The following is a 72,089-nucleotide window of genomic DNA, read 5'->3' on the forward strand; positions in this document are numbered from 1 at the left end:
TTTTTTTTTTTTTTATAATAAACTTATAACCTTAACAAGTTTAATTACTTAACAAAGTAACTTTTACCAAATAATTAAAGTTATAAATATGCAAATAATATTTATTTATTTATTTTTAAAATATATTCAAATAATATATATATTTTTAAATAGCAATAAACCCGAAACGGTACACTGGTATTGACCAGTACCGAAATATATCGTTCCGCTAGCCAAACTGGTACAGCCTCCGGTATGAGATTGACTCCCTTGGTGGTAATGCACTTAATATATTTCACAACAGTATTATAGTATATACTTCATATTATATATTTCATATATTATATATAATAAAATTTGTGTGTTACAGCTATATATAGTTATGTTCAGTTAAGTTTAGTGAATTAGTAGCCCGCTTAGTCTATACTGCCAAAACAATGATCAAGTAGTCCTGTGGCACCTATATTTGGTGGGAAGGAATATGAATATTTTATCTCTGGTCTATTTATTATTTGTTGGGGTTTATGCCCTAAAATCCAATTTGTTGGCATGTTATAAATAATTAAGTTGTTTAATTATATGATACTATTTATGAACTAATGGGATATTATCATAGTCCTTGAGATGCATTGTATGTGGTTTATGTGATTTAGTCACAGAAGATATAAATCACAAGTTCCTACTAAACTCAAAATATAGTTCGTAGTTAGTGATAAAATTGGATGTTTCATCTGCGAAAACTATAACACATCAACTAAGATGGTTTGTCTTGATCTTGGAAGTGGAGACTTCTAGTTGATGTGTTGATGTGTCTTAAGAGTTAAGACATATTGAACTGGACCACTATGATATTAATTATTCAATCAACAACTGTCACCTGAATAATTAATCTCAGACTTCTAATTTCATAGACTCTCAATCCTAAGAGGATAGTGAACCTAATCATGAAATGTAGGTTACTTTGATATATCAGAAGTGAGATCTAAAATTTACGGTCAAAACCTCAATATGTTAGGTAACCACACGTAGTGTTGAGGGAACACATATTCTCAAGATGGAATCCATAATCTCTTTTTATAGAGACACAAAATATCCCCTTGAGATAAGTTTAATGAGAACTGGTTATTCAAGGCACTCATTTTAGTAAAGAGTTACTAAAGCTTATATTTATTGAATTGGATTTCAATAAATGTGAATAACTAAAAGATTAAACCGGATACTCAAGGATAAAATAGTTGTTTACAAAGTGATAGTTTATTATGACTTTGTTCACTATGGATATTTCATGGAGGGGTCAAATGATATCATTAGAGTCTTGGGATATAATTTATTAATAAGACCTAGAGTGCAATTATATTTATATAGTGGTATTAAATATAATTAATGGTAACTTTGGACTTGTCAAGAGTTGATAGAAAAGCCCAAGGCCCATTGGAGTTAGAGTCTTATTTGTTCCCTTTGGTCCCATCTCAAACTACACACTAAAGCCCAATTGGGTAGACCCAAAAGGCTAATCCAATTAGATAATCAGTTTTTATTTAATAAGAGTTATTAAATAAAGTAACTATCAAGGTAGTTAGAATGTACGTATGATGAAAAGAAAAGAAAACAGTTTTTCTCTACAAGGAGAAAAAGAAGGATTTTTCTTTGAGAATCAACGTACATAAAGACTGATTGAGAGACCACACTTCTTAGACACCATGTGGAATTGAGATGAAGATTAAAGGTATTCTCAAGTCATTATTTTGAATTTCACAGCATCAAGGTACGCTTTCTATTCTTTGTTCTAGAATTCAAGGTTACATGTTATCTCTCATGAATGAAGTAGATCCGTGATTGTTGCTTCTGCTGTGTGTTTTGTATGAAATGCAAAACCAAAATTTTCAACATTATTTTGTCCATGAATCTTGTTATTAGGTGCACTTCCTTGTGGATTCTAATGTTGATCATCATTTAATTCTCCTTTGTCAATCCAAACCCAATATATTCTGCTACCCCTTATCCGCTTTTCATAAAATATGTTAGAATTTCATCAGTCTAAATTTTTTTTCTTGAATTATTTTCTGCAGATTGAGAAAGCAGAGTTCTCATATACATATTGGGTTCTAGTTGTAGCAAAATCCTTAATTCATAGAATTTTAGACCGCAATCCTGAAACTATAAGTACTAGCTCTATGACAAGACGTTGATTTTTGTATGTAACATTTGTGCATTCTCTTGGTTGCATCTGATAAATAGGATTTGTGACAAATACACATGCTCATGCAATTTTTGGTATGTGGTTTAGAATTAAGTTAGGAAATGATATAAAAATAGCATGCAATGTGTTAATGCACGTGCTGCTACCCCACTCTGTTATTGGCTTAAAATACTTGTTATTCAATTAAAATACTTTGAAATGTCAGCTTTGGATTATTATTACTTTAACCTTGTATAACGGTGGTTACCATTGCCTTTTTATCTTGCTTACAATCAAGAACTTCTCATTTATTTTTACATTGTATTATTTCTATTACTAAATTTTTCAGGATATTAGATATTCATAATACCAAGGGTTTTGCATCCTCACCAGATCACAACAAGGTAGGCAAGGGAAGATTAGAAGTTTATCCTCAAAAGCAAGTAGTTAAGAAAGTTGACTAACACGATCAAGGTTAGTTTTTGCTAGAATGCTAGACTCATAATTTATGTATATACCTAAGTTACTTATTGAAATTTATTTATTTATTTTTTGTCTAAACTTTACAATGAAAGTCATCTATCTTTATAACTGGTATTTTGTTTACTCTTGCTGCCCTCTAACTTGAACATGCCATTTTTGTTGTATGTGGCTTCCATGTTAGCAGCTAAATTATGATTCTTTTTGTTTTATGTTTCTTACTTGGGAAGAATTTATAATGAATAGACATTGTATTTTATTTTCTATGTCAATCTATAGTTGTAGAAATGGCCAAAAAGGGCAAAGACACTCATAATAAAATAACAAAATATGAGATGGAAAGAGCATAAAGAATCAAGCAAAACCAAGAGAGAATGAATACTATGGGATTGAAGCATCTGTCAACTTTTCTGCCTAAATCTGCAAATGTGGGAAGAAAAAGAGTAAGTGTTCAGGTAGATGACGACAAGTATGTACCAGTTATTGGTGAAGATGATGGTGATGATGAGTCATCTAGTTCTTTAAATAATGAGGCACTATATATATGATTGGTGCATGCGATACTTCGCTCTTTGTAATATTGTGATGAAATAACTTGTCTTTGTAAAATTGTGCTTGGAATGATCAATGAAAATCATCGATTGAAGATATTTTAAATGATTAAATAACTATGAAATAACTTGTTTATATCTTAACTTGTAATGAATTTAGATATTTATATATACTTTTGTATGATACAGATGGCTTATTATAGGCGTGAGGAATCTACTCTAGCAGTCCAACATACCGGCCCATCATCGAGCACACATCTTGGTGGAGATTCTCTTGCCCAAATTTCTACTAATGTAGAGGCACAACTTGTGGGCACACCATCTACCATAGGTGGTGAGATATTTAAGTTCAATTACTTGATTTTGTAATCACACTATATTTAGTTCACTTGTTGATTTAATTTATATTATGTCTTGATAGCATCGACTAGTAAACGTGCCCGTGGCATGACACGTGGAATAGGAGTACGAGGACTTGTTGAGAAACATGGGAAGCTACCGGTCCGCATTGCCCTAGAGTTTTGTGATCCAGTTGGTGAACTTGCAGGGAAGCTTACTGCCCATATTGGTGTACAAGTGCATATGAACTTGTCCACTACAAAATTTTATAGTTGGAAGAATGTTGATAGCAGTGAAAAAAAGGCGATCATTCAAAATGTGGCGGCACTTTAAATGTTTATAATTGTCCATGAGCTTGATTTTGTTATTTTCATTACATTGCTTTATACTTTATGCTATATTTTGTAGTATATTGTTGATGTTGTCACTGTGCATATTGAATTCAAGGAATAATTTTTTCGTTATACATACCTCACTTTGCAAAATCAATTTGATCTACAAGGAGAATCTGTACTTGTGAACAAATCTTTAAATACGAAGTGTGGTAGACTATTGAGCAGCCACAACAGTAGGTTGTTTGCCCAATATAAAAAACTTGTAAAGGATAAAGAAAGCACGTATGCAAGAAACCACCCACCAAAAAATGCCACACAAGAAAAATGGATTGAACTAATTGATAGAAAGTGGAGTGACGAAGATTGGTTGGTAATTAATACTTTGAAAATTTTAATTACAAGTGAAGTATGTTCTCACCTTTCATCCAAATAATATTTACCTATATATGCATTGGATTAATGTTTTACATAGATCTTATTATGGTTTCATGTTTACTAGATTATTCTATCTATCAAATTCATTGTATTATACTTATTTGGAAGGTGAAATAAATTTATATTGTAAATTATATATATAACTTAAATCAAAACTCTAATATTTTATTGGTCTCTATTCTTTATAGAAAGTCTCAAAAAGAAATGCTGCAAACAGAAATGGAGAAGGAACGGTTAGCAAACACATTCATAGATGTGGAAACAAGTCGCTTGCAATTAGGGTGGATAAGGAGGTGTGTTGTTTCAATTTTTCAAAAGCTTATTATATTACTTTGTTGTAATTGATTATCTTGTCTTCTAACATTGGAAAGCAAACTAATCAGAGACGGAAAAATGGAGGTCATATTCCTAACTTGGGGCAACTCTACTATGATACCTGCTTCAATTCAAAGACAAAATAGTGGGTACACCCTGATTGCGAACATACATACGTATGTATATCAGTATATGCCTTAAGTTTGCAAAACTAGAATATATGTATTTCTATTCTATATATGTTTGCAAAACTAGAACATATGTATTTATGATGGTTTCTATTATTTGAAATGACAGCAAGAAATGTTGAGAGTACAAGATGAGCATTGTAACACTCCTGATGCATAGCCTTTGACCAAAGATGAGATATCTAAGATGGTTCTTAAGCGAAGATCTGGCTATGTAAAGGGACTTGGCATGAAACCTTCCTCATCTCTTAGAACTCCTGCATCATCTTCCTCAACTCAATATATTCAACAACTTAAGGGTCAAATAAATGAGCTCCAGGATGCAAAAATTAGGATGGAGGAGAAGATGGATTACATCACACAATATTTGAGGAGCAAGGGTGAGAGTGACATTTATGGCAATGGGGAGAGCTCATCTACTAACTAGAACACACCTTGGTTAGCGTTTTATTTCCTTGCCTAAGAGATTTAGTATTGGGGCTTATATATGGTATATGTTGTTATATTTTAGCATAAAAACACAAAAACAAGCATTACCCGGTCTCTCAATTGTAAAAATTTTTACAATTGTGCTACAATAACCTCTTATATGTGTACTGTAGCACAATTGTGCTACAATTGTGTTTTTTATTCAATGGTGGTGGTGGGTTTTTTGTTTAATGGTGGTGGCTAGATTTTTTGTTCATTGTGTGGATGGGTGGTTTTTTTGTTTATGATGTTGGCTGGGTTTTTTGTTTAATGTTGGTGGTGGGTTTTTTATTTATTGTGATGGCTGGGTTTTAGGTTTATGGTAGTGGTTGGGTTTTTGTGTTAATAGTGGTGGCAATTTTTTTTGTTTAATGGTGGTGGTGGGTTTTTTATTTATGGTGGTGGCTGAGTTTTTAGTTTAATGTTAGTGGCGGGTTTTTTGTTTATTGTGATGGCTGGGTTTTTTTATTATGGTAGTGGCTGGGTTTTTGTGTTAATGGTGGTGGCTGAGTTTTTTGTTTAATGGTGGTGGTTGGGTTTTGTGTAAATGGTGGTGGCTGGATTTTTTGTTCATTGTGGTGGTTGGGTTTTTGTGTTTATGATGGTGGCTGGGTTTTTGTTTTGAATTTCACTCTATTTGTTTTGTTTTAAGTTGAGATTTTTCTGCATTCTTTATGATTTCTCCATGATTTGTATTGTGGGTTTGGTTTTTATTTGATGAGAATATTATGGGTCTTCTTTCTTTGATAGTTTGGTTTCATATGATGTTGCATTATAATTATTTTGTCAAGTTTGTTATTGAGTTTTCTATGGACATTTTTTGCATTGTCTTACTAATAATTATGCCTCTTTTTTGTTGTTGTACATCTTATCAGGGATATAGGTTTGTAGTCTAAATTGTTATTGATGTATTTTCCTTTATACTTGTGCAGATATGGGATTGGTGGCAAAAAGACAGTCTTTGTGGTACTACTTGTACTCAAATAATTTTCTATAAAGTTTGGAAGACATCATTTGTATATAAATGGTTGTAATTATTTTATGAACATCTTTATTACATTTTTAGATTGTATGGATGTGGTTAAAAATGAATGGATGATTTGTTTATGAATGTGGTTGGAAATGAACAAGTTAATGTAATCGCAAGTAAATGTAAAGAATATTAATAAAAATATAAAATTTGTGACAATAATTTTCGTCACTATATCTGACTATAAGCAGAAATTGGTGATGAAATAATTCATCACCTAATCTATTGAAATTATAATAAAATTAAATTTTTTAAAAAAAAAACAATTGGTGACGAAAAACTTCTTCACCTAATCTATTGATATTGGAAAAAAATACATTTTGTGACAAAATATTTCATCACTGAAAGTAAGGTTATGTGATTATTTTGTCAAGTTTGTTATTGAGTTTTCTATGGACATTTTTTGCATTGTCTTACTAATAATTATGCCTCTTTTTTGTTGTTGTACATCTTATCAGGGATATAGGTTTGTAGTCTAAATTTTTATTGATGTATTTTTCTTTATACTTGTGTAGATATGGGATTGATAGCAAAAAGACAGTCTTTGTGGTACTACTTGAACTCAAATAATTTTCTGTAAAGTTTGGAAGACATCATTTGTATATAAATGGTTGTAATTATTTTATGAACATCTTTATTGCATTTTTAGATTGTATGGATGTGGTTAAAAATGAATGGATGATTTGTTTATGGATGTGGTTGGAAATGAACAAGTTAATGTAATCGCAAGTAAATGTAAAGAATATTAATAAAAATATAAAATTGGTGACAATAATTTTCGTCACTATATCTGACTATAAGTAGAAATTGGTGACGAAATAATTCATCACCTAATCTATTGAAATTATAATAAAATAAAATTAAAAAAAAAAATTGGTGGCAAAAAACTTCTTCACCTAATCTATTGATATTGGAAAAAAACACATTTGGTGACGAAATATTTCATCACTGAAAGTAAGGTTTAGTGACGAAAACATTAGGTGACGAAAAACTTTCGTCACCTATCATTTTTTATTGGTGACAAAAAAATTTCATCACCTATCTTTTTTTTTTTTTTTTTGGTGACAAAACATTTTCGTCACCAATACATAAGGTGACGGAGCTTAGGTGACGAACGTTTTGTTTCGTCACCATTTCATCACCATATGAATTTGTCATGAAATAAGGACATATTGTGACGAAATGTTTTTGTTACCATAGCCTACTTTTGTTGTAGTGTTCATGAATGCAGGTAATCATCACATCTTCAATGAAATGCCTATTTCATTTTCATGAACCATGTCTCTTTTAAAGAGCTGCCAAAATCATTTTGCGCAATGGATATTATTATGAGTGTGAGTGAATCTTATTATTTTCAAAATTTTAAAAGTCAAAATTGATTGCTTTTAGATGTCTTTGACTCTTTATATTATCATACATATAATGTCCTTTTTAAATAGGAACGGCAATGGGTCGGATTCGGGCCAGGTTTCTTTATACCTGAACCCGACCCGCGGGCTTGTATCCATTACCCAAACCTGACCCGGTTAATAAACGGATTTTTTTCAGAATCCAAACCTGGCCCATCAGGCTCCATGGGCCCCGCCCACCTTAGGGCCCAATCCTAAGTCCTAATGGCCTAAACCGTGGCCCAAATTAAAAAAAAAAAAAAAATTCCGTAATTAATTTAATAAATCTTAGATTTCTACACTAATTTAATTTACAATAATTATTTTAGATTTCAAATTTCACATAAATCTACAATAATTTACTTTTAGATTTCTCATTTTCCCTTTCAAAACACACCCAAATATAGAAATCACAAATTCAAATACAGAAATCACAAGAAATAATACATAAAAATCACAAACCCATACATAAATCCTATATACATAACCCAAATACATAAAAAAAAAAATAAAAAAAATAAATAAAAAAATCTTCCTTACAACAAGATTTGCCACAAGTTCAAATATATACAAAATAAATCCCCCAAATCCAAATCCAGGAACATTACATCAAGTTCAAAAATCTACAAAATAAATCTCACAAATGAATATACACAATAATACCCCTTTTAGGCACCAAGTAACGAACATTAAAAAAAAGAAAAAAGAAAAAGGAGAGATCTTGGCTAAGCTACACTTGGAGAACACAAATCGGAGCTTAGAGAAGACAAAAAAAGAGAGAAACAAACCTATGACTATCTTGAGACCGGCGGTGACAAAGCTTGAGGCCGGCGGTGAGATTGTGTGATGGCGGTGGTGAGTGACAGAGGTCAGAGCTTAAGGTTAAGTCCATGAGTGAGAGTGAGTGAGAGAGGGAGAAGAGGTTGAGTCCGTGAGTGAGAGAGGGAGAGGAGAGTGAGGCTGTGAGGGAAATGGATGGGGGCTAAGTGTGGAATATGAGAGGAGGTAGGGTTTTTTTAGTTTATATATATATATATATATATATATATGTGTGTGTGTGTGTGGGGGGGGGGGGGTTTGGTAATTTTATATTTAAATGGGTCGGGTCCGGGTCGGGTATGACAAAACCCGAACCCGACCAAGACCCACTTCGGGTTTTTTTTAAAGACTCATACCCGACCCTATTATTTATCAGGTGAGGCCGGACCGGGTATCCACGGGTCGGACTTTTATTGCCATCCCTATTTTTAAAGGGACATTAGTTTGGCTATGATTGGTTCACTTATGTGACACCTAACGGTCTTATTGTGCTCCATTCAAAATATGTATATAGGGAGTACATAAATGAGGAAAACTTGTTATGAGTGGACTAATCACGATTCACAATAATGCATTAGGATTAGGTTAGCCTTCCAAATAATAATAATAATAATATTAAGCATTAGGTTAGTTGCATAAAAGGATTAGTGCTGTGAACTCCTTTTAAGAATTCTTCAAACAAATGACATGTTTTCACTTTGCACAGGAGAGAGAGAAAATTTTTTATTATAAATATTTATTATTTTACTTTCTTTATATACATGTAGCAATTAGGGTCAAGAGTGTTATTATAACTTTTTAGTGGAGTTTAGATGTGCATTTGTGTTAAAATTTAAACCTGTATTCTCTTTTCCTTAGTATTTGTTTCTCAAAAAAAAAAACATTTCTTAAGCTTTTTTTTTAATTCAAAATAGAAATTTTATTCTAACCTAATTGTGGGGGCCAGTTACTCAGGAAGTATTGTTGAAAGAGGTATTAACTGGGCCTATGGCCCTATCCGAGGATGTTGGACCATCCGAGGAGGCCCAAGTAAGGCTATGAATAGAATAAAGCTAAGAAAGGAGTAGAGGCAATGTGAGATGGGTCCAACAAGTGTCCGAGGATGACAGTATCCTCGACAACATGTATCTGAGATGAATCTGAGTATCTTATCATCACGAACTTACTTCGGGACTACGTCACAGCTGAGAATGGGACATTGGATCAGGGATAAGGATAAAAAGGCAGACAAATATCTTCAAAGGCTGCGACTTCCGTATTAATTGTCTCTCAACCAACTCTCTGGCCGCATTAATGTGGAAGTGATACCTGAACATTGATCGAGTAGTCTTACAAGCCACTGGCTAATGGTTCCAGGAAGTGTTGGATGGGACAGGGAGGAATCCCCCTAATCTAGCATACACGTGTGTGGTAGGGATGACACGAAAATTGCAGTATATAACCTAGAAGAATGCGTCAAGAAGAAGATACGAGAGACTTCTAAAAGAAAACCATAGAACAAAAAATAACCTAGTTGGTTCCGAGAACAAATTCGATAATCTTGTCTGTGTCATATTATCTTACATCATTAAGATTAATCGTTTTTCTTCTGGGATAAATCTAGTTCTTCAACCTACGCTCTACAAATTTATTGTTTGGGTCATTAAGGTTTGAGCCCAATCCAGTTTTGGGATCAATACAATTTCAGTCCCTACAATTGGCGCCGTCTGTGGGAAGAGCTTGATCGAGGCCAAAGGAAATTCGGTTACAACGTTCATGATGGAAGAAGCAGGTCCGCACCAAACAACAGCGGGACCGCACCAGATAGATACTGGCCCGCGCCAAGCGGAGTCAAGGGGCTCCCAGCATGGCGATCCACACCAGGGTCTCGAACGGAGAGAGGGCCGTGAGGGGAGTGTGCGCACAACTCATACCAGCAAAAGTCACTCTCGCGGGAAGAGTCACGTTTCCCATGCAAAGAAGGACAGGGACATGCAGCGTGAGATTGACGAATTGAAAAGAGAGTTGCGCCACTCCCGGCGAAGGTGTTCCCCGCCTAGTTCCGAGCCATCATCCGAAGAGACAGATGGAGCTAGTTATAGGCGGAGATCTAGGACTCCGCCTAGTGAAACTTTTTCCTATGAAGAGGAACACAGCCATCGACGTAGGTACAAAAGTCCACCTCGCCGAGGCTTGGGAAATAATGCCATGAACAAAGCCTTAAGCCAAGTTTCCAAATCACCCTTCATCAGCCCACATTCACCCTATACAATGGTCGGATAGACCCGATAGAACACGTTAGCCATTTTAGCCAAAAGATGGCTATCTACTCCAGAGATGAAGCTTTGATGTGTAAGGTTTTTCCATCAAGTTTGGGCTCGATGGCGATGGGATGGTTCAACGACTTAAAGGCTAATTCTATTGATTCTTTCAAGAAACTTACCCGTGCTTTCGGTGCTCACTTTATTACCTATAGTAGGGTTCCTCGGCCTTTGGGGTCCTTGTTATCTATGTCCATGCGAGAGGGTGAGACTCTTAAGACATATTCAGACAGATACTGGGAAATGTTTAATGAGATTGAGGGAGAGCACGACGACGTGACTATAAGTACATTCAAGGCCAGCCTTCCAGCCAAGCATGATTTGAGGAAATCTTTAACTGGTAAACCAGTCACTTGCGTGCAACAATTAATAGATCGGATTGATAAGTATAGAAGAGTCGAAGAAGACCAACTGTAGGGAAAAGGGAAGGCCAAGGTAATCCCTCAAAAGAGGAGGGATTTCAGGTCGAACCGGTACAATAATAACCGACCTCAGAAAGACTATAAGGGACAGTCAGGCTCTGCCAACGCCCAGGCGGTTAATGCTGTGTTTCGGGAACCGGTACAACAAGTGCTAGAGAAGATTAAGAATGAACCATTTTTTAAATGGCCCAACAAGATGGCAGGAGAGCCTATTGGACGTAACCAGAATCTTTACTGCCACTATCATTAGGATCATAGGCATACGACCAACGATTGCAGGAATTTATGAGACCATTTGGAGCAACTAGTCCAAGAAGGAAAGTTGAAGCAACTCTTACACCACTCCAGCGGTTGGATGGGCCAAGCAGGCTCGAGATGCAGGGAGATGCTTCTTCAAGACTCCCCATTGGCACAATAAACGTTATCTTTACTGCCCCGGGGAGAACTGGCTCCTGCCCTTCCAGGGTACTGTCAGTATCCCGATCTTCAGCCGAGGATCGTAGCTCAACATCTAAAAGAGCTAGGATTAACGTCCCATTGGTTTTGGGCTTTTCAGACGAGGACAAAGTAGGAACCATGCAGCCACATGAGGATGCCCTGGTGGTCATGCTGAGAATCGGCGAGTACAATGTGAGAAGGGTAATGGTTGACCAAGATAGTGCTGCGAACATAATGTATCCTGACTTATACAAGGGGCTAGGTTTAGGGCCTGAGCATTTGACAACCTACAGTTCGCCCCTGGTGAGTTTTGAAGGAAGAATGGTCATCCCAAAAGGTTAGATAAGGCTATCTGTGCAGGCCGGTACGGACGTGGTGGAGGTGGATTTCATCGTCGTGGATGTTTTCTCTCCATACACGGCATTTATGGGCCGGCCCTGGCTCCATACCCTGGGGGCGGTCTCCTCCACCCTACACCAGAAGGTAAAATACCCATCTGGAGGCCAAGTTTTAGAGATAGTGGGAAGTCAAGCCGCTGCTCAGCAATGCCTGGTGGCAGCTATCCAACATCATCCGGAAGTGGAGACCTCGGCAATCGCCAATAACGGTTTATAGCAATTAACAGCCCCAGCATTACCCTCAAACGCACTAGCCGACGAGGCAGAATGTGAAGATCTGGAGAGGGTAATTGTCGCTGATGATCCTGAGAAATTCTTTCAGGTTAGGGCTAAACAGCCTACGCGAAAGAATGAGCAGCTAGTAAAATTCCTCAGAGAGAATATCGATGTGTTCGCCTGGAGTCCATACGAGGCCCCAGGTATAGATCTGAACTTCATCTGTCATCGTCTCAATGTGAATCCTTCCATTGTTCTGAAGAGACAGCCACATCGGCGACCGTCGAATGAGCACACCAAAGCTGTTAGGAGTGAAATGACCAAGCTCAAGCAGGCCGGGGCTATTAAAGAAGTATTTTACCCTCAATGGCTAGCCAATACGGTAGTGGTGAAGAAGAAGACAGGGAAATGGCGAGTGTGTGTGGACTTCACAGACCTCAATAAGGCTTGTCCTAAGGATCCTTTTCCTATGCCTAAGATAGATCAGTTGGTAGATGCAACAGTTGGCCATCCTCGAATGAGTTTTTTGGATGCATTCCAAGGATATCACCAGATACTGTTAGTATTGGACGATCAGGAAAAGACAGCTTTTGTCACTCCAATTGGAAACTACCATTATAAAGTAATGCCCTTTGGATTGAAAAATGCAGGGTCTACTTACCAACGGATGATGACTAAAATGTTCGAACCGCAGCTGGGCAGAAACATTGAAATCTACATCGATGATATGGTAGTGAAGAGTAAAGTGGTCTCCAGGCATGTGGAAGATCTTACGAGTATTTTCGGAATCCTGAGAGAGCATAAGCTACGTCTGAATGCCTCAAAGTTTTCCTTTGGTGTGAGTTCTGGAAAGTTCTTGGGGTACATGGTGACTCATAGGGGAATCGAGGTGAACCCAGACTAGATTAAGGCAATTAACGATTTACAAGCACCCCGGAACCCGAAAGAGGTGCAGAAACTGACAGGAATGATTGCTGCTTTGAACCGATTTATCTCCCGGTCAGTTGATAGATGTAGACCTTTCTTTCGTTTATTACATAAATGGAAGGGATTTGAGTGGACCGAGGAATGCGCCGTAGCATTTCAACAGTTGAAAAAGTACCTGTCTCGGCCGCCTATCATGTCCAGCCCTGAGGTGGACGAGGTCCTGTTTGCTTACCTGGCAGTCGCCTCTCATGCAGTTAGTTTCATCTTAATACGAGAGGACAGTGGCGTTCAAAGGCCAGTTTATTACGTAAGTAAGTCACTTCATGAAGCCGAGGTGCGATACTTATCCCTAGAAAAGGCCATCTTGGCAGTAGTTCATGCAACTCGCAAACTCCTACATTACTTTCAGGTGCATACCGTAGTAGTCCTAACTCAGCTGCCACTCAAGTCTATACTTACAAGTGCAGATTATACGGGGAGGATTGCTAAGTGGGGCACGATCCTAGGAGCTTTTGACATTAAGTATATGCCCCGCACCTCTGTGAAAGGCTAGGTCCTCGCCAATTTGGTAGCCGAGTTCGCCGAGCTCCCAAAAGAAGCTGAGATGAAGCAACATGACATGGATGAAAAGTCGGTTGGTCTGATTTCCACACAGGATGTCTCATCTTGGAAGGTATATGTGGATGGTGCAGCGAATCAACGGGGAGCGGGAGTGGGGCTAGTGCTGGTATCCCCCGAAAAGATCATTATTAAAAAGTCCTTGAGGCTGGGATTCTTAGCTACTAACAACGAAGCGGAATACAAAGCTATGTTGATGGGAATGAGTGTGGTCCAAAAAATGGGTGGAAAGGTAGTGGAAGTATTCTCGGATTCAAGATTGATAGTCGGCCTAGTGAAAGGTGATAGTTTTTAGACCCCTTAAAACAACTGATTTAACCTAGGTAATTAGCCAAGTTGTTACTTAGTCCAATTAAACAAGTCTAGGTTATCACAATAACAAAGATCAAATCATGCAAAGCAGCGGAGAATAAATAATACAAGATATGATCACCTAGGAAACCAAACCGGTAAAAATCTGGGGAGGATTTGACCTAGCTATCCTCAAGGTAAACTTAAATCCACTATTATGAAAGAATCGAAGTTCATACAATAAGACTTACAAGCCCCCACGCTCGACTTCTTATTGCTACCAACTAGTAGAACTTACTGACACGACCACGTGCAAGCTCCGAATCCACGGACTCCTTCTTTCTTGGATTCACCACCAGATACAAGCACACCCACTTGTGTTTTCTTTAAACTTCAATGGCAGCAACTGAATTGATCATCAAGGTGTAGATAAATCTTCTCCTTTAAAACCCTAAGTTTGTGTAAAGGAAAGCTCTTCTAGATCTCACAAGAGATTTACACAAACCGCAATATGAGCAACACTAAAACGTGACTAGGATTTGCCTTTTATACTTAGGATAAATAAGAAACCCTAAAAACGTTTTAAAACACCTAGGGCTAACAAAGTACTCTACAAAGTACTCCCCCTTTTTGTGACGAAATGCCAAAGGGCAAACAAAATCCATCATCAAAAGGGAGGTGGTCTAAACCGCGCCAACTCCGCACGCAAGGCACAGATCTCATCGAGCATGTCCACCAAAATCTGTCCATGAGCCGCCTGAACAGTCAAGACATGATCCAACGTACGTCGAATGTCTGAATCATCTGAAGCAGTCGGTGGAGGAACATCAACACTAGCAGTAGCAGCACCAAACGTCTCAGCATCATCAGCACCTGTAGAAAAGGGAGGAGGGGGAACAGCACTAGATGACGCACCTCTAGGATGTGAAGGAGCAACTCTCAAGTGAGTAGTGAGCAGCCCTTTGTCTAAAAAAGGTGGCACCTATGGGAGCAACAACATGCACAGACTCACCAGACGAAAAACCATCTAGACCTAAAAAGAGCAAAATCCTATGAATGAAAATAGGATGAATAAGCGCATGCCCTACGACAGAACTCCTATGAACCTCGTTCAAAGAAAGAAGGAACAAATGAGGAAAACTGATAGACGCTCCAGAAACGAACGCATACAAAAACTCACATCACTCTAAAGGGATGGTGTGGAAGTGAGAAATAGGCCACAACGAATGACACGCTATCCTAAAGAAAAGATAGGCAGTCTTGGTAAGCTCAGCAGACGTGATCCGAGGATCAGAACCCCACTGGATAGATGACCCAGTGATGTATGACATGACAACATCTAAAGAGGGTGACTCATCATAGGGATAGTCAGGCTCCCGAACAACCAGAATCCCAAGAGCCTCAGCCACTACCCGAGGGATAATGGTGAACTCAACACCTCGTATCCAACTCCTAACAAGGGTGTTGGAATCATAGACGTGGCAAGAGAGATTCAAGAAGAACTCTCTAATCAGGGCGGTCGGGGGTGGATGATCTATCTCTAAGAGAGGCAACCAACCTTTAGACTCAAAGTTAGCCCTAATGGCCGGATCAATCTCATCTAACACAACAGCTCGCTCAGCCCATATCTTACGCTTACTGTTCAGAATATCAAAGGCCTCTCTACACTTATCATTCCTAAACAACTCACTCCTAGAGGGAGACTCAGAGGAAGTGGAAAAGGTCCTATGGGCTCTAGTTTTCCTAGGCATAGTGCTAGGATAAGGACCAAAACACAGAGCAAAGGAACAAAAAAACACAAAAAACAAAACCAAGGGCAGACTGCAAGTTAGCACAAAAAAATATAGAATAAAAATCTATATGATGCATGAACAATTTAAATGGTATGATGCATGTTCTAATGCAGTGCAATTAAGTCAAAAAAGTTCAAATTCACAAAATTGGCTTGAACATAGAGGTATGAATACAAAAACCCCAAAATTTTGAAAACCACTTGTTCATTTTGAAAGATATTGACGAATTGATCATTAGACATGATCGAGTTTAAAAATTAATGACCAAATACATCAATTTAACAAGCCAATTTCATCAATTTAACCCAATTTGACAAAATCCCCAATTCGAAACAATTTCAAACCCTAGAATTTTCAATATTTCAAAAACCATAAAATTGATCAAATTAACCATCAAGGATCATTAATATAACATCCTAGAACAAAAACCCAATGATCAATTTCACCAAAAAAGGTTTGAATCATCAACAACCCCAAAATATGAAAAGTGCCGAAAATACCCAATGAATATGCATGAAAAATGCATGAAATCATGAAATAAAATGCAAAAGGAAGGGCAAAAAGGACTTACTGGCCTTGGAAGACAAAAACCTTGCAAAAATTTTGGAAGAAAACGACAAAAAATCTTTGGTGGAGCCTTAGCCAAGTCGGAGAGAGAGGAAAGGTTGAAAAACTTTTGAAAAAGACAATCTAACTTTTAAAAAAAAAACATGTTTCACGAGTTTCGATTGATTGAAAAACAGCCTCGATCGATCGAAACAGACAGAGACTTTAACAAAACATTTTGAAAAGATTTCGATCGATCGAAACAGATAGGGGCTTTCTCTAACATATTTAAAAAAATTCGATTGATCGAAAAACAGAATGGATCGATCGAAATGGGCAGAGGCTCACTAAATTTGAGGAAAAACACAGTTTTTTGAAAAACATTTAGAATCAACTCAAAGCATTGAAATTTAAGAACAAAATGCATGAGTATGTGATGATATGATTTTCAAAAACAAGAATTTTAAGCCCAAATTCCCCAAAAATAAAATTTCTTGCATTTTCCATAAATTTTCAAGCAACAAATTAATTTTTCCAAATTCAAAGTATTTGCACAACTTGGTTGGTCAGACCATAAACACACACAATAACATGTACAAAGTTTAGTAAAGAGTAACTCGTGTAGTGTGTGCAACTAGCAAAAGCTTGAGATACATGTGAGGTGATATGTGAATAGCAATCAATCACAAAGTCTACAAAATTCATTACAAAGAATTTAAAAGAGACTATCACATAAAAAGTTACATTAAATAACTCCCACATCTCCTAGATCATAAGCTTGCAATCATGTAAGTTTCTTGTATTTATACCTCATAATATACATATCAATTTTAAGTCATGTGAGTTTGGCATCAAGCCTAATAGTACACACCAATTTTAAGTATTAAGCAATTTAAACCGAGGCTTCACCTTATGTTCTTTTTGTGCATATACTACACTTTCTCGAGCACAAAATCTTATGATATGCACTAAGGTGTTCATGATTGGCTAGTGAACAGTGGTGAGATGGTTATTTATGCCTTTCTCTAAAAGTTCAAGTCCAACATTCAAAAACATGTGACTTCAAGATTAAGACAAAGTAATCAAAAACCATAAACATCTTTCCCACACAACATGCACTACAAAGCTTCAACTAGTAAAGTGCAATAAGTAAGCTCATCAAAGCTAAATAATGTACAAATGACATGTTATGTGAAAACAAATTGACCAACCTTGTTCTCAAAAACCAAGAAGAATAGTACAAAACAAAATTTGCTTCCTTTTTCTTCCTTTTTTTATTTTTTTAAAATAAAAAACACCTAGAATGAAATGTATGAAAGTTATGCAATGCAAATCCTAGAAAACAAAACCAAAAAACAATGGTCACAAAGGGTAGAGCAATGAAGCACAAGGACCATGTCAGAAAGACTCAGTTAGTTCGAGTCTTTTGCATCCAAAACCTTTTAGATGCACCATGAGCATTGGAGTTCTTATTCACATGGGAATGATTACCAACTCCAGAATTGGAATAAAAGTTTAAAACCTTTACCAATTCACCAATGAGTACCATAGGATCTTGTGCTTGAGGCACAGGTACTTTTGGTTTGTTTGCTCTCTTTGCAGCTTGCAGTTTGCAGCTTGTAACAGTTTGGATGAATGTGTCCAGACTTTCCACAAAAGTGACAAACCCATGCAGGCTTATCATGTGTCTTGCCCTTAGGTAGGGTAGGCTTCTTAGACTTAGACTCTTTCAGATCAACCCTAATCTTCCTAGATGATGAAACTTCTATGGGTTTGACAACCCCACTCACAGGGGGTTTGACAGTTTCACTCACTATCTCACTCACAGAAGGTTCAGAAGAAGAAGGTGAAGGAACAAATTTTATGGAATGGGGAGCAGACACAGAGATGCTTTCAACATAACCTAATCCAGTTTTGTCAGAAGAAGACTTTTGAACACTCAGCATTTGATCAAGTTTAGAACTAGCAGATCTAGCAACAGATAAATCAAGTTCCAAAGATTTAACTTTATCAAGTAAAAGCATATTCTCAGTTTTCACATTGTTCAAAAGTTCATTAGCATCAAACAGTTTAACAAGCAAATTCTTCTTTTCAAGCTCAAGAGATTCAATTTTCTTCAGGCCAAGTTCAACATTCATAGCATCCTTTGCAGCAACTTTGCAAAGTTTATTATAGGCCTCTTGAAGATCTGCATCTTCAGAGAGTTCCCCATCAGAAGGGTTCTCTTCAATAGATATGCTCTCATCGACTACAGCAGTAGCAGTGAAAGCAATGAAGTTTCCATGCTCATCACAATCAGACCCATTATCAGAAACTTCACCATCACTAAGGGTTACAGTCATAGCCTTATCCTTAGACTTCAAATAGGTAGGACATTCAGATTTCATGTGTCCATACCCTTGACATCCAAAACACTGAGAGCCCAAAGAATTATTGGAAGATTGACCTACTTTTTCTCTAGGTTTATCATTATTGTTAACCTTAGTGGGATCATGCTTCCTAAAGTTTCTAGGTTCAGTAGTGTTTGTGCCTTTTGCCTTTCTGTTACTATTCCTGAGAAAGTTTCTAAAATTCTTGGCAAGGTAAGCAATCTCTGTAGCAGAGAACTCATCATCAAATCCACCACCTTCAACATCATCAACTGACTTAAGAGCCATTGATTTTGATTTGGTAGTTTTGGGTAGATCCAACTCATAAGATTGAAGAGATCCTACAAGTTCATCAACAGGGATGGAGTCCACATCCTTGCTTTCAGTAATGGCAGTCACCTTGGGTCTAAAGTCTTCAGTTAAAGATCTAAGAATCTTCCTAACAATTTTAGGTTGATCATAAATTTCACCCAAGTTAAAAGCAGAATTAACAATGTCATTCAATTTAGCATAGAATTCATCAAAAGATTCATCATCAGACATCCTAATGCTTTCAAATTTAGAAGTCAATTGCTGCAATTTATTGATTTTGACAGTCTTTGTGCCTTCATGCACAGTCTGGAGGATATTCCAAGCAGTATGAGCAACCTCAACATTAGAGATTCTCTTAAATTCCTCCATAGAAACAGCGTTAAAGATCGCATTCATAGCCTTGCTATTAAACGCAGCTACTTCTTTTTGAGAAGTTTCCCATTCACTAACAGGAGTAGTGGGCTTCTCCCATCCATATTCAACGGAGTTCCACACTTTCTCATCAATAGATTTCAGGAATGCTTTCATCCTTACTTTCCAATAAGCATAATTATTCCCATCAAAGTAAGGAGGAATAACTAGAGAGTGTCCGTGTTCCATGACAACAGGGGTCAAGGATCAGCTCAGTGATCAAAGGATCAACAACAAAAGAGCATCCCGCTCTGATACCACTTGATAGTTTTTAGACCCCTTAAAACAACTGATTTAACCTAGGTAATTAGCCAAGTTGTTACTTAGTCCAATTAAACAAGTCTAGGTTATCACAATAACAAAGATCAATTCATGCAAAGCAGCGGAAAATAAATAACACAAGATATGATCACCCAGGAAACCAAACCGGTAAAAACCTGGGAAGGATTTAACCTAGCTATCCTCAAGGTAAACTTGAATCCACTATCTTGAAAGAATCGAAGTTCATACAATAAGACTTACAAGCCCCCACGCTCGACTTCTTATTGCTACCAACCAGTAGAACTTACTGACACGACCACGTGCAAACTCCGAATCCACGGACTCCTTCTTTCTTGGATTCACCACCAGATACAAGCACACCCGCTTGTGTTTTCTTTAAACTTCAATGGCAGCAACTGAATTGATCATCAAGGTGTAGATAAATCTTCTCATTGAAAATCCTAAGTTTGTGTAAAGGAAAGCTCCTCTAGATCTCACAAGAGATTTACACAAACCGCAATATGAGCAACACTAAAACGTGGCTAGGATTTGCCTTTTATACTTAGGACAAATAAGAAACCCTAAAAACGTTTTAAAACACCTAGGGCTGAGTTGGAAAATTCTGCAGAAAAACATTCTGTCCGAGCTTCGATCGATCGAGCCTAAGCTTCGATCGATCGAGCCAGGCCGAAAGGCATAATGCTTTCCTGCATTAACTCGATTCCAACTTTACATAAATGCACAACTTTGAGCTAGACAAAAACACTTCTAAACACATTGTTTTTATCATGGTTTGCCAACAATACAAATTAGAGTTCTAAATACATAAAATCCTAAGTCTTTAGAACCTAACAAAAGGGGAATTGGAAGCCCGAGATGCCAGAATGCAGGAATATCTGGGTCAAGTTAGGTGTGTGCAAACGGAATTTGAGTCTTTTAACTTATCGCATATACCCCGAGGTGAAAATACCCACGCCAATTCCCTGGCAACCCTTGCCACTTTCTCAACACGGAATTTGCCTCGGGTCATAATCATTGAGGATTTGTGCACCCCCACCCCAGTGGGGAAGGACGTGCTTCAAGTTCATCACGTCGACCTAACGCCGAGCTGGATGGACCCCATATTGAAATTCCTCGAAAGTGACACCTTGCCTGAAGAGAAAATAGAAGCCGAGAAAATACGAAGGAAAGCTCATCGGTTTTGGTTATTCGAGGACAAAAAATTGTACAAACGTTCTTTTTCTAGGCCATATCTACTCTATGTACACCCCGAGATGTTAAAGCCACTTCTAAAGGAGCTGCATGAAGGAATTTGTGGAAGTCACACGGGGGGAAGGTCCCTATCATCACTCAAGGATATTGGTGGCCAAATATGCAGAAGAAAACGCAAGAGTATGTTAGAAAATGTGACCAGTGTTAGAAGTTCGCTCCAAACATCCACCAGCCAGGAGGAATTCTTAACCCTCTGTCCAGCCCTTGGCCTTTTGCTCAATGGGGGTTAGATATTGTGGGCCCTTTTCCTAAAGCATTGGGAAACAAAAAGTATCTGCTGGTCGGCACGAATTACTTTACTAAATGGGTCGAAGCTGAACCTTTGGCTAACATCAGAGATGTAGATGTTAAGAAGTTTGTCTAGAGGAATATTGTGACGCGGTTCGGAACTCCGCACGCCCTTATCTCAGATAATGGCCTTCAATTTGATAGTAAGGCCTTCAGGCAATACTGTTCAGATTTAGGAATAAAGAATAGATATTCCACTCCGGCCTATCCTCAAGGGAATGGGCAAGCTGAAGCTGTTAACAAAGTAATAGTCAATGGACTTAAGAGGAGGCTAGATGATGCAAAAGGAAAATGGGTGGAGGAATTGCCACATGTTCTTTGGACCTATCGAACAATGCCTCGACGATCAACAGGAGAGACTCCTTTTTCCATGACCTATGGAGCCGAGGTCGTCATCCCTCTAGAAACTGGATTCCCAACGTTAAGGACTAGTACATTTACCTCGAACAGTAACGATGGGCTGTTGGGGAAAAGTTTAGACTTGATCGAAGAGCGAAGGGAGAATGCAATGGTCCAGTTGGCTTATTACCAGCATAAACTCAAGCAAGGCTATAATGCTAATATAAAGCTGAGGCCGTTAGCTGTAGGAAATCTAGTGCTAAGGAAAGTTATGGGAACAACCAAGAATCCAGCTTGGGGAAAATTGGGGCCTAATTGGGAGGGGCCTTATCGGATTACTTCAGTAGTCGGAATAGGAGCCTATTATCTGGAAGACTTAAATGAAAAAGCTGTACTCCATCCTTGGAATGTATACAATCTCAAGAGGTATTATTATTAATAAAGTAATTTAGTATGGATTTCTTTTAATTTATGCTGATTATGCATCTCGTGTTTCCACACCTATGACATCTTTTGAAGTATTAAACAGAAACTAAGTTATGTCAAGTCCTCAGACCACAAACTTAGTAGAAATTAATACCCTATGACATCTTTTGAAGTATTAAACAGAAACTAAGTTATGTCAGGTCCTCGAACCACAAACTTAGTGGAAATTAATACCCTATGACATCTTTTGAAGTATAAAACGGAAACTAAGTTATGTCAGGTCCTCGAACCACAAACTTAGTGGAAATTAATACCCTATGACATCTTTTGAAGTATTAAACGAACCACAAACTTAGTGGAAATTAATACCCTATGACATCTTTTGAAGTATTAAATAGAAACTAAGTTATGTCAGGTCCTCGGACCACAAACTTAGTGGAAATTAATACCCTATGACATCTTTTGAAGTATTAAACGGAAACTAAGTTATGTCAAGTCCTCGGACCACAAACTTAGTGGAAATTAATACTCTATGACATCTTTTGAAGTATTAAACAGAAAATAAGTTATGTCAGGTCCTCGGACCACAAACTTAGTGGAAATTAATACTCTATGACATCTTTTGAAGTATTAAACAGATTATAAGTTATGTCAGGTCCTCGGACCACAAACTTAGTGGAAATTAATACTCTATGACATCTTTTGAAGTATTAAACAGAAAATAAGTTATGTCAGGTCCTTGGACCACAAACTTAGTGGAAATTAATACCCTATGACATCTTTTGAAATATCAAACAGAACCTAAGTTATGTCAAGTCCCTCGGACCACAATCTTAGTGGAAATTAATACTCTGTGACACATATTGAAGCATTAAATGGGTTCAGTAGAAACTAATACAGCCTCTTGTTGTTGAAATGATTGGTGCCGCATCAACTTGGGCACTTCAAAATAATAAACCCTCAAGTTCCATCCTCGTATCGCAGGGTTCTTAATCATCTACTGAAAATAATAAGTCCTAATAGGACTGCGAGCATCATTTAATGCATAATTGAAGTATTTTAGACTTAATTTTAAATGACTTTTGAACACTTCTTTAAGTTTCAGCTTATTAGAATGGATATATGTGCCTATACAAAATGTATCTACGAGATGTCCTGGTCTTAATGGTTATCATCCATTTAGGCTGCCAACTATTAATATGTTTAAGTTGTGTTTTTTCTCTGGTATAAGCAAAGGACAATCAGGGTGAGACCACCCAAACCAAAATGACCAAATAGGCAACACAAAAATGAGATAAACATCAACTCAAACAAATTCCAAAAAGTAAAAATGCATACTTCATTAAGGTGCGTGTATAAAAAAAAAAAAAACAACAACAACAACGAGGAACAGAAAAGAAATCCCTTACAAAAAGTTCTAATTAAATTACAAAATAAAGCCTATTTTTTCAGCTTAATCTGGAGCTTGGAAGTCTGGTCAACCGGTTTGTCTGCCTCAGAGGTAGCTACCCCCTCTTTGTCCTTAGCAGCCCCCTCAACTGGCATGACCGTAAAGGCCAAATCTTGCTGAAAGCCTTGAGAGGCTACCTCTACCTCAGGAGCGGCTGCAACTTTATCCAAGGATGCTTCTTGGGTTACACTGGCTTCTTTGGCTGGCTCTTGCTAGCTGGGGGGAGGAGGATTCTGAGGTGGAACTTTTCGATTGGGATCAGTAGTCATTTGAGTCACCTCGGCTTGAGTGGATGGAGGATCCGAGGCGCGGATCACAGTAGGATAGAACACATTCTCTACCTTCCTCAACTCAAATGAAGCCTCAACCCCAGCTCGGTTAAGGGCTTCATTCCAAGTTTGGGTGCAATAAATGCGGCATACCATTGGCATCTCTGCTCTGAGATTTTCCTCTGTCTCGGCCACTCCAAGGTCGTAACCTTTCTGTTCAGCGTCATTCATTGCTTGCTCGGCCTCAGCCTTTGCCTTCTCAGCCTCCTCCCTAGATTTTTCAGCTTGGTCTTTTAACTTTTGAGCCTCCTCTAGCTGCTTTTTAAGGGCGGCCATTTGGTCCCTGGCAGCCTTCAATTCTTCGTTTGCTTCACGCAAGCGCTTCCTCTGATCCTCAGCTTGCCTTTGTGCGCCTTCCAAGGCCGAATCAGTGCTTTTGCGAGCTTGCTCCTCAGCAATTAATTTTTTCTTCACGTCCGCCAGATTGTGCTCGGATATGGTTAACGTTTGTACGGCAGACGCCCGTTTCTTCTTTTCATCCTCTAACTGTTGCTGGTAGTTGTTGAACATCTCATCCAGCTTAAAAGTGTTTTGGATAATCTAAAAGGAAGAAGTCAACACAATAGTCAGTAGAAAGCACACATCCGTGAATAATGATCGCAAAAAGAAAAAGAAGAGAGTTAGCACTATACCATTCCCAAGTATCTCTTATTGTTAAGGATGAGTTCATTCTTCCTTACATTCTTTAGTTCGGCCATGTCCTTTGGAAGTAATAAGGCCTCCTCTACAGCCAAGGCTACGTGGCACCCAATGCCACCGTTGAAGTCCCTAATTGGCGTGCATGGGCCCCGGCAGCCAAGCTTGTGGCTCAGGAGGTTGAGTGTCCAACCTCTCCTGGCCTCGCTGTGAAGTATGGCTTGTCTTCTGCTGCTTTGCAGCTCGCTGGGCCTCTTCCTCACGGGTCGGACGGGTTTTTCCGGTATCTACCACGTCCTTCCCTTTCTGCTCCCTTTGCCTTTTCAAATCGCCAGTTTCAGCTCAGACTGGCTGGGGAGGTTTGTGAGAAGGTTGGTGAGGAGCAGGAGGAGGAGGAATCTGAGACCGCGTGGATCTCCCCAGTGCACCCTTCCCAAGCTAATTCTCTATCAGCTCCATTAGAATTTTCTGGGGCTTCTTTATATGCCCATTTTGTCAAGATCTTCCTCAGAGTGTATAGTTTGATTAAAAATCTCGAAGTCGTCCGAGGAGTCTGACACTTCTACAACTTCCTCTGGATTTTCTTCTTCTTCGTCCTCTTTTTCTTCTTCCTTTTTCTCTTCTACTTCCTCTTCCCTGAGAGCAAGCTGGGATGAAGAGGCTCCTGCTGAGACAGTGGCAACAAAAAGAGGTTGAGTGCAGGGGGTATCTCTAGGAAGTGGTATACCTTCTGGAACGACGAACCCCTTGTAGGCAACGCTAATACGCTGGAGTCGAGGATCACGAGCTTTAATTACGTATTGGGGAGCTTGAAAGGCGAACGAGAGGTGTGTATCCGAGGATTAAGTGGGCTGCTCGAAGTTGACCGTCAGCTTCGTTCACGTATATTTCAGCTCGCAACACCCTATCCAAACTCTCTTTGTTGACTAGGCGGAGTTTGGGCTTGGTATAACGCCTATCTGTAGAGTCATTGAATTAAAGGAAAGTTTCATGAGAAACGAAGATATTGAGACACAGAACAAACAAAGAAATGGTGTAAACTAAAGCTCATAAGTCCATGGCTATACTACCACCTGGTACTCCCTCCTCCGTTGGGCAAGACAAGCCATCGTGCCATTCCCCAGAAAAAATAAGGAAGTCCTCCTTTAAATTTTTATTCGAAGTAGGAAGGCACTGGATTAACCTTACCGTGGGATACCTCGATTTGAGGTAGTATCCCTGCCCCTTCAAATTATTTAGATTGTACACCCAGTTTACATCATGATGGGTCAGGTTCAAGTTCATTCTCTCATTTAAGGCTTCTGTACTTCCCAAGACTCTAAACATGTTTGGGACACACTGTGTGGGAGACAACCTAAAAAATCTAAGATAGCTTCTAGTGATAGGGCCCATGGGAATGGTCATCCCACCTTCTATGAAGGCGATCATGGGAATGACTACTTCCCCTGTTCTCCTATTGCCAACCCATTCCCCCTGGGCAGCGTATCTCATACCCACAGTTGGTGGAATCCTATATTTTTCCCGAAAGCTTCTCATACCCTCCTCGGATTTAACCAGATCCTCGAATTTACCCATTCTCCTAAGGGGTTTTGAAGAAAAATCAATAAGTTTAAGATAGAAGTTAAAAAGAGGTTTTAAGAAGACTTACAGGTTTGAAAGAGGGTCCTTGGACAAGAATCTAGTATTTGTAAACGCACAAGGAAACGAAGGAAAGTGACAGGTTCAATGTATGAGCTTTAGGATCGTGTGATTGATGAATGTAGGAAAGAGAGTTAATTTGAAAAACTATTTATGCTGGCTCAAAAGTTACAAGCGGGAAAGTTCCCACTCGTAAAACGAGAAAAGCCTCCCACCGTTCGATTTACATCTAGCCGTTGAACGTGGGAGACAGGGACGTCGCCAAAATTTAATGCTAGACACGCCTTGGACGCCGAAGCGTCAGGAGCATATCCAAAATATACCAAAAGACATGAAGGAGGTTAGAAATGTGGAGTGAAGCCAAAAACGGAACGTAATAAAGACATCAAAATCATCCTTTTCTTCCGAGGAGTCAAAAAGCAAGATTTTGAGGGGCTATTGTGGGGGCCAGTTACTCAGGAAGTATTGTTGAAAGCGGTATTAACTGGGCCTATGGCCCTATCCAAGGATATTGGACCATCCGAGGAGGCCCAAGTAAGGCTATGAATAGAATAAAGCTAAGAGAGGAGTAGAGGCAATGTGAGATGGGTCCAACAAGTGTTCGAGGATGACAGTATCCTCGGCAACATGTATCCAAGATGAATCTGAGTACCTTATCATCACGAACTTACTTCAAGACTACGTCACAGCTGAGAGTGGGACATTGGATCAAGGATAAGGATAAAAAGGCAGACAAATATCTTCAAAGGCTGCGACCTCCGCATTAATTGTCTCTCAACCAACTCTCTGGCCGCATTAATGTGGAAGTGATACCTGAACAGTGATCGAGCAGCCTTACAAGCCACTGGCTGATGGTTCCAGGAAGTGTTGGATGGGACAGGGAGGAATCCCCCTAATCTAACATACACGTGTGTGGTAGGGATGACACGAAAATTGCAGTATATAACCTGGAAGAATGCGTCAAGAAGAAGATACGAGAGACTTCTAAAAGAAAACCATAGAACAAAAAATAACCTAGTTGGTTCCGAGAACAAATTCGATAATCTTGTCTGTGTCATATTATCTTACATCGTTAAGATTAATCGTTTTTCTTCTGGGATAAATCTAGTTCTTCAACCCACGCTCTACAAATTTATTGTTTGAGTCGTTAAGGTTTGAGCCCAATCCGGTTTTGGAATCAATACAATTTCAGTCCCTACACTAATCTAAGTATATATATCTGTGAAATTCCTTCCTAGAGACTTAAACCCCAACTCTTACCCTCTACACCCCAAAAACATTTATAATTATAAAATAATCTTGACGCCAAAGGTGCGCGGTGGTAACATTTCTTAAGCTTTAGACAATCTTATTTTGTTAAACTTTGTTTGTTTACAACAAAAATTTCTGAGCTTATCCAGGAAAAACATGGTGAAATCTTCATAAATTGTGACGGACAAGTATTCTTGGATTTCACCATCCTCCCCTGTTTATTAACTTACTATAATTGTTCTCTTTTTTGGATCTTTCTCTACTACCACCAATAAACAAATACAAACCTAACTTAAAGCTCAAAAGAAGAGAAGATTTGGAATCTTGAAAACTATCTATGCAATCTTACACGTGTCACCTTTTCCAACGCTAATTATGTGACTTCTAAGATTAATAAGACCAATTATATTATTAACTTAATCCCATTAATGTCTCTTGAAAACCAGCAACGGTAATTTAGGTAAGGCTGTTTGTTTTTAGATACCAAAATTGGCTCGTCCCCGTAATCTTTGACTATTAGCCATGGGTTTACAGCCCAAGTTAGAATTTTATTCCAGTCAAAATGCCTAAGTCTCACCAAATAGATATCTCTAACTAAAAGGCCAATTACGTAAGGCTACGTAGTACTAAAGGCATGGGCTACAACAATATTCTCTTAAGGATCAATCATAATTTGTGAAGTGTCATTGCATGGACCCAATAATGTACTTTCAAAACCCAATTAAAACATGCTATGTGTCCTACAAATATATATATATATATATATATATATAACTATGTGTCCTACAAATATATATATATATATATATATTAAGGGAAATACTATATTAATTTTATCTCAAGAAAGTTATGAATTAATATGATAAAAAATGTGATTGATTTCACATCAATAATATGACAAAAAATATCTCAACAGTTACTACAAATTTTATTACAATACCTTACAAACTAATGAGCCAATTTTTAAAATACAAAACAAAACAAAAAATAGTAATTAAGAAATTTATTTATTATGTGATTAATGTGGCACTAGTCACATTTATTAACACATAATCTATAAATATTTAACATTTTTCTCATTTAATAAAGTCTCTTATTGTTAAATAAGAGATTTAAGATTCGAACCACATCTACACCAACAACAAATTAGTGTTTTGGCATATTGATAAAGAATAATCATCATTGATTGAAATAAGTCTATTCAAAAAAAAAAAATTAATACACATCAATTTATTATGTTTAATACGTATATCATTTAAGACCTCATAAAATTTTCATTAAAATAGACCCAACAAGATACTTTTAGATACTAATATATATATATATATATATATATATATATATCCAAAAAAGGGAGGGAGAAAAAAAATACTAATCAATATTTATCATGAATCTTTTTACATTAATAATTAGTAGATGTTCTAAATACTATTTCGGACCTATTTTAGTTTGCCCATTCAAACAGAATATTTCAGTACAAATTTATTTCAGTGTACCGTTTTGGAGTTATCACTAAAGTTATATATAAACACATGTGCACACCTAAGTCAACATCACCACCCAAAAAAAAAAAAAAAAAAGCTACATCACATGATATTATATCATATCATATTATTAATTCAAAATTAAATAATGTACCTACTTAATATCTTCATTCCATAATATATGTATATAACATGTCATATATGAGTATATTAATGAAGAAAAAAATCATGTCATAAATGAATAAAGTAAACTAAAAAAAAAAACATATTATTAAAGGAATATAATAATAAATTCCACATGTAAGTGAAGCAAAAAAAATTTCTCAAAAAAATGAAGTAATTTAAAAAAAAAAAAAAAAAGGGTTTAGGAAAAAAATAATAATTTGTTTACATACTAACTAAAATCACTATACCAAGTGAAATTTAATGGAACGGGCAAAACAGGTGGAATGAAGCGGACTAAACCATAATTTAGAACAAAATAAAATAAAAAGTAATTTATACCTGTTAACTAATTGGAATGGAAAATAGATTCTCAGAAAAAAATTAATGGAAAATTCCGGCCATTCCATACAAAATTCGTAGTAATGGTTAATATACAGCTAGCGAGGCCATTTTAATTAATGTTGCTGTCGGTGCACGTGTCATGCGTAATTAAAGCCTCCGTAAGCAAATCACCCTTCAAAGAATCATACTTCGATTACCAACACCAAGACTATAAGCTTATAAATATCTATTCCTTCAACCGCCCCTAGCTTCAAAATCCTTAGAGACACAGAGAGAGAGAGAGAGAGATGAAGATGATTCGTTTCTTAAAATCAATGTCAAGGACAGTTCACGAAGAACATCATGACCAGCTGGTGAAGCATAAGACTGATCATGATCAATATCACGAAGGTAGTGCATGTCCCTCATCACTAACAGTATGGAGAAAGTCACTCGTAATTAGTTGTAATGGATTTACAGTGATCGATTCCGGTGGAAATTTAGTGTATCGGGTCGATAATTATAGCAGACGACCCGAGGAAATCACTCTCATGGATGGCTCTGGAATACCCGTCCACACAATGCGTCGTTGCAAGGTGATCAATAATAATATCATATTATATATACTTCTCTCGATCATTTTGTTCTTATATTATATAGAGTTATATATTGACACATAATAAAAACGTACACAATTGCATATATCTGGGTTGATTTTGATTGTGATATTTGGCAGACACTTAGACTAGTTGATAGCTGGTTTGTATATGAAGGGGAAGCTGGTGATCACCATTGTAGAACAAGTAGTAAATCATCAAAGAAGCCGATTTGTTCCGTAAGGAAACACGTAAACATTTTACATTCCAATCCGAATGTACCTGCACATGTATTTCGAGGGAGCTCAGATAAAGGATATGCATACATGATTGAAGGTTCATATGCTCATAGATCATGCAAAGTGTTAGATGAGTCAAGGAAGGTAGTGGCTGAGATCAAGAGGAAGGAAGCGAGTAAGGGAGGAATATCATTTGGGCACGAGGTTTTTGTTTTAGTCGTGCAACCTGGCTTTGATCCTGGATTCGCTATGGCTTTAGTTCTACTATTGGATCAAATGTGTTCCTAGATTCTCTCTATTTTTCATAAAGTGTATATTTGATAAGATCAATTTTAATTAGTACCTTGTTGAAATCTGAAAGGGATACAAATCCCATGCTATGTCATGAATCAAGAGGTTATTTGATACACTTTTTGTAGCAAAAGCTTAGCACAATGAAAAAATGGAACCTGAGCAAGGATGGATTTTTTTTTTTTTTTTCCCCTTTATTTGAGTCAGATGTTATATATGTAAGGAAGGAAATTTCAATTGGTGTTTACTGGGAAAAAGAACTTTTTAAAGGACACAAAAAGGGAATGGGTAAATCATTTGCTCGATAAAGAGAACATACGCAAGAGATATCATATTCTCTCTGTCCAGAAAATATCTTTATGCACTAAGGAAAAGAGAGGGAAAAAAGAAAAAGGGTTGCACAAAAAGTGGAGATGCGGGGTATCGATCCCCGTACCTCTCGCATGCTAAGCGAGCGCTCTACCATCTGAGCTACATCCCCAACATGACTTACTCGTTTCAAATTATAAATAAATATTATTTATCAATTATGAAGTAAAAGCGAATTTCAGAGTAGAAACACCGGGAGGGTACGTTACAAAAGTTACTAATAATAGTGCCTACAAACTCAGGCTATTTCTTTTTTTCTGATTTTTTTTTTTTTCCTTTTTTAATCTCACATTACTCATTTCTCATTTCTCATTTCAGTACTCAGTAGTGATTTTCGAGTTCTTTGTAATTGTTCAAAAATGGAGGTCACGAATAGCTCCAGCAAGCAATATCTTCATTCCTCGGAGACCCTCCTTAGAAAAGCAGCATCTTAATGAGAACTCTAGTGTAAGTATTTAATGATAAGTGAAACTGTTCTTTCAACATTTGAGACATTTGTTAAGGTTACTTGAACAAACACTTATTCGAGTCTGTCAAGTTCACGGTAGAACGTAAAATGATTGAAGCAAATCTAAGTATTTTGAAAGATGTAAATTTTCTATTGCCTCATGAAATGCTCTACAGAAGGCAAAGAATTACCTGCTGTCTACAACTGCTTTACTGTTACAACACTGGAACCCCGGTTACCCATACAGGTGAACCCTTACAACAATCCAGCTAGAGCATGAGCCCCTACAACAATTCCTTTCCACCTACAACATAATATATACAAACCAATCAGATTGGCCAAAGACCAAACTGTGTCATTAATAAATAACAATCCTCAGAAGGAACAAACTTCTGTGCAAAGCCATTTCGATCAGTCAAGCCCGTCCCTTCCTCTGTTCCAATCCATGGGAAATAATTTTCTTGCTTTCTGTTGACTGGTGCAAGCCTTGTCAAAAACTCTTGCAGGTGGGGGCATCATACATGATTGCTTTAAAATGCTTGCGGTTGAATGTCTCGTTTCTGCAACTGAGTCCTTCATTGACTTGCTGGGCGATGATCTGCTTGATCTCGGAGTTGACCAATTTATTGGTCCCTTCCTAAGATAACTGAAATTATCAAAATCCTTTATGTTCTCAATTGTGGACAGCTTAGGCTTCTTTGAGGGCATTAGCTGGTCCACACTTCTTAAAAGATTGTTAGAGCCCAATACAGGAATTGATGCTGCAAATGTTTCTTCAAGTTTCTCATTTGATTTCAATTTGCGAGCTTTCATCACCTTTTGTGAAGGCTTCTTTGGCCACTTTGCCGTCCCATCTGGATTTCGCTTGAGAGTTGCTAATGCCATGTCACACAGAGTTTGTGCAGCAGCTAATATCCTTGGACATTGCCCAGCTGTCACAAACAGAAAGCACACTAAAAATCAGAAATAACAAAAAAAAATGAAGACATTAAATGCAAAAACTGTCATCATTTACTACACATTCCATAAGTAGACAACGGTAAGCATCACTGAGGATCCAGACGACTAGTTCCAAACATGACAAGTAGCCCATCCAGTTATCAATATTCATTTTCCAATCTTTGAAACACATTTCATGATATGACCAGTTTAATCAAGAGGAACCATCAGCCTTAATGCTTAATCTAGACCAGATAGATCACTAACGAGACAGCATATGCCAAGCAGAAGAAAAATCCATACAATATAAAAACTAAAGTGACCACCACAGAATGCTTTGGAACGATTAGATCAATTGGCATCATATCCATCACTCTCAGTTTTTTTTCCCCCTTCACTCCAGGTATGCATGCACGCATAGCCCCGCCACTCCAAACACAGCCACAAACAGAGTTATATGGATATGCATTGGCAGTGAGCATATTTCTAGCCAACAGAAATAAAGAGAAGGTTACTATAAACTATAATTGTACCATTTCCTTGATAGTTCACCTTGCCTCCAGAATCTGCATTTTCAAGAAAAAGCAACATCCCAATTAATACCCGAAGAAAAAAATAACAATAATAAAAACAAAGAAAGAAAAAATAAGCATCTAAGATAAATTCATGGAATTCTTACCTAAAAAAATGTGAGAAGCTTTTGAACACATTGCAGAAGATGACAAATCGTGCTCACACCGACGAAGACCAACTGATATTGATGGGGAAATTTTATTTTCTGAACTCAGCCCCGAAGGAATTAGGCTCTGATCATAACTTAATGACTCCAAGTTTGTAAAAAAATCAGTGGCAATCCTCAAAGAGCTGGAAACATTCCCTATTCTTACCCATCTACCTGGGCATGTGCTCCTAGTTGTAGGCAATTTAACTGCATCAGAATTAGTTCTACAATGCCCACTAGAAGTATGTGACCATGGAAAAGGAGGCAAGCTGACTCTGCGAGACATTTGCTTGCCTAAGCGTATATCAGACGTATTCCTTGAAGATACAGAAGACTTGGCCGCATCAAGGAGCAAAGACTCCAAATCCTTGGGTTGAGGAAGCCCCACGCGTTTCAAAACATCTTTAGGTGGAAATAATGGCGAATCAAGGGGATTAGCAGGAGTCTCAGGCTTGCTACAAGAATCCTGGATCTTGAGGAACGAAAGAGGAAGAGAGAGAAAGGAACATTATTAATTATTAGTCTTCAATATTATTTATCAAGGAAACAAAAAAGTTATTAGTCTTGAAATTTTAGTTAATGAAGTTGAGGCAGCATTCAAGATGCACTCGTATTCTGCGTGCAATGTGTTGCAAATGTACCAAGTTGATACAGCATTCATGTTCACGCATGTATGTGGGTGGCCAGAGTTGCATCCAGTTCCACCAACAGAACTTTTCTCTTAATAGTAGATCTGGTCAAATGACTCTTCAATTTCAGAAAATTACATTCAATAGTCACGTCTGGTAGCTTTCCAACAATTTTACCAACTCGCAATGGTTTGGTGATTCAGGAGTTGGTATTCAGAGAAGATAACTTTCTTAATGACATTTCAGTGAAAAATCAAATTTTTTATTTTAGTCAATTGACAGATGCAAAAAATGCTTCTGACAATGCTATGCAGGTCTGACAACTAGCATCTTAAATTCTCTCGTAAACTAACCTTTTTACATGAGCAAAGATCTGCCATGCAGGACTCTCCTTTATCACCAGAAACAGAGCCTGACAGACATGTGGACATTTTCTTATTGGAGCAGTTATCCATATCTGCAATATTTTGGGACTGGACAGGCCTCGAGAGATGCAGTGCAGAAAAAGATTTTCTAACTGAATTCAAGAAATCGTCATTTAAATTTGCTGCTTTCTTCCCTTTGTCTTTTACTAAACTAGAGCACTTGTAGGTGCCATCTAGTAGATCATTCAAGGGTGGATCATCCATAAGCTTCGTGGTGTCCTGAGTATCTAACTTCAGACCATATATTCCTGAGAATAATTCCCAACATTCATTAATGGCATTCATGAAAGCTTACATTTGGTAAGCAAAAAAAGAAGGAAACAAACCAATAGGTAGCTTATAAAATGATTTGTCCAAGACAATCAACAGGGCAAGGACCATATTAATACAAAGAATAAGAAAAATATGACCACTTATGCCAATGAAATCTAGCTCAAATGGAATTTTCTCACCAAGTGAAAATAACATGGAGGAGATCATGGCTTTAAACTCACAATAGAAAACAAATTGGTGATAGAGGAAGCTAAATACCTGAGTCCTAGATATAGTCATATAGTAAAAGAAAAGTAAAAAATAAAAGTGACAGGCCATAATCTTATGCTAAGATGCACATGTACAGATATGGGCATGAGTATGATACGGGTACGAGGACGGGGATACAACATTTCTTGAAAAACCTAGGGTATGATACGTCAGGGATTCATGTATTAATAACTTATTAAATTTTTTTTTTTTTTTTATATATTGTTAAGCATTTATTTTTCATATATTGTTAAGCATATATCAATTTAAGAGTAATAGTGAATAATAAAGTGAATACATGGCCTTAAAATGATGTTTAGAATACAAACCAATATCCAAAGAGTAAACAAAAGATAACTAGATAAGTGTTTAACATCGAAACCAATATATAAATATAAATGAAAATTCTTACATGATCCAAACCGTATCACGGGCATATATTGGACGTATTTGCTTTTTTTTATTCCAAAAAAAAAAAAAAAAAAAAAGACTAGGTACGTACATTTGAGGTATCTGGTATGATACTAGAACAATACATAACGGACATGGGTATGTGCGCAAAAATAGAGTATCCATGCATCTTAGATCTTATGTTATATAATACTCAACTCAACTAAACCTTAATCCTAACTACTACAGGCCAAATGGATCCTAAACTCTAATTGGCATAAGAGTATTTCCCTAGTTACATCTTTAACAATCATGTCTTCCCTTATAAATTTAATCCGCTTCATTTTTGCCACTTTTTTGTCCTTCTTCTCCTTCCAACATTAATATAATCACTCCTTTGTAGTAGTGCATTAGAAGGCATCAGTTCTACCTGTATAAAAACAATCTCAAAAAACTCCCATCATTTTATCCTCAATTGAAGCCACCTACACCTTTTCACAAATAATGTCATTCCTTATCCCAACTTTCCTGGTGTAACAGAAATATACTGTTTAAGAAAAAATTGCTAGGAGTTGCAAATAATATAAACATTTAAATATATAATCATAATAATCAACTACAACTTGGTTTTTTTAGTTCGAAATCTAGAGAGATCTGAATTTATGTATGAGTTGATGCTATAAATCCTTGACTGGGTCTTTAAAAAAGCCGACAAAACTGTATAAAAATTAAAAGTAGTTGTATATTTGCAATAAAAATAATAATTGCAATAAAAGTTGTATATTTGCAATAAAAATAATAATTAAAAAAAATAACACTTCAAAGAGGTTAAAACTTTCATCATAAAATGAAACTATCGTGTGAGACAATGTCATACCAAAAAAGTTGCTCCCCCCAGCAGCTGAACTGAAGTTTGACAAACCCGCCTTCATCGCAAAAGAATCATATTTGATCTTCGCAGGAACTTTAAAACCCCTCTTATCACCTCGCTTGTTGAGGTTACTCTTTTGTTTCACCGATTGAGTATTCTCTAGATCATATATTAAAGAAAAGAGGAAAATGTGTATCAGCCAAAAGACTCAAAATCTGAAACAAGAATCCAAACATCTAATCAAGCCAATAGGGCATATAAATCTCATATAATATCTTATTTATGATATGAAAATCAGATTATAAAACGTTTGCAGTTCTTAACAAACAATCACTCAATCAACTAATCCATATTTATCATTTTCAACTGGAATCTTTTAACTGAAAAAAACTATACACTTATAAAAACAAAGGCAAAGGAAAAAAAAATGATTAATCTATATATTTATAAATCTATCTGCTTCTGATATAATCTTTTGTTCGTATTAAAAAATATCACTTGGGATAATATTGGGTGGTGAAAATGACCGGAATGGGGGAAATGACCACTGATACACCACATTTGGTGTATTTATTGAATAACAAAAAAATTGAACCAAAAACACTCTTGCAAGAGCATGTGATGGGACTATTCACAACAACGAACAATGCTAAAACAAAGGTAGCCCAAGAAAAGTTTCCCACATGTTTGCCCTTGTCTCAACAATAAATTTTTTGTATTTTTATTGGTTTAATACTTCAATCACTTACCAAGGTCCACTTCCACAAGTACACAGTATCTTAAAAGTTTGTCAATTCAGGCATCAAAATTGATCATAATATAGTTTTGAAGTGCACCTTCCTTTGCATTATTTGTGACTTCTTCATTTAGCTACCCAAAAACATTTTTCTTCTCAAAAAATAATGGGAGTCGTGGATGAGGTGGTAGTACTCTTAAATTAGTAAATATTTAACTTCAAACCTCAAACTATGGTTGCATTATTTCGAAACCAAGGTTATCTTTAAAAATAGAATACGTGTGTGCGGTGGTTAAATTGGGTTGGGTTGGGGTAAGGAGGGAGGGGAGGGGGGGTTATACTTACATCACCTCTGGGCATTAACAAAATTGCACACAGGGTCTTTGTTTCTTTATTGACAAGTAACAAGCAAGGATGTTTAATGCCAATGAAATAATTAGAGAAATTCTTTCAATTTTTCGAAGCTGTGAATAAATGGCAAAGGGAAGAAGAAGCAGATAAGAAAAGAGGATTAAAGGATGTTTTTATGGGTAAAAAGTTCAACTGAATTTTGAAATTGGCTCTTACATGGGATGGATTTTTTTGATGTTTAATTTTGCAGAATTGCTGCATGTATGCAGGCATCTTGACAACTGACAAGCAGAGAGTTGGGTGTGGAACTCGTATGCATACATTATTGTAACTAGAGACAAGAATAACAAACATGTTCCATTACTTGAAGATGCCAAACATTGCATGTATATAACTAAATAAGGCATACAGAACGGCATAAGAGAATATGGTATGATTAAAAAAAAAAAAAAAAAAAAACAGAGCTGGCATCATGCATTCATGGCATCTACAAAGAGAGCATTAATTTTATATTTTTAAAACATTGTTAGCTTGCAGGAAACTGCATTAATTGAATTGTGATAATTTAATAAGTAGCTGGTAAAGGGCATATAAAGTCTTTCTACCGCATTTCCTTATTTGGACATTTGGCAGCCAGTTGACCGCGATTTTTGACCCAAAAATCACTTGATCACAATGGGGATATTGGTCGCCATTTAAAAAAGGCAACCCTGGTACCTTTTCCTTTTTTTTTTTTATAAGAAACCCGGATGCTTTAAATATTACCAATGAAATTATACCCGTTTTCCTATACTGACCCCTACTTTTTCTCAAATCGAGATTTACCCATTATTCTCATCACCAAAAAAATTTTAAAAAGTAAAAAATAAATATTTTGGAACTTTTTTCCTCAGTTAGCAGTTTTGGAAGATTCTATCCAAACACTCAGTTTCAAACTGCACTTTTTTACAGATTTTACCAAATACTCTTAGGTTTTCAAACAACCCATTTTCATTCAGCAATTATTAAAACTACAACTTTTTCTAAAAGGCCATTTTCAAACAGCTCTACCAAACTCACCCTAAGAGAGCTTCAAAAGAGCCTTAACGGTTTTCTAGTACTCATAGTTTAAAGTTGATGAGTAACATTAACATCAAATAATTAAAAAATATTATAACAGAAAACCGCCCTACCTGGAGAGGTGCACGTTGCAGGACATGACCCAAGCTTATCAGTCACATCCTTCTGGTCATCTACTCCAGCTAAGCCCATAGAATCTTCCATTTGAGCCAGCCGTGGCCTCTTCGAAGACACACTACCACTTCTTGACAACTTTGCTGCTTTCCGTGGTAACTGTATGCCTTCAGGCTGAGGATACCGTAAAAGACTTTTGTCGTTAGTATAAAGGTGCTCAGATACATCTTCACCCCGCAAGCTGGGCAGCTGACTAGCATGCCTATACAGTTCAGTATCACAGGAGGCAGAGTCAGAAGCCTTGCCCGAAGTTTTAACATCTGAGATGGCCATATCCCATGGATCATAAGAACAAGCAATAGAGTAGCAAATTAGAGATGCCAAAACCAATGATTCATGAACAGACAAATCAGGACATACCAATTACATAAAAACACGCGTGCAACAACACGACAAATAAGTGAATAACTAATAATTATGCAAACTCAAAACATGTACAGAAGCAGAAAAACAGTTCTTAAATTCCACAACAAAAAAAGAAGCCGAAAGCATGGTACACATCATGTTATATGAAATGGAATATCTTTTTTATCTGACATCCCTAATCAACTTGGAGAGTTACCGTTCCAATTTACAAACTTTGCATCCAACAATTGAATGTAACTAACTCCTTTTTTACCTAGATACATAGGTACAGTCAGCAAACCAAGAGGCGGGTTCCGTAACTAACAACCAACTGTAACTCATTCTCAAAGTACAAAAGCTATCATTTTGTCAAAGTGTAACTAACTAACAAAGTTATTTATCAAAAAATTTGACCAAAAATTAAAATTTTCGTAAGCTAATATTTACCAACAGTAGCCTCAACCATCTAACCTCAAATTTAACTGCTCTAACAATTTTTTATACATAATTTTAAACCTATTAAAATCCTCATTTCTCAATTCTAATTCCCATAACAAACTAGCGAAATAATTGAAATAACCACAAAAATTTTAAATTTTAAATTTTGAACCCAAAAAAATAAAGCTTCATTTCTAATTCCCAGAATAAATTAGCAAAACAACTGAAATAACCACAAAAATTTTAAATTTTAAAAATTAAACAAAGAAAAAAAAATTATTAGAATTACCTTTGTGACTAAGAGGAGAGCTGCAGGGATCGATTGTGGGGCTAGCAAGAACCGAAACGGCATCTTTTTGGCGAACGAAGCCTTCCGCCGATCCCAAGAGCTTCGTCGCCGCCACTTCAATCGGATGATAAGGCAATTCCAAAGCGTCCATCACCTCCACACCACACCACACGAACCCTCCCCAATTTTACAAGACCCCGAGCATCGCTTCGCTTCTCTCCGATCCGATACCGTTTTGGCTTTTACAACGGCGGCGAGGGTTCATAAGGAAGAGACGACGAAGGAGCGCTTTAGGGAGCGAGAAATTACGGGAAAGTGAGGGGAAATTGGGTGTTTGGGTGGTGAGAAAAGCATGTTGCGGCTAGTTGGAAAGCGAAATGGGGATTTCTAGGGCACAGAATGTGGAGAAAAGAGGAGTATTTATAGTTTTCGGGAAAAGTCGAGGGGTGTTTGGATACAAGTCCGACGGGTTTTGAGGGCATATTCCCGTGCGATGAGCGTCAGCCTTATCCACATGGATTTTTATTTTTTAAACAAGGTTAAAGAATAAGTGTTTGTTTAGATACCTTATTCGTTAAAAACTGAAAATTTATTATTGAAAATATTGTAACAAAATATTTTTTTAAAGGTAAAAAAAATTGAAAACTTATTGCTGAAAACACTGTAACAAAATATTTATTAAAAGGTAAAATATTGTTCACTTAATACTGTTCATGCGTTTTTGTGTTTCGACTTTTCCATGAACAGTAGGACCAGCCAAAAAACTCAAATGCCAGCTTTAACGCAGACGCATTGCTAAACAAATGCACGCTAAGACTAAGGTTGTCCCATATATGTTGGGATGTTCCAAACTTAGAAGATACGGGAAATGAAAGTGAAAGAGGACTAGAAGAAAAGGTGACCGGAATGTATCAAATTTTAGTGTATTCCGACCACTTTTTTCTTATTTAACTTTCCCACTATCTCTCTTGTTTTAAACACACAATCTCTCAATTATGTGATTTGGATATCGTAACTATACTTGAGGAGGTTTCATTGACCAATAAATTAATAAGATATATGGTTGTACACTTGGTCAATAAGTCACATGATTAGTTGATCCCCATTAGCTTAATTGGTAAAATTTATTGCTATCAAATAAGTGTTTGGGTGCAAATCTCACTTGTACCAAAAAAACAAAACTTATTAGTAATAAGTGTCTTAATCAGATGATGAAGTGCAATTATTGTTATAATTTTTCTATCATATCTATAAAAAAATCACATGATTAACTTTAATTAGAGAATCTAACTTGTCATTTGTAATAATTTTAGTTAGATAAAAGTTTTGTAAATTTGTTCATGACCGTTGAAATAATATATTGTAACTAGTATGTAATAAAAATAGTATTGTGATAAGTATTATGGACTTCACACCTTAATAGTTTTTTATAAAAAAAAAACAAAAAAAACAAAAACAAAAACCAAATTGATATCTCTAGCACACGGTTTCTTTGTGTTCGGTGCACTTGTTTTGTCCTTTAGATCAGTGTGACGTAGCATTATCCATTATTCAAGGCAATGGTGGGGGGTGATCTGATGTAGTAAAAGGATGTCTTATTTGTGGAGTTTTCAAAAGGAAAAACCCATTGGGGATGCAGATTTAGTTTTATGGGTGAAAATGGTTTTACAATCCTTAAGCAAGTACCAAGTGTATTCTCAGACAATATGACCCGTGACTACCCTGAGTAACAAACAGTTCGAAGTTTAAAAATTTTCGAAATGTTCATAATGAGTTATAGGACTTGTGAGGGGAAATTGTATGGCACCAACCCAATTTTTGGCTTTTTTATAATATATTCTCTGCTTTCTTCTTTCTTGTTTTCATTTGGCTTTTGTTTTGAGTCTAAAATGTGCATAACAAAGTGATTCTATCAATCTTAACTTGGGGGTTATCTATCAATCTTAACTTATTATTGGCCCCCCTCAAAAAAAAAAAAAAACTTATTATTGGCTATCAAAGTGATTCATTTTAAGTGTCCGTTTGGTATCCAGTATTTGTCGATAGTTTATTTATTAAATATAAGACAAAATATATAATTTTTTTTTTTGCTATTTATTCTAAGAAAATGATTCATTTAAACATGTTTCAAGCATATTGAACTAGACTTTTGAATCTAGCTACCTACTTGTATCAAGACGTAACTACTTGTATATAATTTGGGATCACCCACTATTTGCCATTTAAATATTACATCTCCTGTACAGAAGTTGTACGGCGCCAAGACCCTAGGCCCACACAGGCCCTAGGCCCAATCCCACACAGGCCCTGGGCCGAGTCCCATACCAGCCTTGGGCAAAGGTCCAGCAGAAAGGTCCAGTTGTCCTGCGCCCTTCTTGGAGCTTCCTTCATGTGCGAACAAGCGTAGGGTATTGAATTCCGAGAAGTGATCGGACAAACGTTCCCGGTCAAATATACGAACTGTTCCCGGGAAATTGTGATATTCCCGGGGAGATGAGTTGCCGAACATAGTCGGTCAAAATGGAGCCAAGTTCCAAGATCATAAATGCTGCACCGCCCTTTCACCTAAACATCCACTTCAATCAGATAATATTGGACCTCCAGTAGCACTAACGGTGGCTGTAATCATAATCTCCCCACTAACCTTAGCTATAAATAGAAGAAAGTTGGGAGAAGAAGGGGTTCAGAAAAATTGAGAGAAAACAGTCAAGGAGAGAGTATCAATTGAGTGTTACTTTGAGTCTCTCTGCCGAGAACGACCCACTGTAGGAAATCCTTAAGCCCACTACAAATAAATTGTGAGCCCAAGTGACCTAAGGCCCAGAAGTCTTGTGCTTGGTTCTTACAATTGGCGCCCACCGTGGGGCCTTCCTACGAAGCTGTGGTTTGAGTGAGACTCAAGCAAGGGAGATGTCTGAAGAGCGTTCAGGGGGGCATGTTCCGAGCAATTCCGCAGGATCTTCTCGGGGATCGACGTGGAGGGAGAGAAGGCAGAAACGGCTGGAGGATAGGGAGCATCCAAGAGGAGAGGAAAGGTCCGGATTGGGAGAAGGATCGGCCTAGACACACCGGACAATTTCAGGCGTCTCAGCACATCGGCAATATGATGATAGAGACCGAGAGCTGGAGCGGTTACGCAGATTGGTAATGGACTTGGAGTTGGAAGCAAGGGGTCGGCGCCACGAAAGGAACCACAACCCCCAACCCAGGAGAAACCGTGGCGAGGAGGGTTCCAGCCGATCAGTTACGCAACAATACCGAGACCGATCACGCTCTCAAGAGTCACATCGGCACTCCCGGGAGACGCGTCGTAGACGGGACCGTTCCCGATCGCATGGATATGATAACCAAGGATCAGAGTCACCAGAGGAGCGGCGGCACCACAACGCCGCAATGGACGCCATGAGCAGAGCCTTGCGGATGGCAGCTCGGTCTCCATTCTCCGATGAGATTGAACGGGCACCCATGCCGAGCAGATTCACGCGACCACCATTCAATTCCTATGAAGGGAGGTCAGACCCCGTGGAGCATGTCAGTCATTACATCCACATGATGTCTTTGCATGCGCACAACGATGCATTGATGTGTAAAGTATTCCCCTCTAGTCTCGGCTCTACCGCACTGAGATGGTTCAATGGGTTGCGGAAAGGTTTTATACACAGCTTCGCCGAGCTGATTCAGGAATTCGGTAGCAGGTTCGTAACATGCAGCCGAGTGCAACAGCCGGTCGACGCATTGCTTTCCATGAAGATGAAGGTCGGGGAAACCCTTCGGAGTTATGCCGGCCGATACTGGGAACTCTACAACGAGATTGGTGGAGGAAACGAGAAAATTGCGGCTAGCACCTTCAGGATGGGGCTCCCCGAAGATTCTGAATTGCGGGAGTCACTGACAAGAAGACCCCCGGAGGATATGAGGCAACTGATGAGACGCATAGAGGAGTACAAACGCCTGGAGGATGACCGGCTGCAAAGCAGGGGGAAAGCGCCTTTTACGGGGAGATCTCGGCAAAGCATCTTGCGGCCAAAGCCGAAAAGGGACTTCAGAATGCAGGAACCAGAGGTGCAGATCGAAGGGGTTAATGTGGTGTTTAAAGAGCCCGTGCACAAAATCTTGGAACGGATAAGGAACGAGCCATTCTTCAGATAGCCGAACAAAATGGGGGGCGACCCATCTCGGAGGAACCAGAACCTATACTGCACCTATCACAGAGACAAGGGGCACACCACCGAGCAGTGTAGGGTATTAAAAGATCATCTCGGACAGTTAGTGAAGGCAGGGCACCTGAAAGAGTTTGTAGCAGATTCCATTGACCGGGAGCACGGGCAGGGCGCCCAACAGAAAAGGAACCCCCTTCCACCACCCCTGGGGGTAATCGACGTCATTCATGCCGCACCGAGAAGAGCAGCAGCGGTAAAAAGGATAATGACAGTGCCTTGCGCGGAGGGAGAATCATCCAAGAAGAAAAAGAAAGTTGGACGGCTGGCCATCTCGTTCGGAGAAGATGATTTGGAAGGGACGATCCAGCCTCACGACGACGCTTTGGTGGTGACAGCCCGGATAGGCGGATTCTTGGTGAAGAGGGTGATGATTGATCAAGGTAGCGGGGCTGACGTCATGTACCCGGACCTCTTCGAAGGGCTCGGGTTAAAGACCCAGGATTTGGCGAAGTATGACACGCCATTGGTCTCGTTTGACGGGAGAGTCATGATTCCCGAAGGGCAAATCTCTCTCCCAGTGGACATGGAAGGCAAGGAAGTTATAGTTACATTCATAGTAGTCCGATCATTCGCACCTTACACCGCAATCCTGGGGAGGCCGTGGATTCACGCCATGGGGGCTGTTCCGTCCACCCTTCACATGAAAGTAAAATTTCCTACTGAGTATGGAGTTGCAGAGGTAAGGGGGAATCAACAAGTGGCGAAGCAATGCCTTGTAGCCGCGGTCCGGTGGGAAAAGGAACAGCTTGGTCAAGCTGAGCATGCCGAGAAAGAGACTGCATAGCAATTGAAGAAACCCCGGGAAACTGGGGCAGACGTTGCCGAGGAGGTGCTGAAGGTAAGAATTCTCCCAGATAGTGACAAATATTTCCAGATAGGTACAAGCATGAATGACCGGGAAATGGTAGAGATGTTGTTGTTCCTGTTGCAGAACATAGATGTCTTCGCATGGAACCCGTATGAAGTGCCCGGCGTAGACCCCGAATTCATCGTTCACAAACTCAACGTGGACCCATCATTTCCCCCGAAGAAGCAGAAGCCGAGAAGAGCATCAAAGGAACACGTCGATGCAGTAAACCTGGAGGTCCAGCGACTGAAGGAAGCCGGAGTCATAAAAGAAATATTCTTCCCGAGATGGCTAGCAAACACTGTCGTAGTGAAGAAGAAGAGCGGTAAATGGAGAGTTTGTGTGGACTTCACAGATTTGAACAGAGCGTGTCCCAAGGACCCATTCCCGATGCCCAAGATTGATCAGCTAGTAGATGCCACGTACGGGCACCCGAGGATGAGCTTCCTGGACGCCTTCCAAGGCTACCACCAGATTGCCTTGGCGCCCGAGGACCGAGAAAAGACAGCGTTTATATCCCCGAACGCAAACTATCACTACGAGGTCATGCCGTTTGGATTGAAGAATGCCGGGGCCACCTACCAGCGTATGATGACAAGGATGTTCCGAGAAAAAATTGGATGCACGGTTGAAGTTTATATCGACGACATGGTGGTAAAAAGCAGAAAAGAGTCGCTGCATACTGAAGACCTTCGGGGAGTATTCGAGATACTACGACGGCACAAGCTGCGCCTGAATGCCGAAAAGTGCACTTTCGGAGTGGGGGCTGGTAAGTTCCTGGGTTATCTGATCTCCACTCGGGGAATAGAGGCTAACCCCGACCAAATAGAGGCCGTCAATCGCCTCAAACCACCGAGCAATCCTAAGGAGGTGCAAGTGCTCACTGGAATGTTGGCTGCCCTGAACCGATTCATCTCCAAGTTTGCCGATCGCTGCCTGCCATTCTATCAACTTCTGAAGAAGTGGAAGGGGTTTCAATGGGACGAGAGCTGCGACGAAACTTTTCGAGAACTAAAGGAATATTTGGCAAAGGCGCCGAGGTTGATGGCCCCGGAGCCCGGGGAGGATCTGTTTATGTACCTTGCAGTCACCGATCATGCCGTAAGTGCTGTGTTACTAAGGGACCGGGGAGTGCAACTGCCGGTGTATTACGTGAGCAAAACCTTGGTCGATGCCGAGACAAGGTACCTGCCTCTTGAAAAGTTGGTTTTGGCCCTGGTGCACGCCACGAGGAAGTTACCACACTACTTCCAGGCACACACAGTGTTCGTCCTCACCGAGTATCCATTGCAATCACTGTTGAAGAGATCCGACTTCACAGGACGAATTGCTAAATGGGGGACTCGGTTGGGATCGTTCGACATAAGATACCGACCTAGAAGCTCGGTGAAGGGACAGGTTCTCGCCGATTTCATCGCAGAATTTACACCCAAGAATGAAGGCAAGGTAATCTGTAGTGCGGAGATTCGCCCGTGGAGGTTATTTGTGGACGGCGCTTCAAATGCTATGGGGGCCGGGGCTGGTATTGTCATAATCACCCCTGAAGGTATGCGACTGGAACACTCCTTCAGATTGGGGTTCAAAGCCTCGAACAACGAAGCCGAGTATGAAGCCCTACTGGCCGGGTTGAGGGCAGTATTGCATCTGGGCGCAAAGGACGTAGAGATCTACTCGGACTCTCGGCTGGTTGTTTATCAGATCACTGGGGACTTCGAGGCTCGGGACCCCCGAATGAAAGCTTATCTAAGTACGGCAAAGCAAATTATCGGTCAGTTTGGAACGGTAAAGATATCCCAGGTAGCCCGCTCACAAAACAAGCATGCTGACTCTCTTGCCACGTTAGCCTCATCGGCTACCGAGGACACGCCGAGGCTTTTCACGATAGAACTTATAAGGGAGCCAAGCATCTGTGTGAAGACTGCTCTCGACCAGGCCGGAGTAGAGGTTGCGCAGGTGGCGGTAGCCGGACCATGCTGGATGAACCCGATCATAGACTTCCTTTCCGAAGATAAAGTTCCAGAGGATGAGGCGGAGGCCAACAAGATTCGACGAATGGCTCCCAGGTACTGGTTGTCTTCGGACCGAAAGTTGTACAGAAGGTCCTTCGCGGGCCCTTACCTCTTGTGCCTGCATCCTGAAAGAGTCAAGGAGCTTCTGACCGAGCTGCATGAAGGAGTGTGCGGCGGGCATGCTGGGGGACGATCTTTAGCACACAGAGCAATGACACAGGGGTTTTGGTGGCCACAGATGCAGAAGGATGCCGCCGAATATGTTCGGAGTTGCGAACAGTGTCAAAAGCACGCCCCAATGATCCATCAGCCGGCAGGACGTCTAAATCCTGTCAGCAGCCCGTGGCCATTTGCACAATGGGGGCTTGACATCCTCGGGCCATTCCCCCGAGCAACGGGGAACCGCCGATTTTTACTGGTGGCTGTAGATTACTTCACAAAGTGGGCTGAAGCTGAAGCCTTGGCCAATATCCGGGATACTGACGTGAAAAAATTTGTATGGAAAAACATAGTTACAAGGTTTAGGGTGCCGAATTCGCTAGTGACAGACAATGGGCTATAGTTCGACAGCAACGCTTTTTGGACCTTTTGCAGCGAGCTCGGCATCAAGAACAAGTATTCAACCCCGGCATACCCACAAAGTAACGGCCAAGCTGAAGCAGTAAACAAGACTATTTTGAACGGGCTCAAGAGAAGGTTGGATGGAGCGAAAGGAAGATGAGCAGAAGAACTACCCAGTGTTTTATGGGCTTACCGCACGACCCCCAGGAGATCCACAGGGGAAACCCCGTTTTCTCTGGCATACGGAGCAGAAGCAGTGATACCAACCGAGGTGAGCTTATGCAGTGCACGGGTAGCCGGGTTTGACCCCGTACAGAACGCCGACCTGATGATGGAGCATTTGGATTGGCTAGAAGAATGCAGGGAGGCCGCGACCATACGTCTTGCCGAGTATCAGCAGAAGCTGGCCCAAAGGTACAACCGAAATGTAAAGGCCAGGGAATTCTATGCCGGGGAACTAGTGTTAAGAAAGGTAGTGGGGAACATGCGGGACATGGCTACAGGGAAGCTTGCTCAAAGTTGGGAGGGACCATACAGAATCACAGCCATCGTAGGTGCAGGGGCCTACTACTTGGAAGACCTAGACGAGAGACCGCTCCCCCGACCATGGAACGCCAACAACCTGAAGAAATTCTACGCATAATCGTCAGTGTAAGCCAGAACTTGTATTCTATTAAGATTAAGAGCATGATGAATTTTTTTTTTTGTGTGCTGTTTTTGACTCTGTAACCGCACACCAAGAGAATCACCAATAAATCCTAAGGACAGAAACCTGACCCTCGGCTCGATCAATATCGCCGAGCAGGTGAAAACCTTACAAATAAATCCTAAGGACAGAAACCTGACCCTCGGCTCGATCAATATCGCCGAGCAGGTGAAAACCTTACAAATAAATCCTAAGGACAGAAACCTGACCCTCGGCTCGATCAATATCGCCGAGCAGGTGAAAACCTTACAAATAAATCCAAAGGATAGAAACCTGACCCTCGGCTCGATCAATATCGCCGAGCAGGTGAAAACCTTACAAATAAATCCTAAGGACAGAAACCTGACCCTCGGCTCGATCAATATCACCGAGCAGGTGAAAACCTTACAAATAAATCCTAAGGACAGAAACCTGACCCTCGGCACGACCAAAATTGCCGAGCAGGTTGGAACCTTACAAATAAATCTATAAGGACAGAAACTTGATTCTCGGTTAAAATCAAATATCCGGACAAGTGGAAACTTTACAAACAAATACTCTAAGGACGAAGACACAATTCTCGGTTAAACCAAAACCTGATAAAAACCTAACCCTTTTACAAATACTAAGTCCAATAACGCTCTCAAATTACCCACAGCGCCGCACAACAGGTTTTCGGGGGTACCATTCTATTAAGCGGCCATAGCACTGGTATAATTCAAGCAAAACACAAATAAATATAAATTCATTCAACAAATTGAAACGGAAAAAGAAAACGAACTACTAATTAAACAAATAAAAGCAATCGTTTAGCCACCACACCCCGGTGACGTGGGCAAATAAAACCAATAAATTAAAGCAATTATTCAATCACCACATCCCGGTGACATAGGCAAATAAAACCAATAAAATAAAAATAAGCTAGTAAATAAAAGTAAAATTAGCTGGGAGGTTGGGTCGGCGGTGGCACTTCCTGCTGAACGGTCAGGGGAAAAGGCTGGCCCTCACCGAGAAGCTCCTGCACAGTCGGGATGCTCGTGGCCTCCATTTCCTCGAGCTCGGCGTGAGAATCGATTTGTTCAACCAGCTCCCTCATACTGGCCGTCTCCTCCTCGTCAAAAGCAGCAAGGGCGTCCTGGACGGCAGGTACAGGGTTCGGAAATGGAATTTGGCCGGGGTCTCTCAGCGGCGAATCTTCAGGAACTCCCATTGCCTGAAGAACGGCAAACCACCCGGCCTCGAAACCCATATTCCGAGCCCGAGCCACCACCGGCTCTGCGGAGTTCTCGGTGTCGGCAAAACCTACGTCATACCACTTTTGTTCCGCGGCCGCCAAGCCTGCCCTGAGATCAGCTATCTCCTCGGCATTGGAAGTGTTAAGGCTGATGGCTTCGGCTAATTTGACCTCCATCTCATTTTGCTTGGTCAGGAGCTTTGAATTCCTTTTTTCGGCCAATGCCCGGAACTTCTCCGCAGCAGCAGCCTTCTTCTCAGCAGCCTCAGCAATTTTCAGCTTTTCCTTGGCCGTTTTCACTGCTGACTCCCGCGCCCCCTTCTCACGCTCGTTTTCCTCATCAAGCTCCCGTGCCCGGGCAGCCACAATGTGAGCCAGTTGAGCGGCCTAGCAAGCACGGAGGTTAGCAAAGAAACAAAAGGAAATCTATATGGAGTAGATAGACAAAAGAATTACCGCAATGGCGTGCCACTCTAGCCGGTGCCCCACAGACTCCTCGGACCCATCCTCGAAAGCGTGCACGTCCTCGGGAAGTTGGAGAGCTTCAACCAAAGTTTGGGCAATACGGCCGCCCTCGCCCTTATCCCACATCCGAACAGAGGCGGTTAAGGGCAATGGCTTGCCGTCCAAAAGGAACTTTGGCTCCCACGCTGAAGCCACTTGGGAGGAGGACGCGCCCCTGGTGCCAGCTTCGGTTGGCAGCTCGCGGATAACAATTCCACCTGTTGGTCGGGGAGGAGTCTGGACTGCGGCATCCCCCGGGCCCGTGGAAGGTTGCTCGGTTACTTTCTGCTTCTTACGGGCCCGTCCGGACTGCGAAGGGGGAGGAGGCTAAAACACTTGACCCCGACGCTGAGTAGGCGGGGGCTGGTTGGGCTGCCCGGCACCAGGCACGAACCGGTCGAGGGTCATGACTCTCCTTGCCACCATTCTTGCACCGGGTTGGATCGCTTCAGCTAGCAAGGCAGCCGCTTCTATCACTTGCTGTTGAGGCTCGACAGGTGGATTCTCGAGAGGGGGCTGCTCTTGGGCTTGGTCCCCTTGCTGTATGGCTTCGTGAGCTCTCTCTCTAAGGCGCTGAGATACCCGTTCCCCGGTTGTAAGCTTCGGCGGCAAAAAATTTACGTACCGGACGTCTATGTATGATAGCAGGGGGCTGTCAACTATCAGCGCCTGCTTGAAAGGCTGCCAAGTAGAATAAACCGGCTCCACTCCGAGGATCAAGTGTGAGGCTCGGAGTTGCCCGTCCCAATGCACGTATATCTCGGAACGGAGGACGAAGTTTAAATCCCTAGTGTGGACGGCTCTGAGGTCCTGAACAAACACTTTACCGTCTGCAAAAGAACAGGTGACGCATTAGCCTTTAACAATAAATTTTTTTTTTACTCCAATAAGAAGAAAAGAAGAGGCGGGGGAAAACAATTATATGAAGGGGATGGTACGAACCCACTTCACGCCGTGTAAGGGGGCAAGGGATCTCCCCGGCAAACCAATTGCCGCGCACCCTGACGAACTCCCCGGCGGAGTTCCTGTTCGAATCGGGTAGGCACGATATCAGCCGTACCCGAGCATCCCTTGTCTTTAGGTAATAATTGGTGGATTTGCTCCCACAGAGGCTGTACATTTGGTTAATATCATGGTGGTCTAACTGTAAGTTAAAGGTGTGGTTTAACTTACTGACACAACTAACTACCCGGTAAAAATTGGGGGGAAGCTGGTTAGGGCACAGCCCATAGTAAGTGAGTGTGCTTATCAAGAGGGGATCTACGGGGAACCTGACCCCACCTTCTAAAATGGACATCAAAGGAAAGAAGGTTGTACCCTGCCCTCGGTGGAGTTCCATATCACTCTCATGGCAGTAAGCCACGTCCACGTCATCGGGAATACTAAATTTACTCTTAAAGGTGGCCAAAGCAGCCGGGGATTCTAGAAGGTAAGAGTAACCCATCTATAAAACCTAAAACTACAAAAGTGAACTCAAAGAAACAAAGCTGAAGGAACTGGAAGGGGAAGAAAGACTTACTTTGGGTTCTAAGGAGGAAAATAACACTGAGCAAGCAAGCGCACAGAAGTGTGGTCGGCAGAGAGTAAGCACTAAAGATCAGAGGCGAAGGAAAAATGGCATGGTGTTCAGAGAGGGACTATTTATAAGGCCAAAACGAAGTGGGGGGAGAAGAAACGTTTATTCAAGCAATAAATGGGCACAATTTACGAGCGACCCAGCGACTGCCAAACGTAACCGATTCGCGCGCCGCTTCGGTTCACGAACTGTCAGGCAATAATGACGACTGCGCCTGGCACCGCGAGACGGCGCGTCTTTTGAGAATATTAGTAAAAAGTAACTGTCATAAGTCCCAGACAAGAAGGTTCCCGAGGTCAAGAGGCCCAAACAGCTCCTTGATTCTTCTCGGCGACCGAGTATGAATCAAGGGGGGGCTATTGTACGGCGCCGAGACCCTAGGCCCACACAGGCCCTGGGCCCTGTCCCATACAGGCCCTGGGCCCAATCCCACACAGGCCCTGGGCCGAGTCCCATACCAGCCTTGGGCAAAGGTCCAGCAGAAAGGTCCAGTTGTCCTGCGCCCTTCTTGGAGCTTCCTTCATGTGCGAACAAGCGTAGGGTATTGAATTCCGAGAGGTGATCGGACAAACGTTCCCGGTCAAATATACGAACTGTTCCCGGGAAATTGTGATATTCCCGGGGAGATGAGTTGCCGAACATAGTCGGTCAAAATGAAGCCAAGTTCCAAGATCATAAATGCTGCACCGGCCCTTTCACCTAAACATCCACTTCAATCAGATAATATTGGACCTCCAGTAGCACTAACGGTGGCTGTAATCATAATCTCCCCACTAACCTTAGCTATAAATAGAAGAAAGTTGGGAGAAGAAGGGGTTCAGAAAAATTGAGAGAAAACAGTCAAGGAGAGAGTATCAATTGAGTGTTACTTTGAGTCTCTCTGCCGAGAACGACCCACTGTAGGAAATCCTTAAGCCCACTACAAATAAATTGTGAGCCCAAGTGACCTAAGGCCCAGAAGTCTTGTGCTTGGTTCTTACAGAAGTTATTTTAAAACATAATTTCCCAGACAAATTGAGCTAAATCCGTTTGGAATAATCACTTTCAATAAAATAGGTAGCAGTTTTTTTTTTTTTTTTTTTCTTTTGAGAAAAAAGGTAGCAAATTATATAATTATCCATGTATTCTATCATATAACCGCAAAGTAAAACTTAGGTATAATTCCTTAGGTGTGATATATTAGGTTTTTCAATTAAATGTATATTAGTGTTTTGAAGGTATTAGTTTATATAATTAATTAAATATAATCCCAAATATGTATTGTTAGTTTGATATTGTACTTAAATTTTGTCGTAACTACTAAGTTATTTGAATGAATATATAACAATTACATATTGAGATCAAAAGTATAAGTTGTTTGTTACCTTAGTGATAATTTGCAAGGGGCAAACTTGTCCAATTTATTTAGGAATAGGCTAATCAAATGATTGGTACTTACTAAAAGTCTTGTAACTTAATTGGCACATCTCTATGCACAAAGTATTTAGAAGTCTAAGGGGAAAGGCGAGTAGCGGTATTAGCTACATATTGTGACTATCTCAACCAAAAAAAAAAAAAAAAATGGATTTAGACATGGATCCTACTTCTATCCCATCCCATCATAACCATACACTAAAGAGAGAAACTATTTCCTAAAAAAGAAGGAAAATAAGAAGAGAGAAACCATTTGGAGTACAAAATTTTTTATTATAAAAGAGTTACAAGCAAATGTGTATGCTGGTTTATTATATATTTATTTCACACTAACATGCAGTAGCGAAGCCAGATTACTTTCTTTGGGGGGGGGGGGGGAGGAATGTGTAAAAATCAAGATATGTTTTTCATATAAATTGTAAGGAGGGAGAGGGATTTTTTTAAGAAACCCGAGGGGCCATTACCCCCCTCCCGGTGCTAACATGTAATATCATGCAAATTTATAGTTGCATTTAAATATAAACACAAGTATACGCATATTAAAATTATTACCTAAGTTGAATACTATTGAGGATTATTTTTATATTTTTGTCAACTCTTAGGGCATGTTTGGTAGATTATAATAGACACTGTAATATTATAGTTATTCTTATGGTTTAGCCATTCAACAATTTGGTTATGTTTTTATTACAGGAAATAATCATTCCTTATGAATAATTTTTTTTTTAAATTAGGAATAACTATTCCCCTCTAAAAGGGTTGTAATATTTTTTTTTTTTTTTTTTTTTTTTTTTTTTATATATATAACGAGTTGTAAACTTGTAATAGCTATTCCTTAATGTATGTAATCATTTATAAAATTAATATATTTCCAAATAAATAAACTTCCCATATGCACATAACAATTATGGAAATAATAATTCATCAAAAAATAATTCATCTCTCCCAAATTTAAAAACATATTATTTTCTTGGAAATATAATTGTTTGAGTATAGGGATGGCAATTTTTCCCTGCCCCGCTTAACCCGTCCCTCCCCACTTCGCCCCGTACAGGTTTTCCCCGCTTCGCAAAGGTGGTAGAGTGGGGATGGGGCAAGATTTTAGCCCCGCAGCACGGGGCAGGGTGGGGATGGGTTTAGACTTTTTAGACCCACCCCGCCCCGCCCCGCCCCGCGTTACTAAGGATTATTGTAACACCCCGACCCAATTTTTATAATTAAACTATGTGTTTAAGTGGTTAAGTATTATTAATATTTTAAGCCACTTACTTACAAAAATTAATATAAAAGTATTTAATAAACATATTATTTTATAATGTCATTGAATAAGAAATTGTAAACATTATAAATAATTGAAATGACTATTTGTATTATAAATATATATTTAGCATGTACAAAACTATATTAGGTGGTTAAGTTATGAGATGTATATATATATATATATATATATAGTTGTTGGTATTTTAACTAAGCATGATGCATGAGATAGTATAGTAGAATTCCACCCACATGCAATCAATTAAAATCCAACACATGTAAAGTCAAAGAACCATGCATGATGACAAACCCCATAGACCAAGACTTGGCCATGCAATCACCAAGCTCCACCTCACCTATTCCTTGACTTTCTCAAACAAATAGAACATCCAAGAAGCTCCTTACTTCTCCGTTTCCTACGGGTAAACACCAAGTCTGAAATTTCAGCTTACTTTACTCTCTTTTTCTCTTAAGGAAAGTGCTAGGAAGCTCCCTTGAGTCTTCCTCTCAAGTCCACCGGTTCACACACCAAAAGAAAGACAAAAACCCACCCAAAAGTGTTCCCCTTATCCCATTTTCTTGGCTGCACCAGACAGAAAGTCCAGCAGCAAGAAGGAAGCTCTTTTCAATTCTCTCAAGCTCTCTACCTCTCATACCTTCTGGTCCAGCCACTAGGAAAGGAAAATCCTTTCATGTAAGTCCATATATATATATATATATATATATATGCTATTTTAAGAAGCTTTGAGCTGTGTTGATGGTTTGTGGAAGGTAGATTAGGGTTTTTACTAATTAATGATTTTATATGATTAAGGAAGTAAGAAAAATTTAGGATGAGTATTTTTGATGCTGCTGCTGGGATTTTTGTTGTGTGTATTTTTGCTTTAAATGGGTAAATGACTATGTATAAGTGTTTTATAACATGTCTTATGAGTGTATAAAAATCCCCATATGAAAATACCATTGTTTGGTAATTGTTTATGAATTTATGATAAAACGTTGCAAAGCTGTCACTGTGACAGATTCTGTGTTTATGCATGATAAATTATGTATTAAATTGCATATAGTAAATTTGGATGCTAGGGATAATTCCTATGAAACCTAAGACACTTGTGGCTGTTATAGAAGTGGTCTCACAGAATTTGGATAAACATAAAAATAATGGTTTAATTTATAAGTTGCATGAATTTCAGACAGAACAGATTTGAGTATGCTGTCTTACGTGATTTTTAGTAAATCATGGGTTTATGCTTTGAATCCGAAATTTTTATGGTATATACTGGACATACAGGGGAGTGATTCTGTAAAATTTCATGACAATTGGATGTGTTTGGACACCCGTTTGTATTTTACAAATGGGGCATATGCTGCTGGAATAGAACAGTAAACAGTAAGGGACATGCCTAATTTTGAGGATTTAATTCTCGAGTTAGGATGTATATTTTGAGCTATAATTTAATATGCTCATCCTTTGATACGTTAGAATCATACATAAATTTTATGAATTGGTTTCTCTATGGTGTAGTATATCATGTTGTCTGATGGATGCATTTTGTGTTTGTGGGAACCTCTTTGAGGTGGGATTAGGATTTCCTTAATTCTAAGAAATAGGCTTTGAGTTGATTGTGTGAGTCTATGACAAGGAAATTATGGATAGTAATAAGCTTCGATTTATGGTTTAGGTGTTACCAGTATCCAAGTCTAAGCTCCTTCGACTTTAGGCTCTCAATTCCTCTGCTTTCAGGTAAGAGATAAGTTATATGAGCATTTGGTAAGTCATGAGGTTATTTTAAAGTATATTATGCATTAAAATGTTTTTGATTAGAGATATGGCATGTAATCATTATTCTGACAAAGATATGTTCGTGAACTTTCGAAAAACTTATGTATATGATTTAAGCATATTGATGCTATTATTGATTTCATGAACATGATGTTTAATGAAAAGAATGGAAACACTATTATTATGAAATGTTATGCAAAATAAGAAATTTCAGTATGATGTAAAGTATGAAATGTTTTCGTGTTATGTCCTCTGGTAATCTGAACTCAGCCAGTAGGGGTTAATTATTGGCTTTCCATGGAAAAATGTGATATGTTTGGCCATTTAAAGTAGAGGAAATGGGGTTGCCCGTAACTCTAGGCCATTTAAAGTAGAGGAAATGAGGTTGCCCGTAACTCTAATCTAAATAAAGTCTTCTCCCCAATGTGTACGGACGGCGGAGAGGAACAAAACCTGGAGGGGATGTGCCATCAAGCCTCCCAAAGAGGACAATATCATACACATGGGGGCACCCAAATGTAATGAGACCTTCTCTGTACAGCTTATCAGATATGGACTAACCAATATGATATGAACAACTATGTTATGTTATAAATCATGAGAGAATTATTTTGTTTAAATGCATTATGAAAAGTTAAAAGTTCTCATGAAAATAAGAAGTTTCTGATGAAAAGAAAGCTGTTCATTAAAGATAAAAGTTTATGAAGTTCTGTTCTGCTATAAAGGTAAAGTTTCTGATGAAAGTACAAGTTATGTTTAAAAGTTATCAGATACCTGTTCTTTATGAAATGTTAAGTTTTATGACTATGAAAGTTGTAATAAATTTTGGAAAGAGGTTTATAAAGAAAAGTTTTCTTATTAGTCAAGATGTTTCTAGTTTAATACAAAGTTGCCGATCATCTAATTTAAGTTAAAATAATTATTTTGTAATGAGAATATATATATGACGACTTTTTAGGAAGTGAAAGAATTTTAATCCGAAAGGTTTTGGTAATATTATTCTGATAAGAAAATGGAGAACAATTATTTTCCCATGAAAAGCTAACTTATACTGAATAGTATAAAATACTATGCATGAAAAGATGTTCTCCTATTCGAATATTCATAGAATGAAATGATTTGATTTACATGCATCCTTATTGAATTCTCATATATCTTACCTTTACTGAGCTGTGTAGCTCACCCCTTCCACTTTTTCAGTTAGCAGGTTTTATTTTGGAACAGAGGGAGCCTTAGTCGAGTTTGGAAGGAGCTGGTGTTAGTTTTATATGTATAGATCCTAAATTAGCATTCTGACGTTTAGCTTTATAGTTATTGTGTATTTTAGGATCAAATGAAAGTTGTGTATACCTTAAAGTATCAAGCGATGTATTATGTAAAAGTGTGGAAATTAAATGATTGGTGGATTATGTTATTCTTTGGAGTACAATGTAGATGCTCTGAATGTCAAGTCAAAGGTTATATAATTTAAGTAAAGAAACAAGGATTGAAAAGAAAAAGAAAGCTTTTGGTAAAAGTTTTGTAAAAGTTAAGTGGTTCTTGTTAATATCAGGTTTAGGCTTGATATTAGCATGCCGGTCATGGTCACAAATCCCGAGTATCGGGTTTGGGGCGTGACAATTATAATTGTAAATTTTTCATACCCTAAAACCCTACTATTTAAACAAACAGATTAATATTAGCATATTTTATTCTACCTAATATGATTCTCTGCCTTTATTTTTTTATGTGTTATACTATGAGATTTTTTATTTTTTTTTTATTTTTATGATTGTCTAGTTAAACACTTGGATATATTATTCAATTTTTTCTAAAAATTGATTTGATTTTATAGGAAGAATTTAGTTGTTATTTCAAGTATATTTTTATTAATGAAATAAGTTTCATTAAAAAAATTGTACTAGTTGTAGAGTAAATTAACAAAAAGTAAAGTTTTACGGGATGGGGCGGGGCTTCGTGGGGCCCCAAAGGGCGGGGATAGGGCAAGACAAAACCATGCAGGGCGGGGACGAAGACCCCATCCTTCAGCCCCACCCCGCCCCATTGCCATCCCGATTTGAGTAAGATATTTCTTATAATTGATCTTAAGTTTTATTATAATGTTACAACTCATAACTAAACTTATGAATAGGTTTAGTTACTCTATTACAACGTGTAGGGTGTTGGTTTTGAGCGCTCTTCCTATTGGACGAGAGGTCTCAAGCCCAACTGGCCTAATACAATGAATTTTTAGAGAATGGGCCTAAGAATTAGGTGTTGGTCTAAACCACAATCACAATACATGGTTGGGTGTGGACGGACCAATGAGAAAATGGGTTCAAGCCTGAAATGTTGTCCCCGAGTGTTTCGTCCGAGGAGCTTGATGTTCTTCTTCTCCTACTTTCTGTACCAGGTTCCCGTGGTTTTTCAAGACCATGCAGATTGCTGAGGTTTTCTCCTTTTTCTCTCTCTTTCTCGCGATCCCCCATTCTTGGGGGGTCTTTCCCATTATATACTTCTTTCCAGTCAATCCTGACCCTCTATCTGTTGATTGTACAGGCTATTACTCGAGTGCTCGTCCCATCAGCCACCTTCCCAAACCCTCTGTGAGTTGCGGCAACCAAGGCTATACTGTTCAGGGGTCCTTTCATCATTAATGCGGCCAGGACGTTAGTTGGGCGTATTAAATGCGAAGGTGACAGTTTTTCCTTAAACTGCTCCCACTCCATACCCCCATGTGCGTCCTGCTGTGATTTGAACCCCGTCAAGAATAATGAGACCCAACAACGAAAGGGAACCCAAGATCGTTCTATGGACAGATTCAAATAGGAGACCTCGACCCGTTGTTTATGACAAACAAGAACCTCGGTATAAGGAATACGCCACAAACGGTGGTGGAAACTTCGTTTGATAAGTCGAGATGAACGCCACGGGAATTCCCAATAAATTCGAGTAGTTCTTCAAAGAACCAAAGAGAATAAACCTCACAAGTTTTATCAATAATATCTGAAAAACGTTTATAGGCTTAGATGACTATTTAAGGGCTCCTTAAAACTTGACAGACAAGAAAATATATTCTAAAATAACTCCTAATTGATACCTAACCATATTAGGAATAAAGTTTGACCTAAAAAGTATTAAATGCACCTAAAAATAAGGAAATAAATCACCTAAACCTAGAATAACATTTTTTACATAGACCCAAAATATTTCATGCCAATTCTTAGCCTTGACCGGATCCTTCTAAAACTTGAATCAAAGTGACGATTTTTTTGTTACCCACATGGATCATGCTCAATGGGCCTCCACGAGTTTGCTTGAGCCCATAACTCTTGGATGAGTCCGTTGAGTACATCCTTGAACTTCTTTGCTCGTGCTCTTGTAACCGGCCCAATTGGTACTTGAACGAGATCCTTCAAAGCAGTGTCTTGATCTCCATCATGCTGTACTCGTCCTTTCTTTGGGGAACGCTTTGGAAGGCTGCCTTTGATGGTGGGCCGTTCTTTCCCACTGGAGTCTGGAACGCCGAGGACAGAATTGTCCTCGACAACATCTTTAGACCATTTGGATTTTCACGCATGTCCTCGGACAGTTCTCTCCTCAGCACGGGCCTTGGACTCAGCGTAGAGCGAGCCAGGGTCGCCAAGTTCTCTAGCCCCACACAACGCATTTTATTTAGGGCATGTTTGGTACACTGTAATGATTATTACATGGGAATAGGAATAAGTATTACAAGGAATACATTAAGTTGAAATGTAATAAGTATTACTATTTATTAGTTTGGTGACCATTTAGGAATAGAATCTTGAATATGCATCCACAATTTAGTAGAGTATAAAAAGAATGTGTAATTAAATCAATTTTAAGTCAAATTTCCTAAAATACACTTATTTTAGGGTGTTTAAAATAGAGCTAATAATTAACAATAAGGAAAATTTATTTTCTTTCCTTTTGAAGATATCACAACTAATGGCTATTTAGGAAAAAAATTTAAAAAGTTATTACATAAGGTGAAGGAATAGATATTCAGTACTTTTAATAAGGAATAGTTATTCCTCATTTTGAAGAATAACTATTCATAAGGAATAACTATTCATTATAATGAAAACATAACCAAACAACTGAATAGTTATGCCATAGGAATATCTATTACATTACAGTGTCTATTACAATCTACCAAACGTGCCCTTATAGTAATAAATATTATAATTCTAGTCGTAATTCTCATTCAATGTACCAAAGTGCTCTTAATGAAGCTTGTAAGGATATTATTTGATACAATATGCATTTTTTTTATTCTTAATTTTTTTTAAAGAATATTGTTACTTCTTGACATAATTTTTGTTATTGTTATGCAATAAATTTATTTCATGTGTACATTTTTTAAATAAGATATGAACAACCATTTTTTTTACAAACGAAAGTATTCAGACCTCTTTGAGTATTTAACTATTCCCTGTATTTTTATATTTTTGTCAACTCTTAATGAAGCCTTGAAGGATATTATTTAATAGAATATGCAAATTTTTTTATTCTTATTTTTTATTTAAAGAATATTGTTATTTCTTGACTTAATTTTTGTTTTTGTTATACAATAAATTTATTTCATGTGTACATTTTTTTTAAATAATATATGAACAACCATTTTTTTTTACAAACGAAAGTATTCATACCTCTTCGAATATCTAACTATTCCGTGTATTTTTATATTTTTGTCAACTCTTAATGAAGCCCTGAAAGGATATTATTTAATGGATTATGCAAATTGTTTATTCTTAATTATTTTATTTTTTTAAGAGAATATTGTTATTTCTTGACTTAATTTTTGTTATTGTTATGTAATAAATTTATTTCATGTGTACATTTTTTAAATAAGATATGAACAACCATTTTTTTTTTTTTACAAACAAAGGTATCCTAGTTTCTTTGAGTATCTGACTATTTCCTTGAGTGTATGCAATCCCCTCATTGCACACACTCTAGGTTATTGCAAGAAATAATCTATTGGGAATGGCTCTAAGATGTTGACAAGATGCTTTGAACCCAAGATCTCATGGATATCATGAGACCTTAGGAACCATTAAACCAATCCCTTGGGGTTGAACAACTAATTTTTTAAAACATGGTACACCTTTTCATTGAAATTTATATTTGAACTAATAATAAATTTTTGTATTAAAATTTGAATTAGTTTTAAATTAACTTAAAATAGTTTTAATTAGGAGTCAAGTTAGAAGTATTACTCATTCAAATTTCAATGTTTTACATAGAAATATGATAAATTTTTAATAGAATATTTTTATGTCTTTTAAGTTTGGATACATGAATCTGCATGCAAGTAACCATGTTTCTAAAACGGAAATATAATAACATTTGGCATTAGATCAAAGCATATTTAAAACTAAAGACACTTGGCATCAAAATATCATTTACCCCCCCCCCCCCCCCCCAAAAAAAAAAAACTTTTCTAGAGAATTTAGAAGTTAATATCACAACATTTTATTTCTTAAAAAAAGTATATAATCTTTTGTTTTGGAGAAAATCTATGGACATGATTTTTGTATCATAACTTTTACCGCAAATCTAATATAGTTCTCATAAGAATAAAAATAAAAAACTCTAAATATAGTTGATTATAGTGTTGGAGAAAAAATAATAGATATATGTGAAAGTGATAGACAACAACTCATAATCCACGGTACCAAAGATGTGATAAAAGTTATAGTCTTACTATAATAACTATTTGTTTTGCCTCTATAAATTGTAACTGGTAAATCCATAAAAAAATTATATAATATTACTTCTTCGTGTTAATTATGCTAAAAAATTCAATCGCTTAGCAAAAAATTATTCAATATACAATGACATGATACATTCTCTTATCATATGAATGATGGATTTCATTAATTAAATTTATTATGAGACCTATTATTAATGTGATTATAGAGTACCATAAATAGAGCATTGTATATTGAATTACCATCAACATAATAGAGCATTCTTTTTTTTTTTTTTTTTTTTTGGCAAAGCAAACATCACAATAAAGTTTAAAACCTTATCCAAATTTTATGTTATTTTTTTTGTGTTTTTAGGATCGCAAGTTTTGTTATAATTATTATGTGGCTAATTGTAACTGTTTGCCTATTACTTTCATGTGGATTAACTACTTTTCCTTCACCACTGACAATTAACCACATCAAAATTATGATACAAAAGTTGTATCCACAAATTTTCTCTTATTTTTCATTTGGATTTTCGTTTCATTTTGACATCCTTTATTATGAAAAGATGAGAAGGCTGCCTCATTGCAGACCAAATTATTATTGTCATGCAACAAAATTGTGAATTGTCACTTCAATTTCTTTTAAGAGTAGGTATTGTGGATGTGATATTAAAGTTGAATTTTTTGCTTTTTATTTTATTTTATTTATTGACCAGGGATCTGAATACCACTTCAACCATCAAATTATATGCAATGAATTACAATTCAATTTTTATCCCCCCCCCTAAAAAAAAAAAAAAAAAAACAATTCAAATGGCATTTCTCCATTCTATAATAACAGGATCAATGGTGAATTTGTAGGCTCAACTTCTGAGTATCTAAACCCTAACAAAGTACTTGGGTGATGAATTCATTAATTTAATGTTAAAGTTTAGTTTCCTTTAAGGGTGGGTATTGTGGATGTGATATTAAAGTTAAATTTTTTTTTTATTATATATTTTATTGACCAAGGATCTAAATGCCACTTCAACCATCAAATTATATGCAATGAATTACAATTTAATTTTTAACCCCCCCCCCCCTCCCCCTCAAAAAAAAAACACAATTCAAATGGTATTTCTCCATTCTATAATAGCAGGGTCAATGGTGAATTTGTAAGCTCAATCTTCTAAGTATCTAAACCCTTACAAAGTACTTGGGTGATGAATTCATTAATTTGGGGCGTGATGTAAACTTTGAGGTTTCAAATTCAATTTACCATATTCTTTGTCCATGGAGTGTCCGAGATGTCTCATGGATAAGGAGTTGAATAGTTTGACTATATGCATAGTGATAACGGTGGAAAATCAGTAGGCTATATGCTCCAAACTTCAACAGCGGGCCGGTGACCTAAAAAAGAAAAAGAAACTATCAAAGGTGACCGGGGTAAACCGGCCAAGGACCCTCCGATAGTTAAGTTAGATTTCTCCTAAGGACTCAAGTGTGGTGAGTGAATGAATAGTAACACATACCTTAGTTTAGTGAACTTGGGTCTTTTTTATAGAGAGTTTGGAGTGGGTTTACTTGTTAGAGGCCATTATGGTGGGCCCTTTTCGCAACTACAGGCTAGGCTGCCTCCTGCAACGTTATGGCCCAATGGTTCTGTGTAGGAGAGTCAAGACTGGCTTGACTGCAACACACCCCAAGCCAAATTATGCACAAGTTAGAGCCCCTTTACTAAGACCTTGGACATGTACCTATGGTAGAGGAAACTGTTACAAAAAAGTTATGGCAGACAAGTGTAATATAACAATAATAAGGAGAATATGCTTACTGTCAGCCAGAAAGACGAAAAATACTAAATCATGATCTTAATAAAGGAAGAAGTAGGATGATAACAATGAGGAAATGGAAATCACACTAATGCTTGATCAATAAAATAAAAAAGGAGAATGGCCAGTCTGCCATGCTTGATTTTTTTACGGAGCTAAGTCCATAAAGGGAACCACTCTTCAATGTGGGCAATCTTACATGGAAATCCTACCACGGAAATTACCCAGTTTGAGAGAATGGGCCTAAATGGCTTATCCTCAAATTTCTTAATTCTCATTAGAGAGTAGGCTTTTAGAGGGAGAAAAAGGAACAACATATTGGTACATGCCTACTATCACACTCTTGCTCACTCTCTATGTGTTTCTTTCTAATTCCTTTTTCCTTTCTAAGTTTTTTGTTCTATCTTTCACTCCCTTTCTTGCTTCCTTTTCTCTCTATTCTCTCTTGTACCCTTCCGTTGTTGTTGTTGTTGTTGTTTTTCTTACTGTGCACAACTGAGGCCCTTCTTATACTGCCTGCTGTGACGGGTTTTTATTATTTTACCCCTTAACCGTTTTTGTCCTAGTATGGGTGTCCTTCCCAAACCACCTACTGGTTTGTCAGCTGCTCAGCCATCACCACTTATCTATACTGGCCGTGCCACATCCCATTCCCAGACAAAAGAGTCTCATTTTGTTTTCTTACTCACCGTGGCATATCCATCCAGATAAGGGTGGGTATTCTTTTTTACCATCACTCATGGCATGCACTTAGTGATTCCAACTCATCTTTCCCTCTTTTGGGTGGTATGTCATCCCAGCAGGACATTTCCCTCAAAAGAGTTTAAGCGGGAACCCAAAATAGGCTTTTCCCTTCTCCCCACTTCCAAACCATACATTTTCTTATCTTTGACCCATGACCCATCTCTCCTATATTGGTTGGGTACAAGTTGGTGCCTGAGCCTTGTGCATGTTCCACTTTCATATGTGTCCATGGCTTGTTTGTTGTTCATGCGTTTGCCATGACCTAAGGGCTTGTTTGCACATTTTGCTACTCGTTCTTAACCTCTTATGGCATGAATGAGTCTCTAAGCTTTTATTCTTTATGTCTTACTTCTTTCTTGGGCCGGGTCTTGCTTGATCGTGGGTAGTTCCTTCTCCAATCCATTCCTTACCCTTTTTTGCGGGTTGGTTAATACTTCTGCCATGCCATCCTGATATTCCAGCCATGCTATTATTTGACTTGTGCTTGCTGGACCTCTTTTGGGCCTGCTGTATTCTTTCCCTTTGCTCAATTCCAGTAACCCAGTACTACCATTAGGCTTGTGCTCATGCTATTTTGGGCTTCCTTGGCCCATTTCATCGCTTTTGGGTTTCCTTAGCCATTTTCATTCTTTTGGGCATCCTTGACCTATTTCATTTCCTTAGGCATCCCCGACCCATTCCAATTCTTCATTCCCATGGACTTTTGCTAATTCTTTTAGGTTTTCCCTGCCCAAATTACCATATCCTTCACTTTCAAGGTTTACGGGTTTTTCCACCAACCCCTTAGTTACTTAGTTCCTTCCTTTGGGCTCCTTCAGCCCATTCTTACTTGCTTTCCATTTCTCATAATACCCATGGGTTTACCACTTCTTTCTCCGGGTTCCTTTGAGCCCATTTGCTTTCTTTGAGGCCCTTTTGCTATCTTTTAGGCCTATGATCCATTATTCCTATCATTCAGGCTTAATGGTTTTCTTCTCAATTTACTAACTCTTCTTCTTTATTTTCGTCCCATGTTGTTGAGTTTCTTCCTACTATTGGACCTTCTCACCAAAGTGGGCATCAACAACCACTAACATTGTGGGAGATGTGTATTCTCAATGGGGAGAGTAGAGCGATTTTCAGGGAATTCATCCCACATCTCGAAATAGTGGGTTGTGGTGTAGTTATTCTTACTTTGTAGAAAACACTTCAAAATTTAGTAAGTGTTTGTTTGTTTGTTGGTCATCTACACCTTCTTGTGGTGTAGACAACTAATTTCCTTTTGGACGACTTCCTAACAAGCTTGTAATACTTCACTTTCCTTTCTTCTTTAAGAAATCCATCTTGGACGTTACTGGGTTTGGACAACCCTTATGGATGAATAATGCTTTCATGAATCAGAATCATATAGTATCTATCAATGGTCTTTAGATCAAATGATACATGAGTGTTTCTAATGGAAAGCCTCCCACTTGAAATGTATTAAAAAATTATATTCTAAATCCTTATATAATTTATCCCCTCCCAAAAAAAATAAATAAATAAATAAAAAGAAAACACCACCAAATATAACATGTTGTCATTTGAGGCACATCAAACATTTGTACTATGGACCAGACTTACTAGGTATGTCAAATATCACATAATTTTAATTGTAGATTACCTCATGGACATATGCATATGAATTATTTACAATAAACTTTTATTTTATACACGAAGATGATATCAAATACAATATATATATATATATATATATATATTTTGTAAGAAGACAGTCACTAAACAACAAAGAAGAAAACACGAGTGCCTATTAAATCAGTGGTACTTTTAAGTGACATTGTCATTCAACACTAAGGGTCCGTTTGGATGGAGGAGTGGAAAATTGGGAGGATGGAAAATCAGTGGGAGGATGGAAAAGTGGGAGGATAGAAAATATTTAGTTTTCCCTCGTGTGTGTTTGGTTGGAAGGATGGAAAAGTAGGAGGGTGGAAAACTCTTTTGTTTGGTTGAAAAGAAAAGTGAGAGGATAGAAAATGCAGTTTATATAAATTGACTATTATACTCTTATTACATAATATGTAAGAAATAGATTTATTTGTACTTATTAAATAATATAAAATTTACCAACAATTATATTTTTCAATGAGAAGTGTTACGTCCACAACATTTTTCGCAATACTTTCTCAACAAAATTTATGTGGAAAGTTGTTACTAGTTTTAATTTGAACCCACTATTAAAATTATTTTTTTACTCACCAACATTAACTAATAACAATCTATTACTTGAAATTTATTGTGAAAATATTGTAGTAACGTTTCTCAAATAGGATTTTTATTCTTTATATTATTTCTCTTTTCTCTCTTTTCATTTCATCCCTACGTTTTTCTTTTTTTTTTCTATGCTATCTCCTCCACACACGTTGTATCTCTATCCCACCCCATCTTTTTCTTTTTCTCCCTCATTCAAGTCTCCAACACTCCTACTTTCTTCAGTAAAAAAGTCTCCAGCACTCTCTCTTTTTTTCTCCAGTTTGCTCTCTCTGGTTGGTTTTTTTTTTTTTTTTTTTTTTTTTTTTCTCCACACGTTGTCCTTATATCTCTATCCCCTTTCTTTTATTTGCTTTGTCTTCCTCATTCAAGAACGTTCCAGGCTTCCACAGGTGCAGCTCACATTCTCCAGCACTCTCTCTCTGTTTCTTTCCTTTCTTTACTTTTTTTTTTTTCTTTTAAAGCTTGATTCCAGAGGGCATTATGGACAAAGTCTTCTTCATCAGTTTTCCACTCAAGCTTTTCCTCCCGATTTGGGGAGACGAAATTTGTGGGCCCGGGAGAGAAAATTTTCTCCTGGGTTTTCCACTCTCCCTATTTTCCTCTCTTTCCCAAACAGTGGAAAATACTATTTTCCACTCAGTTTTCCGCTCTATGTTTTCCATCCCTCCTAAAATCACCCCAACCAAACACAGCTTAAGGGAAGAAAAAAAAGACAAAAGAAATTGCATTTTCATGTTGGTAATAATGCTCATGGTACTTGATCAACAATTGTGAACTCGATTGGCTCGTGTTACACCGATTGACTTTGACTGCTGCCGCAACCAAGGGATCAGCACCACTTTTTCCTGCCAAAAATGTTATTAATCCAACAAAAGACTAATAAAAGCTTTTATTTTCACTAGCAAGTGCTCTTAGGACATTAGTTAAAAATTTATTTTAAGAAAGTTTTGACGCTACTTTTATAAAAAATAAAAATAAAAAATTATCAAAATATTAATTACTTTTTTTTTCTATAAAATTGATTTAAAATGAATTATTAACAAATGCTCTAAGGACATTCGTTAGTATTTCCCTTCCACTAATTGTTATGAAACAAAAAGAAAAATAAATGTAAATAGAAATAGGATTTGATGAGAGGGGACAAAATTCATAACAAATATATATATATATATATATTTTTTTTTTTACAACATTGTCACACCAAATCCTAAGTGGTTGGTTGTTATGGGTGGGTAAAAAAGTAATTTAAGTTTTAGATTCAAATTAAAACCAATAATAACTTACCACTTATAATTTGTTGTAAAAATGTTATAGATGTAGCACTGACACACACATTATATATATAATACTTAAAAGATCATTTTAGACAATAACATGTTACTTATGTGAATACTGCATGATATTTTAATGTTATAAGACTCATAAAATGATAAAATATGAATTAAAAAAAATCATAAAATATAATATTCATCATATTATGTTTATTTATTAGGGCTATATGTATATACAAGGTTGTATTATAATTTTTATAGTAAAAATTCCACCTATAATTTGCATATATCGTTTCTTAGTAATCAGAAAACCTTAAGCACGTCTTGTGTCAATTTTTGTTAAACTCATAAAATGATTGAATTATAACAATTTTACATCTTATAGTTTAACTTGAAACAATATCAAAATATGAACATTTATAACATAAAGAATTTGAAAAATATACTATTAACAATTAACTTTATCAAACATTTCGTATGTGTGTGTGATCAGTTCTCAAACAAAAATGTCTTGATAATTAATTACTGTTTCAAAACACAAGCCTACAAGGTAAGTTATTTTTTAGGTTTTGCTTTTCTCTCAATGCAAACCATAGATTTTATCATGTGCGTTGTCATTATCTGCTCCTTCCAACGCCATATAGTTAGGCGAGACCAAAGTCATGGTTGAGGTGGCCATTTCAAGAGGTTGTGGCCGTGGCAACAATAGCAATGATATAGGTTGTGTGGCTGAAGCAGTGGTGGTAATGATGTTGGAGGCAATGGTAATGAATTAATGGCGACATGGTGACAATGTTGGTGTTGATGATAGTGTGGAAATATTAGAAACAATGGTGATGGTAGTGACATCAAAGACAATACGAGGATAAGAGTAATTGCAAAAGATGACAAAGAATAATGCTATAGACAAAAAAAAAAAATTCACAACATTTTTACAACAATTAAGCTAACAAATTTTTATTGGTTTTCGTATAGATTTATCATTAACATTAATTTTTTACTTATTACTAATAATATTAATATGCCACATAAACAATATTGTCAAATTCTTTTTGTTTCTATAGACGTTGTCCCCACAAATAATGGAGGGATGAGAGTATACGAGACAAGAGAATAGCATAAAGCGTTTCACAACTTTTTCCTTGTTTGACATTCTTTTTCTTTTTCTTTTTTTGGGTTAACTTTCAAATTTTTTTACTTTATCAAGATCCAAACTTACCACAAATTGCAAAAGCATTTCTTTAAAAAAAAAATGGTTACTTTTGTTTATTTGGAAAAAGTTAATAAATGTCTTAAAAGTATTTATTTATAAAATATTTTTATAATTTTTTATGAAAAATTTGTTTACTTATATTTCGTATAAAAGTTATATTAAAACATTTTTAAAATAGTCTATTAATTAAGTCCTATTTAATTATATAAGAAATTTACAAAATCAACCTCCATAAAATGAACAGGATGGGAAAAAAAAATCAGGATATACATGAGAGGTTCGGTTATAATCAACGTCACATCATTACAATAAAAGTTAACAAATGAGTTGACCCTTAACCCCCCAAGTCACGTGCGAGATGCATGATCCCTAAATTTCAAGATAGGGTTCACAAATTAAAACCTCATCATTATTTTCTAGGGCTCTCTCTCTCAGGCTCTAATAATACCTAATTTTTTTTTTACATACAAAACAAAACAACACCTCATTTTAACTCCGTCTCTTTCTCATATTTCCCATTACCAAGCACTCAAAAAAAAAAAAAAACAAAAAAACAAAACAAAACCCCAGTTGATGATGAAGAAGAAAAAAGCCGCTGGAATCTCTTTCATATTTTTTTAGCCGTTAGATTTAACGTTCTTTCCTTCTGATACTATTCTCTCTCTCTCTCTCTATCGCTTTTGCTTTAACAAAAAGCTATTCGGCCGTCAGAATCGGATCTTTCTGGCCATAATTTGTTCTTATAGCTTTTCTTTCTGTAATCCCAAAAAAAAAAAAAAAAAAAAGAAGAGAGTTAGGTTTTTCTTTTTGTTTTTCTTTGGCTGAAATTATTGATGGATGAGGCGGTGCTTGACGATATAATACGGCGACTCACGGGTGCAAAAGTCGGCCGCACCACGAAGCAGGTGCAGCTAACGGAGTCGGAAATCAGGCAGCTCTGTGTTTCTTCAAAGGAGATCTTTCTCAGCCAACCTAATCTTCTCGAGCTTGAAGCTCCCATCAAGATTTGTGGTAAATAATTTTTTATTTTTTTATTTTGATGCTTTCTTTATTTTATTTATTTTGTTGTTGTTATTGTTTTTGTTGTGATTGAATGGTTGATATGGTTTGAGTGGTTGGTTAAGCTTTAAAAGGTTGTTTGTGTTTAATTTTAGGAGCAAATTTATGTGAAAATAGGAGTGTGTGTTTTTAGGGGTTTATAAGGGAATGAAAAAAAAGAAAAAGAAGAAAAAAAAAAAAAGAAGAAGGATGAAGTGTTTTAAGGAAGGTTCTAAACTACCTTGGGGGTAGAGTGCTCCTTTTAAAGTGGGTTCTGGAGTGGTGTTATATTTTCTAAGTATGATTATATGTGTTTGAATTTAATTGGAAAACCTAATGTGCTACATCTAGAGCTTTTAGAAGGGCTTGTGGTTGTGGTTTATGGCGGAGTATTAGTGAAGGGTGGGAAAGTTTTGCTAAGCATTTCTCTTTTGTGGTGGGGGATGGTTCTCGTATTCTTTTTTGGCATGATAAGTGGACTGGGGGATGTTCCTCTTAAAATTCTTTATCCTCAGTTATTTATGCGCTCAGCCAATAAGGAAGCTTGTATTTTTGAAGTGTTAAGCCCTCTAGTGGATGATAATGACAGAGTGTGGAGTTTAAGATTTTATAGGGAATTCAATGATTGAGAGTTAGCAACTTCCTACTCCCTACTTCATTTCATCCAAATCTGAATTCCTAGGGGTGGAGGGTGTGACAAGCTTTGTTGGGATCTTAATGGAAGTGGGAAGTTTGATATTCGGTCTTTTTATCATAAGATTCAAAATGCAGCTCCTTCCACTTTCCCTTGGAAGGGCATTTGGAAAGTTAAGGTTCCTAAAAGGGTGGCATTTTTTATGTAGATAGCAACTCATGGTCAGATTATAACTTTGGATAACCTTATGCTTTGTGATCGCCCTTTGGCGAATCGTTGTTGTATGTGCTGTTGTAATGCGGAATCTATGGATCACCTGTTACTTTTTTGTCCGATAGCTCATTCTTTGTGGATGTATATGTTTTGGTTGTTTGGGATCGATTGGGTCATGCCAGGTTTAGTTGTGGACTTATTATTTTGTTGGTATCATTGACTTGGGAAGCATAGTTCTGATACTTGGAATTTGGTTCCAAGCTGTTTAATGTGGACTATTTGGACTGAACAGAATCGGCGGTCTTTTGAGGATGAGGGGAAAACTGTGGTTCAGTTATTAGAGTTATGCCAACGGACCCTCTTTGATTGGTCTTGGTGTGGAGGTTTCTCGGATTGTTCTATGCTTATGGATTTTCTTTTGTCTATTAGAATAGCTTAGAGGCTGCTTGTGTCTTTTTGTTCCTTATTTTCCTTTGTTCACTACTGTGAACTTTTTGTATTTTTCTTGCTATTCTTTTATTAATAATATTCTCTTCTTACTTATCAAAAAAATAAATAAATAAATAAATAACTGTGCATTAAGTTTACCCTATGTGTGTTGTGTTCTTTACTAGTTGGAGGATAAAAATGACATTTCGTTCGTTAAAATGAAAAGAATCCATGATTCTGCCTAAGTTAGGAGAAATTATTCCATGCACCTGGTGTACTACACCCCCCTCTCACCGAAAGGCGTCCTTTATGTACGGGAATCATAGGTAGAATGCATATAAGGAAATGGAATGAAATATAGGGTCATATTATGTCGTTTCCTTTAAAAGAATCTCCAAAAAATGACATATCATTCATTTAAATGAAAAAAAATCCTTGATTCTGCCAATTTTGGAAAAATTATTCCGTATGCCTGGTGCGTTTCACCTCCCTCTCACATAAGGGTGGGCCCATGTACGGAACCCATAGGTGGAGTCGAAGGTGTAGTACATTGGGTACATTGAATAATTTCACCTGATTTAGGCAGGATGCTTATTAGGAAATGGAATGGAACATAAAGTCCTATTATGCCGTTCCTTTCCTTTAAAAGAATCCCCAAACAATGAGAGGGCAGGTTGTTTCTTTTCCCTGATTGATTCCATTTCTGCCCTAATCCCCTACCTAAATAGTTTATAAAAGGTTTTTCTATGGAAGGGCAATTTACTTTTAGTAGTGGATTGTATCATGTCTTCATGGAAGTCTTTGTAAGGGGTTTTTACTAACTGTATTTTGATTCTTTGAGGAGGTAATTGAAGAAGAACATTTACTAGGGAACTATAGCGATTTAGGATTTGTAATTGGAGGTTGTTAAAACATCATGTGAGTAAATAATATCTCTCGTTGGCTACCTACCTATAAAAAAATATCTTTTATGGGCCAAATTTGTTGTATTGTGTGTACTGTGTATAGTGTACCAGCACTGAAACAAGGTGAACAAGTGGCTCTATATATGTTAACCACGATGAATGTTCTATTTAAGCTTGGACTAGAAAGATTATTACTATTGCACTACCTCTTCTCTTCAAGTTAAGTCCCTCATTTGGAATTCATGCAATTTTCAAGCTTAATATCTTTGTGACTGTAGTTGTCTGTGTAGGCTTTGCAAGCATTGGAGTTGATTCTCTGATTTGCACCAGCAAGAGGGAGGATGGTACATGTCTATATAGGGTCCAAGGTTTAGGTCAAAGATCTGTTTAATATGTCCGGATGGCAAATCAATTCGGGAAGAAACAGAGATCAAAGAATAGAAGCGAATGCACATTCATGATCTTTCTCACAAGAAACGGAATGTTGATTATAGGGATTTAAAAATGGAACATAAAGTGGAAAGTGGAGAATAACTTCTTTGCCGTATTGTG

At 37.9% G+C, this 72,089-nt stretch overlaps 3 protein-coding genes, 1 long non-coding RNA gene and 1 other non-coding gene across 6 annotated transcripts in view; 3 read left to right on the plus strand and 2 right to left on the minus strand.

Annotated features, from left to right (window-relative positions):
- The first annotated feature begins 29,702 nt into the window (after nt 1-29,702).
- LOC126706429 (protein LURP-one-related 17) lies at nt 29,703-30,632 on the plus strand. The gene is made up of 2 exons (XM_050405881.1): nt 29,703-30,003; nt 30,144-30,632. The coding sequence occupies exons 1-2, from the start codon at nt 29,716-29,718 to the stop codon at nt 30,528-30,530; spliced, it is 675 nt and encodes a 224-aa protein (XP_050261838.1). The 5' UTR covers nt 29,703-29,715; the 3' UTR covers nt 30,531-30,632.
- Nucleotides 30,633-30,941: 309 nt separating this feature from the next.
- On the minus strand, nt 30,942-31,014 carry TRNAA-AGC (transfer RNA alanine (anticodon AGC)). The gene has a single exon. It is a non-coding gene; the product is annotated as a tRNA-Ala (tRNA).
- A 464-nt stretch (nt 31,015-31,478) lies between these two features.
- On the minus strand, nt 31,479-39,649 carry LOC126713436 (uncharacterized). The gene is made up of 7 exons (XM_050413190.1): nt 39,240-39,649; nt 38,107-38,427; nt 35,854-36,006; nt 33,993-34,312; nt 32,969-33,482; nt 32,823-32,855; nt 31,479-32,282 (listed from the first exon to the last, which is right to left on the minus strand). Exons 1-7 carry the CDS (start codon nt 39,388-39,390, stop codon nt 31,762-31,764), a joined length of 2,013 nt encoding a protein of 670 aa, XP_050269147.1. The 5' UTR covers nt 39,391-39,649; the 3' UTR covers nt 31,479-31,761.
- A 14,284-nt stretch (nt 39,650-53,933) lies between these two features.
- On the plus strand, nt 53,934-56,742 carry LOC126713437 (uncharacterized). The gene is made up of 2 exons (XR_007651343.1): nt 53,934-54,239; nt 55,228-56,742. It is a non-coding gene; the product is annotated as an uncharacterized LOC126713437 (long non-coding RNA).
- A 12,036-nt stretch (nt 56,743-68,778) lies between these two features.
- LOC126713439 (serine/threonine-protein phosphatase PP1) overlaps nt 68,779-72,089 on the plus strand; it is a 7,636-nt gene continuing 4,325 nt past the window's right edge. Inside the window, exon 1 of one of the 2 annotated variants that reach the window (XM_050413193.1) lies at nt 68,779-69,329. In XM_050413193.1, the coding sequence (XP_050269150.1) occupies nt 69,152-69,329 (178 nt within the window). In that variant the 5' untranslated portion in view covers nt 68,779-69,151. The remainder of the gene's footprint in view (nt 69,330-72,089) is intronic. The other variant, XM_050413192.1, reaches the window with a different exon arrangement.

Source organism: Quercus robur, chromosome 2 (assembly GCF_932294415.1).
Source record: "Quercus robur chromosome 2, dhQueRobu3.1, whole genome shotgun sequence".
Lineage (NCBI taxonomy): Eukaryota > Viridiplantae > Streptophyta > Magnoliopsida > Fagales > Fagaceae > Quercus > Quercus robur.

Coding starts and splice junctions, on each gene's coding strand:
- LOC126706429 (XM_050405881.1), top strand. CDS start 29,716: ATGAAGATGATTCGTTTCTTAAAATCAATGTCAAGGACAGTTCACGAA. Junction 30,004..30,143: donor ACACAATGCGTCGTTGCAAG/GTGATCAATAAT, acceptor GATATTTGGCAG/ACACTTAGACTAGTTGATAG.
- LOC126713436 (XM_050413190.1), bottom strand. CDS start 39,390: ATGGACGCTTTGGAATTGCCTTATCATCCGATTGAAGTGGCGGCGACG. Junction 36,007..38,106: donor TGCAACGTGCACCTCTCCAG/GTAGGGCGGTTT, acceptor TATATGATCTAG/AGAATACTCAATCGGTGAAA. Junction 32,856..32,968: donor AGCTTCTCACATTTTTTTAG/GTAAGAATTCCA, acceptor TTGAAAATGCAG/ATTCTGGAGGCAAGGTGAAC.